Source organism: Malaya genurostris, chromosome 3 (assembly GCF_030247185.1).
Source record: "Malaya genurostris strain Urasoe2022 chromosome 3, Malgen_1.1, whole genome shotgun sequence".
In the NCBI taxonomy this organism is placed as follows: Eukaryota; Metazoa; Arthropoda; class Insecta; order Diptera; family Culicidae; genus Malaya; species Malaya genurostris.
Window position 1 is genome coordinate 110,451,785 of NC_080572.1, and position 58,109 is coordinate 110,509,893.

The following is a 58,109-nucleotide window of genomic DNA, read 5'->3' on the forward strand; positions in this document are numbered from 1 at the left end:
AGCTAATTGGTTGGATTACAGATCTCACATTGAAAATCATGTGGATCATGAAACTATTTTAGAAAATTCTGCGGACATCGACACAGCAATTGATAATTTGAATCATTATATTATCGAAGCTAGAAATCTTTCAGTTCCCAAAGCTCAAACTAAATTAAATTCTCCTATCATCGATGACAATCTTCAACTGCTCATTCGGTTGAAGAATGTTCGTCGACGACAATATCAACGTTCTCGTGATCCTGCTATGAAAAACATAGTTAAGGATTTACAAAAAGAAATTAAACATAGATTTACTCTTTTGCGAAATGAAAATTTCGCTAAAGAAGTTGAACAAATTAAACCATATTCTAAACCTTTCTGGAAACTTTCTAAGGTTCTTAAGAAACCTCAGAAACCAATTCCTGCTCTCAAGGAAGGAAATCAAATACTTCTTACAAATGGTGAAAAAGCTCAAAAACTTGCTCAGCAGTTCGAGAGTGTCCACAATTTTAATTTAAACGTTGTGAGTCCTATTGAAAATGAAGTCTCACTGAAATATGATCATATTTCAACCCAAGTGTTATCACACGATGACATTATTGAGACGAATTTTGATGAAATTAAATCAATTATTAGGAAACTCAAAAACATGAAGGCTCCTGGTAATGATGGAATTTTTAATATTCTTATTAAAAATCTTCCCGATGTTGCCTTGAGACTCCTGGTTAAAATTTTCAACAAGTGTTTTTCATTAGCTTACTTCCCAAAAAGATGGAAAAACGCTAAAGTAATTCCTATCCTAAAACCTGATAAAAACCCAGCAGAAACATCAAGTTATCGCCCAATTAGCTTACTTTCTTCTATCAGTAAACTTTTTGAAAAAATTATCTTGTTAAGAATGATGACTCATATAAATGAGAATTCAATTTTTTTACCAGAGCAGTTTGGAATTAGTCATGAACATTCAACTACTCATCAACTTGTCAGAGTAACGAACATGATAAAATCAAATAAATCTTCTGGGTTATCCACTGGAGTTGCTCTTCTAGACATAGAAAAAGCATTCGACAGTGTTTGGCACAAAGGTTTAATAGCAAAAATGTCTGATTTCCAGTTTCCTATTTATTTGATCAAAATGATTCAAAATTATTTAACTGATCGTACTCTTCAGGTTAGCTATCAGAATTGTAAATCTGAATTGCTACCCGTACGAGCCGGTGTTCCGCAGGGTTCGAGTGTAGCTCCAATCTTGTATAATATTTTCACTTCTGATCTTCCAAATCTACCCGTTGGTTGTCAGAAATCGCTATTCTGTGACGACACAAGTATGTTAGCCACAGGTAGAAATCTAAGAGTGATCTGCAGTCGCCTACAAAGAAGTTTAAATATTTTCAGTGATTATCTGTCAAAATGGAAAATTAAACCAAATGCAGCAAAAACGCAATTAATTATCTTTCCTCACAAGCCAAGAGCTTCTTTTCTAAAACCAAACAATAATCACATTCTCAAATTGAATGGCTTGGAATTGACATGGTCTGATCAAGCTAAATACTTAGGTTTAACGTATGACAAAAAACTCACTTTCAAGGATCACATTGAAGGAATCCAGGCAAAGTGTAATAAATATATTAAATGTTTATATCCTCTTATAAACAGAAATTCTAAGCTCTGTCTAAAAAACAAATTGTTAATTTATAAACAAATTTTCAGACCAGCCATGCTTTATGCGGTACCAATTTGGTCAAGCTGTTGTTCCACCAGGAAGAAAACGCTTCAAAGGATTCAGAATAAAATTCTGAAAATGATTCTGAAGCGTCCTCCCTGGTTTAGTACAAATGAGTTACACAGACTCACAAATATAGAACCATTAGATGTAATGTCACATAATATTATAAGCAAATTCCGACAAAAATCGATGCAATCTTCAATTGAATCGATTCGCTCTCTGTATTAGTTAGTAAGTTAGTATATAGGTTCCTTTTCCCCATTACACAATACAAGTAGGTTTAGAATTTTCCCTACACAAAAATCTCAGAATTGCGGAAGCAAATGATGTCTTCATGGTAATAACCAAATCATATATATATAACAGGGCTGAAAAGTCACCACTTGTGGCTGAACACCCAATTTAAATCTTAATAATTTAATTTTAACTCATATTCCAATAAATAGTTATTAAAAAAAAAAAAAAAAAAAAAAAAAAATGCTTTCGCAGTAAATCCAAATCACGTCCGTTCGCTCGGAAGGTTGAAACGGCAATGAATGAATGCAGTATATTCATTCATCTTGGAAGTTCGACTTTTGTGATACGCACTGTAGGTATTAGTTTTAGTCAGCCCATGCGCGGAAGTTGCTCTAACAATTCTAAAACAATTGTAGAACATCTTAGGATGCTTCTCGGAAGTACCTACAATAGTGGAACTCACTTCGTTCTCTCATGGATGGCCTAACCGATCAGAGAACAGTTTTATTCTGTAGGTTATACTTGTTAAAGATCAAATGTAAACCAAGTTTACTTGTGTTGGAAATTTATGTATTACGTACGTTCTATGTGGTACGTATGTCATAGATCTATGTATTTATATATGCATCTATGTATTTATATATCCTGTTTATCAAAGTGGTTTGAACGGTTTAGTTTAAAACAATCTTTTTCAGCAATAATTTATCAAGAAGACCCTGCGAGTGGCCCCCATGCTGTTAATCGTCAAGGGCGGCCCTCGGTGAGCCACAGTTGGTAATTTTGTAGACGAGAAAGAAAGAAACAGAAAGAAGTAATTATGCATAAAATAAATTTAACAGAGGGAGGGGAGCGAAGGAAGCTAGAATCGGCAAAAAGATCTTCTTAGTTGACAGCAGAGATGGCGAAGAAACGGGGAGGGTGGTGACAAAACGGTTAGTGACGTCATAAAGATCAAATTAATTCCGATGAAGATGGAGGACAGCCAGGGGATGGGGAAGATCGAGCAGATGTTAGAATCGATCTGAGTTTTCTGAATAAGACACAACAATAGATTAGACTTGTAGATTGATATTTTTCAAGTACCTATAAATCAGAAGCATATAAGAACCATCCCGACTCGCCAACATCTCCCAAACCGGAACCACAGGCGGGCCCTGAGGGATTCCAGTAGCTCCGACCTGGCGTCGCGATGCTCTTCGCACGACCACACGACATGCTCGATACCCTGATAACCGTCGCCACAGGTGCAGAGCCCAACACGCCGGAGATGTGCGCTGAATGTGTAGTGATTTGACATGAGCCGCAACATAACACGAATGAAATCGCGACTCACGTTCATCCCCCTGTTTCTACAAAATGGTCTCTGGTTAGCTGAATATCGCAAAAAGAAAAAAATATATTGACTATTACACTTGGTCGTAAAAAAGTGCAAAAATATATTAATATCCTTCATTTTAATTTGATATCTAAAAACAGTAAACCAAACGCATAAAGTAGCATGATTGAAGAATTTGTTTGTAGTACTCAAGTACTCAAGTACAATTAGTATGTTTCACCATTTCACGAAAAATAGCGACCTGGTGCGATGCAAAATCGTAACTATAGACGTGTTTGAATATTATTTCAGATTGTTTCACAATTGATTTTCCAAATTCACATGAACGTTCGTAAAACACACATATATATATATATATATATATATATATATATATATATATATATATATATATATATATATATATATATATATATATATATATATATATATATATATATATATATATATATATATATATATATATATATATATGTGTGTGTGTGTGTGTGTAAACGTAACTCATATAGTTGCATACACTGAGGTCTCTATTTACGTGGGGGATACGTACCGCTTAAAAAAACCGCGAGTAATCGGAAATCCGCGTAAAAAAAACCTCCATACTAAAGAAAAAAAATTGGAAAAAGAAATGCATGAAACGTCCAGATCTGGTGTAATCTCAAATTTTTTTTTGTGAAAATTGACTTTGGAACATAGAAATATTTTGAGATTTCCAAAATCAAAATTTTTTTTTGATGCCGATAAAAACCGCGTAACTTTAGAAATCCGCGTTAAAAAAAACCATATATCGGAAATACGCGTAAAAACCGCGTAACTTCGGAAATCCGCATAAAAAAGAAACCGCATGAAAAAAAAATCGCGTGAAAAAAGACCCCAGTGTATTCAATTACTTTCTAGCAATATCACTGATTGTCGAACATGCGAGATTTGTCATAGAATTAAACGAAATACACAGTTGATATTCGTAGCAACCGAAGAACTTAAAAATATGTTGCACAACACAGACAAATTGTACTTTTTTCATAACCCAACAGTTATCAGAATAGTAATATAAACTAACTTGATAAGTTGCACATCCTGTATGAAAATACAGGACAGCAACTTAACGTGCTACTTTGAGTATAATCGAAGTCGGTTCGTATGGCCATCAACTAACATGACATACTATGACATGGTTTTATTCAAATTTTGATGATACTATACGATTTTGTCATCGTACCTTAAACAACTGTGTTTTTGTTGAATCCAAAAAATATGTTTAATTTTTGGTAGAAGCATAAGATCTTTCATTTGAACCTAAGATTAGGAATACCGGGTCTGCCATCTCTGAAGAAAATATATTAGATCCTTTTTGGAGTATTTGACTATAATCTCCCGTCTCCGTGACTTCAAAAGTGCAGAGGCCAATTTAAATTTTTTTTTCCTTTTTTTGTTTCTCCGCTTTAAGTGATGGAATATAATTTTTAACACACTTCAACCTATAACTTCGGAACCGGAAGTTGGATCCAGATGAAATTTGAAAGTTTTTTATGGGACCATGAGACCTTAAGTTAAGCCGAACTTAAGTTTGTTAAAAATCGGTAGTGCCATCTTTGAGAAAAGTGAGGAAGTAATTTGAAATCGGAGTTTATATACTACTCACCCTGTAATTTCGGAACCGGAAGTCGGATCGAAATGAAATTCAGGAACTTTGTATGAGACAGTTATATCTTTCATTTGAATCTAAGCCTATGAGAAACGGTACAGCTGTATCTGAGAAAAGTTAGTGCAGTTTTTACACATATCACCTTGTGAATCCGGAATCGGAAATCGAATTGGAATAAAATTCAGGAACTTTGTATGGGACTACAAGATCTTGCATTTGAATGTAAGTTTATGAAAATCGGTTTGGCCATCTCCGAGAAAAGTTAGTGCAAAACAATTTTACATGTATGCATACACACGAACACAAAAGTGCTCCACAGATTTCGTGCATTTTTTTTATTGGACACAATTTCTGTATAAATAACAACCTTCGAGTTAGAGAAAAGAAAAACAGCTCAATTCAATGAAAACTTGGGCTCGTAGTATGTTTCGTCTAAATGTCTCGAGAATGTCTGCTTTTAGGAGAAAAGTTAATACGAGCAAATTTTTCTACTTTTGATACGGAGAATATTCTAGTGTCTAAAGGGCAACTTTTTATCAAGAACTTTAAGTTTTGCAAATCCCTGTAAATTGTCTAATCGCATCAAAGTCTAGTGTTTAATTTTAAATAGGAAAGAAATCGAAGAAGCTTGTTTTTCCTAAATTTTTTCGGTTTATCCACTAATTCTTGGAGAAGCATCGAACAGTTTCTCCAATGTATACTCAACCGATTTCCTGCAACTTCTTGTTCGATGCCATTTATATACAATTAATAATTTCCGAGTTAAGACGATTTGAAGAAAGGATATGCAAGAAAAACGTTCGATATGCTATACTGGAGACGTATGCAAAGTTTTATTCAAATTGGAGCAAGTCACTTTTCACTCAAGTGATGTAGGAAAAATAATCTCGATACGATCTGGTTTCGGCTGAAATATGCCAGTCCTAGTAAGCGAACCACATTTCCCTCCTCAAGTAGAACCAATCAACGCTGAGTATCAATCAGATATAGATTTCTCCTTCAAATGATATCGGAGACATTCCAGAGAGTATCACGCTAGAACGCACGATTGTCGAACCGTTATGAAATGCAAATCGAAGTTCTGGGAAATCGAACGCAAGCAGGCCGGCATCAATTAACAGTAACGAATGGAACAAAATGCTTAATTCAAGAACACACACGCACACGGGATGTATGATGTTACCATGGTCTCTAGATAGTCGTAAGTGACGTTCGATTGACTTAATCAGTCGGCATAGCACGAGTTTCCTTTGAATTAAGCAAGGAATTTTCACCAGGGATGGTTTACGATAGCGAAGCTCGGTCTCCCACTGCCATAGACGGAAGCTAAATTCATCTCTGGCAGTTCCCAATACAGCGTCCGTTTGTCTGGTGTGATCGGTATCGGCTGATTGTAACGCTCGGCTATTGGTCACATGCTTAATTGGTCTGCACACAGCTGTGTAGAGCAGCTCTAGAATGACCTGGTCACGTTGTAGACAGTGGACTGTAGTGAAATTGCTATTCGAGAGCAAACTGACTAGGTACCAGAATAGATCAGTCACCAACTGATGCCAATGTCGACGCTCTGTCTCCCTAGCTGTGGTGCATCGAACGATACCCTCTTCTACTGTTATGTATATAGTTGACTATGTGACAAGTTCATCACATGCTCAATTTGTCATACGCTCCAGTTAGAGAATTGCTACGAATGCTCGTCCGCAGATGCATACAGGTCAAACTAGACAAGTTCGTGAGAGAATTGAGATCAGTTGATCTTTCCTAATTGGCGTGTACTTTAATTTGCAGTTATGACGAATTTTCCACCGGCTGATTGTTGAAATACATGCTAATACATATACCAGGAGGTTATGCATCGGATATTTTGAAGGAAGTGATATTAGCAACGGCATTTGATTTGCAGTGTCATTTGTTCTATTATTCCACACAAATGGAATCTTTTTTCATAATTCACTGTTCATTAGTTATTTACATATATTCTCGGCAAACTTCAGTCATATTATATGATCTTGCCATTTCAGTTCTAGTTCCAGTCAGTTTTGACGAATGAACCTATGCTCGTACTTTCTAATGTTTCGCATTACCTTTAATTACTCGCATCGACATCTTGTCTCACAGTTGTGCACTTTCATTTTCTCGGAACTATCAATCGCTACAGTATAGATATGTCGGTACCATAAGTACAGTATGCATTTGAAAACTGAAAACCAAATGTACATTTTTCGTTTTTGTGTTTTTTTTCTTGCAAATATGCTATATGGCGAAAAGGTCCAACGGAAGGCTGGAACTTGAATACATATTGAAATCATTATTTTCGCTCCTATGTGCTTACTTTTAGAAATAGGTTTTCATATTTTTCCCTGAAACTCAAATAAACGGTAAACTTAGCCTTAAGCGAGTTGGGCACATGAAAAAATACAACTGTACTCACAGTGAAATCACTTGAAACACGAGGCTGTAAATTTACGTGTTGTATTCATCAGAATTCAAATAGCTATTTCGATTTGAACTACTTCTACTCGCTTAGCGTTTCAACCGATATCATTCATTCCGTAATGATAATTTTAAGTCATTAAAGCTCCAAAAAGGTTCCGTTTTTATGGATTTTAAATATCTTTCCACTAACATGACATTAAAACTAATGTTTACTTTTTTTTACAAAATAGCCAAAGGCGAGGCACGTATTTTTCAGTTACTTTTCTCTATATTTTTTCTTATGTATCCAAAAAATATACCATTATAAATTTTTGTTATTTTTCTTTCTCTAAATATAAATTTTGAGACTTAATAATTGTTATCTTTCATTCAGTGTTGGATAGTTTCACCCAAATATGCTGCGCTGTTTGGATTTGCGAGATTACCCTTAACCACTTCGTTGTATTACCGCTAAGTGAGTAGTAGTAGAAGCTGTTTGCTACAGTGATGTGGGGAGTCGTCCCTCCAGGTTTGAATGTGCCTTAGTTTGTATTAACAGGACGATATTGTAAATGGATGCTATAACACATTGGGCTCCTAGTGAAAAAAAAGTACAAAGATTCTGAAATTCCTTGAATCAATCCTGCACAAAACAGAAAAAGTCTTATGCGTGCATTAAGTTTCCTTGAAGATTTCTCTACAGATGAAAATTTTATAATTTAGTCCAATGGTTTTAAGAAAACAATGTCTGGCATAGTTTTGTATGGGACGAACTAACTATAAAATTTTGTAAACTAGTAAATTCGAAGGAATTTTGGTAGAACGTGAAGCATAAAGGATTGTATTGATTTAGTTTCGGATTCCAGATATAGATAGATAGCACAACGAATAAATGATAAGTGATGCCTACGGAGTTTTGAACTAGGCTATGTTAATGATTTTGAGTACATCACCTTTTTTTCCCCATATAATCTACCGATAGCACATCCTAAGTATTGAGATCTGTAACCAAATTTTACAACTGATTCACACTTTTTTTTGACTAAAAACTTTGGACTTTGGATTTCACCGAATTCCTATAGTTGCATTTTCTCACGATTGGGAAACTTTTGTCAGTGGAAACTGTCGAACAAAGCACGTTGTTTGCAATTGATCTGACCGATTTTGATTTAAAATTTGGTATCAAGACTTCAGAGTAAATAGGAAAGGGTTTTAAGATAAATCAACTGAAGTTTGTATTAATGTTCCTGTGAAACGAACTTGATATTGATGAAAGAAAGCAGAATAAGCAAATTAAAATAGAAAATACCGAATGAATTAAGCAAGCGAAGCCTTGGTATTATTAAATTCCTTTTGTAGAATTTCATCTTCTGTTTCAACATATTTCGCTGCCGATTCATAGTGTACAGAACCTTTACATAGTTGGTGCTACGATCCTACTAACATTTATAATCCTTCCAGGTCAGGACTCGAATATACGACTCCTGATTCTAACAGACCAGCGCCCTATGCATTGAACCGCCAACTAGAGTACCAAATTGACTCAAAATAGATTAAAAGCGACGAAAAATATATGTCACTCTCAGCTTCGTTTATCAAGTTTAAGAATGAGATCCATGCCCAGTGAACGACAAAAGCGGAATAGTTGTTTCAAAATTGTGTTCTTTCTTTCTTATACCCTTTTAGTTGATTTTGATTTTTTTTATTCATTTGCGATTTTCTGTAAAAATCGTATACTTTGCAGTATCGATACTCAAAGGAAGCTTCAAGAATCGAAAATGATATAAAACGATTTACAATATTTTTTTCCTGTTCGTGCTCGTATACAGATAGTTTTACTTTCGAAAGAGGTAAACATTCGAAGTTTTCGAAAGAAATCAATTAAAAGGTTGAAAAACCTTGACTACGGCGAATACCTACAAGGTATTCTTCCAAATCCTTTGTCGTCGTCTATCACCATTAGTTAAGGAATTTGCAGGGACGTACTGTACGACGGAGTGCAGATGAAAGACGGAACGTGGAGAGGGCGTATGAACCACGAATTTCAACAGCTGCTTGGAGAACAACCGCACAGCAAAAGTTGAATGACTAAAATGTGCTGGGCATGTCATCCCTTATTTCATCATCCGAATCAAATCTGTATGTGAACTGATAATTTCAAATGTCACTTTTTAATTACACATTGATAACAACACGTGCCGTTCGCTTTCACATCTCATCCAAGTCAGTCGATAAAACAAAACCGCTTACGTTCGGGACAGAAGAAACCAAGTACAGTATTGTGTAGTGAACAATAGAACGAGCTCGAAATGAGTGAACCAAACGAACAAAAGCTACAGCCGACACGAAAGAATACAATTGTTGTTGACTTCAGGCAGTGTAAAATTCGACCTTCGTTACGAGAACTTGAAGGTTTGCTTAAGGAGCAAACGCATCTTGACATTAAACGTGGTATGCGAGTATTCCGTATGCGACTGCATAAGGCAATTCCATCTTATGTACTTTGTGGTCAGGGCGGAAAACATCCTTGTAAATCGCTGGTTCCCTATGAGAATCAGCTGATTACATGCCTACGGTAAACCCTGCACTGAAAGTGCAGGGAGGGACATCTTCAACCAAAGACAAGGACAACCGTTCAGCAACGGTAACTAGTGAACTCAGTACTTCTGTTCCAAAAACGACTTCAGCATCAAACCGGCAAGTAACTGCAATCAATGTCCAACAAAACGTATCTACAGCAACTAGCAACGAACACAAGACTGCGAACAACAGCGAGAAGAACGAAAACAGTAACCATCCACAATAATAAAACTTGAAAACTCAATCTCAATTGTCACTGGATGGAAAGGGAAGCACCTCTGCCCCAAGAAAAAGGGTGACAAGATCCGATATTAAAAACTATAAGGATCAGCCCCATGGGGTTGTTCGAGCCATTGATGTGGAACAAAGCAACCAAAATTTCTAATGCTCTACAATCAAACAGTTCAATCAATCGTCACACTTTTGAATCCGCAATTACAAGCGAGTCTGCTTAAATTGATCTTGATTAGGAACCAACACCGAACATTGTTTGTCTTGATTTGTATTTGTTTTATCCCAAATGTATGCAATTATATCTTTGTACATACTTAAATAACTGAAGCCAAGATGCCAGTTTCGTTGGTCGCCGTTCCGCCATCGGAGCCGCAGCCTCTCGCATCAAACCTGTAACCACCTAGTTTGTCTGGATCACAAAGTATGGCTGTTAATCGACAGAGCCACAGAAGCACACAACCATCTGATAATTATTTGCTTTTGTTTTATATTAACTACTAGCTGACCCGTCGAACTTCGTCTCGCCCAAAAATTATTTGTTCGAATTTATGTTTTCGGAGAGCAGAACTGTCAAACGACTAAGTGGTTTACGTTTCTCTCCAATATTTTGCTGAATAATTAACCTACAATCAATAGAATTCGACACACATTCGCTTTAACCCAAAAATGTGAAAAACTTCTGTTAAGTAAAAATAGAGCAAATGAATAGACTCATCGACTCTCATCCTTTGATTCAATGCACTGACCGGAGATCCCGGCTTCAACGTAATGGATATAAAGTGCCACATTTTTCGTTCAAGATGTGACTCTTACTTCAGGTAATCGATAAAAAAGCTCACTAACCATAATGTTGTATTGATAAACTTAGCACAATGTTGAAGAATTTCTTGTGTTGTTCATTTGGTAGAGTAGGATACATTTACAATTTGTATTTAGCCCAAGTAACCAAAATTTCGTAAAAAAAGATTTGTTTTAAACAGTATACAAAGCATTCTGAACAGTCCGTTTTTAAGGAATTACTCACACTTGAATGTTCACCCAACGCAACAGAACAAACTTTGAAGCAGTTCCTTGTACAGCTTTTAAGCAGCGAGAAAGTTTTCTCAGAACTTATTCTGTATGTTCAAGTTGCCAAAATGTGCCACGCGTACTTTAGAGCGTTAAAGTTTTTCATGTACTGTGGAACTTTTTTTTGCTTGGAGAATCGACGCTTAAATTTCAATTTGATATTGATCCTACCAATTTGAACATTCTTCACAATATATAAATAAGAAATATAAATATAACAGTCTCAATCGATTATGGTAATCATCTTGCACTATCAACTAATCATTGCTATCTAATTGCCACTTATTGTGTGCGCTTAGTCTAATTTAATCATTAGAAAGCAAAATGCAAGGAAAATCTCTCTGATTCATTGAACATTTTTCTGAAATGTTAAACTCGAGCCCGCGATGACTAATACTATTCATTTGATTCCATTGAACACAATTCATCAACTTGTAAATGATATCAGAAGTTTTACTCCTGCCTACAGCGGTTTTCTAGAACAGTAATTCCGTCATTGAGTCATATGGTAAGCAATCATTTTGATACCCAATTTAGCACGTGGCTCGAAATGACGAATAACTCGTAGCGCGCCAAACGCTTTTTTCAACGATCTAGTATTCTTTTCTTCGACGGTCAAACACTTATGCAACTCGTTGCGCGCCAAACATCAACCGTAGATCTAGCAAGCATTGGCGACTTTTTCAGTGGAAAATTCAATTGTCCATACAAAATAACTTCATTGGTTTTTCCCACTTTTCCGGTAAGTTTTCCTAATTTTTTTGATGTACGAACCCGGTGGGGGTAAAAACTGATCAAACAAAAAAAAAAAATCATCTCAATCCCTCCATCCGTTCTTACGTGATGCGATTACAAAGAATGATCTCTGCATTTTTATATATATAGATTGTTAGTTAAAAAGTGTACTGCAAAATGTAGTTTTTTTTCTCAAAATCGATGTACTCTATTTTTTTAAATTATTACGCAAATTATACTGTTTTTCTTTAAAAAATATATACGAACGTTATGTGTGATGGATCACCGAACGGATACAAAACTTTATTTAATAGGACTAATCTAAGCATGAATTCTTCGATCATTCTATATGAAGAATAACTTAAATTTTGAATCTCAGAGTAGTTTCCAATGATAACCAGTACGTCTGAGCTACAAACGAGCAATATAAATCCCCTATGTAAAGTTTACCCAAGCTTCTACACGCTTAGAAAAAGTTTTTCTAAATAGAGTAAGATACTACATATATCCAGAAGAGGAGGAACAACCCTGAAAATTACTTCTTGCACTGAAAATTTACTCAAATGTAGAGTAGAAGTTACTCATAATCATTGAGGGTAACTGGTGATAACTACTCAAATGTTAACGTACATAGAAAAAAAAAAATAACTGCTCCAAATATGTGCATAAAAATAGATATTTCTATCTGTGTACCGTTCGAAAATAAGCAACACACTACTCAGACTTTGAGTAACTATTTTCTTGCGTGGTGGTGCTTGACATCACATAATAAACAGTATTATTATAAGGGTTGGCGGTTCAATGCATAGATTTTGCAATGGTTTCGGGTGCTATGAATCGGCTGCGAATTCCACAGAAGCAATGTAATACCAAGGAAAAACCATTATCGGATTCAATTTCGGATTATAACGAAGTTGTAAATACAAAACTAAATAGTGATAATAATGCACAGTAAACAAATTTTAATTGAAATGCTTATAAAAAATACACAACAAAATGCTTATCAAAATACAGTAGAACTTAACAAAAGTAAAACACTTGAACTAAATTACTACAAATGATTATAGTTATAATGTAATCAAAAAAGACGAATCAATATTGCTGGCACTTTCAAAACAAGGTGGTAGACACACATATCCAATATTGTAATTGTAATAATAGAATGTCAATGTTCTCACTTTTCTATCGAAATCGCTACTACTTTCCACGGATGTCACAGGAGCAAACTGGCTTGATGGGCTAAATCTAAATGCAAAACAAGAATATCTGATGATTACCTAACTACCAAGCAGATCGTCGCTAGTTTGCAGCTTATCGTTTGTGTTTTTCACTGTGCGATCAATATTCTCGTGTGATTTCTTTTGAATCATTTTTACTCCAGCATAGGCTATGCTGTGTTATACTCATTAGGTGGTTATATTAGTTTGAATTTAGTATAGTAGTTTCAAAGAAATATTTTCAACGTGTTCTCTTCATTGTTATTTATATTATGAACAAAAACCTTAAAATAATAGATTTGTACATTTATTATTTGGGAATATTTTTATTAGCGAATTATTGGGTTGGTAGAATTATAGCAGCAATATTTTTTTTGTCAAACAAATAAACTACTACTTTTCTTTTGTTTATTACCAAAACGGTACTAAATGTTTCTCGTATCAATGAAAGTACAGGTGCTATAACTGCGGCGTCTTCTGTTCAATATTTACAGCCCAACAATTTTCGTTTTTGTTTCACTTCATGACGCATAACAATTGTTAATTTTTTCAACTTGCTTTGAGCATAGAAAGCTTCCCATTTTTAATACTGGGCTGTATATTGGAATTAAATAACATTTCTATTCAGTTTGTTCCTGCTTTCGGTTGCTGCTTTCTAATTTGTATCACGAATTTATGCAATGCTTCAACCACATTGGGAATGTTACACCAGACAAAAAAAAAATAAACGAATATCAACTTCAACTCAGTAAACTCGGAAATCCGTTCTAATCATTGCCACTAGGTTGGTCCTCATCGAGACGTTCTGTAGTTACTTGTAAACCGCAGTTTTGCTATGTGGCAAACCCAAACGCATTCAATTCATTTTTGATGCGAAGCGGTTGTTCAGTAGAACTCACTATCAAATTAATCGTAACATAACATAATCATACCAACTGCGCTGGACTCTAATTATTGAAACTCTCACGCTAGCTCATTAAAAAAAAGAGAACTACAGTTAGCTACTAATCAAATACAAAAAAAACTAAAATTATTCCAAACTCGCTCATACCATATGAGAACTTGATTATTCTGTTTCGTGCACCTACAAAGCGATCATTCAACCTGACTGTAAATCTGTAAATCTTTTGTAGTTTTTTTTATTGACCATACTGTTTTTATTCTGCTTGCTAAGATTACTGAGTTTTACATACGTATAGAAGTTCAGTATAGCAAAATATAGCTTTTGCTGTTTTGATTCTATTGTTTATTTTCAACTAATTCTGGGTTGCACTGGCCTGTTCAATAAAGGATTTCATAGTACGAATAGGTATGCCAAAAAATTATCTTGTCTAGTCGCTTTGAATAAATTGTGTTGTAATTACAATAAAGCAAGGGACGAGCAAAACAAGAACAAGATATATCAAGACAATTGAACTGTTGTTTTTGCTGCATTGTCCTTCCGAGTGAACATTGTTGTCCGCACTCAATTTCAGGTCATTTATTTTACTCTAACTGGAAGAATTCTCCGTGAATGAACGTAGCACTAGTCATGAAAATACCACCTGTACTCTAAAAATCGGATACGAAACGAGTCATGTTCTACACCAAAATGTAGTGAAAATATTTTACCAACAATCAATAAAAATTATCTAAAAATGTTATATAATTTTTTGGTTGTAAAATTTTGAACGGTAATTAGATTGATGTTTTGTGTCTATGAATTTTGACCTTAGCACCTCTTTTGTTTAGCATTTCAACTAGAAAAGGTTATGAATTTTCTAATGGAAACTCATAATTAATGATCCGTTCAAAATCATCTCAAAGTATAAATATCACTAGTTTTAATTCTTACTAAATAAAACCTGAAAATTTCCGCATATATTTTGAAATGTTTATTTTTCAACATCACTAATTTTCGCCACTTTTGGAAAACGTTTTAATGCGGCATAAGACAGAAACAGCGGTAGTTACATGTTAGTGCTACGCTTCTACTTTGACTTGCATGCTGGAGTAAAGTGCAGGAACGTTCACTTTGTTTTTGGTCTTATATCTGAAGTTTTAGGTATTTGAAAACTAATGAGCTAAACAATATAATATATCAGTTAAAACAGTTCGCAGAGGATATACGTATTGAGATATAAAGGCCCATCAATTTATTCAAGCGACATGATCACTGAAACAACAGAAGATTCGGTTTTTCTAAAACTGATAGATGATCACTGATACGGCTAATCGCGGGAGTCTAAAAAAAGGCCGAAGTACGAAAGGCGGAATAACGAAAGGCCGAAATACATATGGCCGACGATGTTCTTATCTACCACATAAAGCCGAAATTTCGGAAAGCCGAAGCATAACAGGCCGAAATATATAAAATGGCGAGTAAGTGAGTTACAATAATTTTCTCACGAAAAAGTTATTTTTTTAGCGATAATCCACTTGTTGTCTATAATTAAACTACATATTAGTTATAAAAAATTGATTTCTTTTACTTGAGTAGAAAAGATATTTATTTGAATCCAAAAAAAAGGATGCCACCTTCTATATCTATAGAGTAGAGTGCCTATAACCAGAGTGACGACTTCTCATCCGTGATGTTGACAACAATTCAAAACATTCCATTAGCTTTACATTGAATTGACAGGTCGTTTGCTCGTTTGGAACTGGTAGCTGTCATTCCAAACGAACAGCTGTCGTCACTCTGATTATAGTCACTCTACTATAGAGTAGATCAACATAAAAAGAGCTTAGCGCTTTTTCGATTTGTTTACTTTTATGATTCCTGTGTGGATTATGAAGTTACGCCCTTGCGCATTTTTCGTGAAATTGGTTGGTTTTTGCGACTAAGATAAATCTGCGGGTAATTTTATAGTATCATTTACTATTTCCAGTAGTGATAGGTTCGTAAACCATCTAAAATAAAGAAAATAAATAGTTTCGCCTTCCTTACTAACAATTAAAGTATCGCCCTGTTTGTTGGCATGGAACACGGAGGGCGAAACTAACATAAACAAATGGAATTACAGTTTCGCCCTTTATAGTTCTTTGTATTACTAAAATTGAGATTTTTGTAGAAACCGTATTTTTAGGCAAAATTGTAGGATTTTGAAGCATTTATTGGTAGGAGAGAGTAACTCGATTTGTTTACTTTTGTAAGATTTGTCCTACTTTGAAAAACAGCTGATTTTTCCAATATTTCTCTACCAACAACTGTCTTTCGTGATCACCTTTGTTCGTTCTTTTTCGCTGATCTAATTTTTTACCAGTTTTTAGAGTTGTGTTATTATTGTGGTACAAAGTATTTGGTAGAATTCTAACGTTTAGTATATTTAGAAAATAATTTTATTCCGACCTGAAAAACTGTTTCGTCTACTAGTGTTACAATTGTAGTAGAAACACCTAGAGAAAATGAGCAGCTATCAAAAATTGAGAATTAATTTTAGTTTTGTTGACTGTGAACAATCAGGCAGCTAAGGCGAAGATTTTCTGGCATAATTCAGAAAGCCGAAACGATTCTTTCAACGGGCAGACCGGGCAAACGGTTTGCTTGCGTGGGGCGGCCCCACGCAAGCAAACCGTTTGCCCGGTCTGCCCGTTGAAAGAATCGTTTCGGCTTTCTGAGTTTCGGCCTTCTGAGTTTCGGCCTTTTGAGGTTCGGCTTTCTGTGACGTACGGCTTTTTGTGTTTTCGGCTTTTTGTATTTCGGCTTTTCGTTTTTCCGCCTTTCGTATTTCGGCCTTTTGTAGTACTCCCCTAATCGCAGACACCGATTCTTTCCTTGAGGGGCAAATAAAAAAAATGCTCCCTTCTCGTGTAACTTACATAGATAATAAAGCGGATCCCAAAATATTACCTGTGTAAAGTCTCTCAACGCTATATTCCTCTATCTGTACTGCAAAATTCAAAAAATGTATGTAGTCATTTCAGTTCCTGATTGATGTCTTCACGTTTATTGTTACTTAGTCTTCGATATAAAATTGTCCACCAGGACTACCGGTCAAAAACTGCTGGGAAGGTAAAGCAATATTCACACACACTTTCGCATTCTACGATTATCGACTGGTAGTACTATAGTAAATTTGAAGCTCTTGCAATCAAACAAAATATAAACGAATGGTGATTGATTATTACAATGCAAAACTAGTAATAATCACAATATAATGTAAACTATTAAAAGCATAGTTACATACTTTCCGTAACGTACAAAGCGCCTACGTTAATTATCTCGATACTGATCGACTTTGCGTCTTTTGGTTTTAACTGTTTGCACTCGACAGATTAACGATTTAAGTTATTCTTAAAAAATGATATTGAATCGACATTTCAGTTGTACCTACCATTGTTTCCGGTTCAAAATGCGTGCAACGTTCCTTCAGCAATGCACACACAGTCACAGTTGCTAGGGATAAAACAGTTCATTTTGCAACGCTCGTTACCTGACCGGCTGTTGCCTCTCCTTCTTCGACATAACCATCGTCTTCCGGTGTGGTTTTAAGCGTCACTATTGGTTGTAACGGTTGAAATGCAGATCCGAGTGACGGTCTCAACTGGAACGCGACGCATGGCTTGAAATGTGTTGTATTTGTACTGGTATCGGCCTCTGTCAATTTAAGATTCACCTGCAAAAAAATTCGTTAGTATCTTTTTAGGACCAAAGTAACAATTATCTTCGTTTTCAAATTAGTTCATACAACAACACGTATCTTCAAACGACCATGTGGAATTGCTACAGCTGAGTGTCCATATTTCAGCAATCCCGAATTTTTACAGACACGTTGAATAGAAATTGTTTACAAAACTAGTGAATTATCGACGAATCAACATGATGGATGATAAGTGGAATAATAAGGACTGTACTGAGCAATTCCAGGAACGAGTAGACGAAAAAGTGACAAAATGTGAATCGACCTTCTCCGATTTTGATGAAACTTTGCACATGGCTTCAGTATGGCAAACCATAAGTTTTGAACCGATGGAGAGGTCAACCCGACTCACGACTGATTTTTAAAAAGGGCGTATGTATTTTTGCATTTCACAAAAATTGCCTTTTTCAAATCGTAACTCGGAAACCGTTAATTGTACAAAACTGGCGTTCAGGAAGAAGTTGTAGGGAATCAAAAGGGCACTCTAAAAAAATACATACACTGAAAAAAAAATTGATTTTTTTTCACAATAATTTCAAAATGAACCAAAAAAATTAAATTAAAAAAAATCAGGTTTTCGATTTTTTTTGATAACTTTTATTTTAAAGCTCTTCTTAAAACCTACAAATTGATTGCTAGCCCATCCGTGCCTTTTGAAAAATGAAGAAGTTACAGCTAAAAAAATTTACAGATATATTCGAAATTTCAAGTTCTTGTTGAAAGATAATCATTTAAACAGTAGAACTAGTAGAACAGTACGTACCGGCGAACTACTTACCTAAATTCTAGTTGTTTCAAATATGAATAGCTATGCATCGTAGAACAGATATCAGTTTATAACAAATCCCTCGTAAATCGTAAGAGTGATCCATATTTTTTCCCTTCATGCGCTACTCTGACCGATAGGGGTGGTTACAACGCTCCGCACTTTCCATATCGGACGAACTAGGCTATGCTGCCCAAATGAACACTAGTAACGAGGAAGGAAACCGGCCTATCATTGATAGGTTCCCTCCAGCATGTAACCCAAGCGACAGATTCCTTTACGGTTATCAATTTGCAACGAAAGATACGAATATCTTCTATTGCAAGTTCGCCAGAGAGTTTGTCACTTCTGTGTTTTAAATGTCCTCGTCGATGAAACTTTGAAAAATTTCGCATTGCATCCACTTCGGTCTTGGCCCTGATTTCCTATATAGTCTTTTATGCCTGAAGCGGTACTTACGATTATTACTTTAAAGTTCCTAAATCAATTTAGATATGTTTGGTCTACTAACACTATCCATTCTAACCTACTCTGATTGTTTCTATCTTTGTCAAGCTGATAGATTATCAAGAATAAAGGAATAATAATAATAATAATAATAATAATAATAATAATAATAATAATAATAATAATAATAATAATAATAATAATAATAATAATAATAATAATAATAATAATAATAATAATAATAATAATAATAATAATAATAATAATAATAATAATAATAATAATAATAATAATAATAATAATAATAATAATAATAATAATAATAATAATAATAATAATAATAATAATAATAATAATAATTATAATAGTAATAATAATAATAATAAGAAGAACGAAGAAGAAGAAGAAGAAGACGAATAATAATATAAATAATAATCCAGTCTGTTTATATCTGTGCCACAGTTAAACTTGCTGAAGCTTCACAAAGGTTTTTGGTACCAAAATTTCGAGTGCATATAGGACGTTCTGGTGAAAAGTGTTAGTAATCACAGCAGTCCAAAGTACCGAGTGCTAAGTGACATTGGAGCGAGCATCGTTCACTCCGTAGAAAGGAGAAACCAACATCTTGGTTTTACTTTCACTCAGCTGAAGTAAACAAGACAGCTAGTCGGAACAATCAAAACGAACAAGAACGCAGCCCCAACAGAGACAGTAAACCGATTAGCCTTGCAGGCTTGTATGCAACATTGCATGCACTAAGCTTTTGCGCTCATCGCTAGTCGCAATTGAAAGCTCCGACAAAACTGATCTCTCTGTCGTACAGAGGTCCAACTGTTCTATTCTTGTTGGAGGCGTCTGTGTAAAACTTGCGTGCGACAAGAGGTGCGCGTGTTTACGTGAACAAAAAACCAAAAGGCGTCATAGAATCCACTATCGGTGGAGTAGAGATATTTAAACAAATTGAACCTGTCAGAACCTTTTAACGTATTGGGCAGGATTCACAGTACAGGTAAAAACGTTCCTATTTCAATTAGACCTTCTAACGCTTGGTCGAAATAGTAGCAGGAAACAGCGTAGTCGTCATCCGCTCCGGCGGAGCCGCGCATTTGACCAGTGGTACCTTTAACCCTTGGGTGGATCAATAAAGAATAAGGTGAAAGGGTAGACGTTACTTGCCTAGGCAAGAACGCACACGAACCCCACACTCTAAATACTCGGGAAACGTAAGCTGCAGTTTTGAGCAAATAATTCAACGAGAAATCTATTAGGGCTTGCTGGCAACATAGAGTCAGCAAGCACCTCCTTTGAGAGGAACGTACCGCCGGATAACCCACCCGGAAACAGCCAAACAAACGAGAACGAAAGAACGATCCCCGAATGGATGGATCGTTCGAGGATGCATGGCCAGCGAATCATATTACAGTTACGTGCTGCTGGGGAGAAACATCTCCCGAAGAACCCATTCACTATCGGTAAATCCATAGAAACAACTTGCGGAGGAAATATCGAATCAGCTCATACCGAAGAGCGAGGAACTAAATACGTTTTGAAAACAAGAAGTGTCGAGCAAGCTAAAAAACTGATCCGTATGAATAAACTGATTGACGGAACCGACGTAATAGTTGAATCTCACCGAACTCAAAACTCGCTGCGTGCTGAGCTGCCGGGATGCTATGGACGTACCCACCGAAGAAATCAAGCAAGAACTGGAGCACCTTGGAGTTTTGAAAGTTCGAAGAATCACAAGAAGAAAGGAAAACGACCGTGTAAACACACAAACGCTGGTCCGTACGTTCCAGGGAACCACATTCCCCAAACATGAAAAGATTGGCCCACTCCGAGTAGAAACACGAGAATTCATACCGAACCCAATGCTCTGTTTTAACTGTTGCAGCTACGGTCATACGAAAGTCACAGTCTGCCAAAACTGCTCAGGAGATCACAAACTGGAAAATGATGCCTGCAAAGAAGCCCCATACTGTAAAAATTGTAAAGGTGGTCACTCTCCAACTAGCAGAAAGTGTTCACAATACGTAAAGGAGGAAAAAGTAATAAAAATCGAAACTGAAAAGGGAATATCATTCAGTGAAGCTAGAAAAGAGTACTCCAAGCAACATGGAGAACACTCGTATGCAGCAATTTGCGGTGCTCAGAACAGATTAGAAAACATGAGGAAGGATGACGAGATCAAGCTGATCTGAAAGAAGAAATCCAAAAACTGAAGAATGCAGAAAGAGACATTGAAAAGGACATCGTGATGAAAAACCTTCGGGAAGAAATCGAACAGATGCGAACCATCTTGGCAGACTTCAACAGAATTGGAAAAGCTGAAGAAAAGCAAAAACATCGAGTATCCTGAAATTTCTGAAGATGAGCACGATCAGGCGATGTCCGAAGGAAGCGACTACACAGAAGAAAACAAAAAAGAAAGATCTAGTGCGATAACGAAACGAAAAACAGATGCAACCGACAGCGAAACTGACCCACGAAGTAGTGCCGACGAGAAATCTGCCGAAACAAACCCCAAAACTGCAAAGGACCGCCCTCCTGCTAGGAAGGGAAGAGGTCGACCACGAAAACACTAAAAAGACTAGAGAACCCGAAGCTTCCGACGAAGGGAACGGAACCGGTACCGGAAACCGAAGCGCACCTAACGATTCAATACATCCATGGAAAACCAACACTACTACAGTGGACTACACAATGCAAACGTACAAGCTAACTTTCTACGAGACCCCAATAACACGATAATCAATCCAAACTGGTTGAGGCACAGTGAAGAGAAAGTAGCCTCCCCACTCCTTTCAGAAGGAGAGAACGATCCGATGGACGGGAACGAGGACGCTACACCCAAACTTGTGTTCCGACGGCTCCACGGACGTTCTGCCAACAATATCGACGATTCCATCAAAAACCTCACCGTATCTCCAACGATCATCTTCTGGAACGTACAAGGCCTAAAAACCAGCAGAGCCGAGCTGGATATAATAATCAAAGAGAAAGACCCTGTTGTTATCTGCCTGCAGGAAACAATGTGCTCTCCGAGGAACGTCACCAAAATTAACGGATATACGGTCTTACAGCGAAACCGACAACACGTCAGATGAGCATCCGGCGGCGTTCTCACCGCTGTCAAAACAAATTGAAATTGATACACACCTCGAAGTTATAGTCACGAAGGTAGGTCCCCCCTTGAACATGACAGTGATGAACGTATACCTCCCACCAGGGAAGAAATTTCCTTCGACGAATTAGCAAAAATAACAAAGCAGATCGTGGACAAACTATAATGGACTTCACGGAGAATTGCGAACTGACAGTATTAAATACAGGAGAACATACACATGTGAACCACGCTACCGGCAGTCTATCGTGCATTGATGTCGCTTGCTGTTCGGATGATTTAGCAGCAACACTGCACTGGGCAACCTACGAGGACTCCCACGGGAGCCACCACATACCGATGATCATTACATCGCCAGGAGAAATCACAAAACAGAAGTGCTTTCCCAAATGGAAAATCAAAGATGCAAACTGGGAAGCCTTCCGGTCCACTATACATTTCGAAAAAAAAGACGACCTTGCAGACCAAATCGAAGAAATCACGAAACAAATATTGAGGTCCGCACAGGCATCCATCCCTAGAACGAAAGGCTACACGGGGAAAAAGTGCGTCCATTAGTGGAATGAAGACGTCGCGAACAAGATTAAAGCAAGAAAAAAAGCATTAAGGGAACTACAGAATTCGAATGAAGGCAACGTACAGAAACTATGTGAAGAATATCGCGCGGCAAGAGCATCTGCCAGAGAGGCTGTTGCGAGCGCAAACAAAAAAAAGAGTTGGGAAGAGATGGCAAACAGCTTCACTGCACAAACACCCATCAAGGATATGTGGGGAAAATATAGCCTTTTACAGGGAAAAAGGAAAAGCGTTCGAATCAACGCCATCACCCTAAATGGAATAACTGTAACCAACGAATCACAAATAGCTGAACTTATAGGAAACTCTTTCCAAGAAACGTCGAACAACAGTTCCTATAATCCACATTTCCTTAATCGTAAAAAGAAAACCGAAGCAACACGCCAGCGAGTGGACAAAATCAACAGTAATCCCCATTCATAAAGGAAAGCGAACTGATGCTCGAAACTACCGACCCAACAGCTGCTTGGTCAAGTTTTCGAGTGAATGATAAACAACCGTCTTATGCACATACTGGAAACCAGGAAATTGCTAAGTGAACGCCAATGCGCATTTAGAAAGGGTAGAACTACTACTGATCATTTAGCAACGATGGAGGAAGAAATTAGGAATGCTATGTCGAAAAAACACTACGCTCAAGTCGCCTTTCTGGACGTCAACAAAGCTTACGATACCACCTGGAGAAGATTAATTCTCCAGAGGCTTAGTGAATGGAAAATCGGAGGAAAAATGCTACAGTTCCTGGAAAAAATGTTAAGCACCAGAACCTTCAAAGTACTTGCAAATGGAACTTTCTCCAAAGAAAAGGTAATGGAAACAGGACATTGCCAAGGATTGGTGATAATCATTCTAATCGCTAGTAGAGAAAATGCACAGTCTGTCAAATCTTAGTTGCAGACCGCCTTGGACACGATCGAGAAATGGGAAGCGGAAATTGGGTACAAAATATCGGCTAAAAAAAGTGCTACAGTGATCTTCAAGAACAGCCACTCTCGCAAACCAAAAATCCTAAACTCACTAAAACTCAACGGCACACTCATTCCCCGAGAAAAGAGCCACAAATGCTGGGGTGTGGTCTTCGACCAATGCCTACAATTTCGAAAACACGCAGAGGAAGTAAGAGCCAACTGCCAACAAAGAATCCAGTTTCTTCGAGAAGTAACAGCAAGAAACTGGGGAGGAGACAGAAGCACATTACTGAAGCTGTACCGCTCAACAGTACTCGAAAAACTGCTGTACGCTGCACCAGTAATCTCAGGAATGAGTGAAGCGTCGCTGAAGAGGCTCGAAACAATTCACAACTCTGGACTTAGGACGATTATCGGAGCATTCCACACAAGTCCAGACACAACCGGAATACCAAATATGCGAACCCTCCTCGAACAAAGAACGGCTATGTTCACAGCGCGCCGAGCTGCTAAAGACGACGGTAGGATTGATAATCTCAACGAGGGTAACACGACTTTGAGTGAAGAAAGCTTCTCCTCCAGTGACGACGAAAACGATAGCCGAGTGCTCTGGGGAACAGAAACACGCATGACGAAAGAAGTGAACTCCACCATAACCAGAGGAAAGCAAACTTTACACACACTTCAGCTAGATCTACCGGAACTGGAAACTTTCACGTATCCAAGTACTCCACCCTGGACTAGGTCGAAGATACCGACGGACAATAGCCTTCTTTCAATTACGCAGCAAACAGCCAATCTGCCAGAACTACGTTCACAGAAAAGATCAAAAAGAACCAAGTACCCCATACACCAATGCATTTCTACAGATGGATGCAAAGACGAAGACCGATGTGGTTACAGTGTAGCATCAGCAGATCTAATAATTCGGAAAAGGATAAACAATAATTGTAGCATATATACAGCTGAGAGTCTGGCGGTCATGGACGCACTATCTTGGGTGGTGAACAGCCCAAGAATAGGAGCTTACCTCAAACGCACAGATTCGATGAGTGTACTCTCAGCGCTTGAAAAGTGGAAAATTAACAGGGTTAAGCACTGTATGCTCAAGCTAGGAAAAAAGGCACAGAAGTGATCGTATGCTGGGTACCAAGTCATATTGGTATCACCGGAAACGAAATGGCAGATCGAGAAGCGAAACAAGCACTGAAATCTCCAAACATGGACAATAAATCAATCGACGTAAAAGAATTCAAAACGGTCATAAAAAATCGGATACGCTGGAGATGGCAGCACGACTGGAGCCTGGAAACAAACAACAAACTACGCGAAATTACTAACACCATTATACCTTTCACCAAGGCAATAGGAGGAAACAGACAAGAAAGCGTCAAATTGTCAAGATTGCGCAAAGGACAAACACGGTTCTCACATAGCCACCTACTGGACAGAATCGAAGCACCCCGATGTCAACTGTGCAATGACATTTTAACAGTAAAACACATATTGTCAACTGCGCAGCCCTCACAGAAAAGCGAACGGAACTAGGACTACCAGCAAACATGCGCGAAGCTCTAGCGGATGACCAGGATAGAGCAAACACAGTTCTAAAACTTTTTAAAGAAATTAATCTTTATGAGAAAATTTGAAATGTACATATCATAAATGAATTGTACCTATACCTTCAACGGACCTAAATGATAACCAGTAAAAGTGATAGTTAAAAATAGTAGTGCATTTACCTTTTTCTTTTACCATATTGTAACTTACATGAAATACCTATTTTTATTCATTTTCCTCTGGGGCATTACAGGGGTTTTCTTCCTCACACATCTTTGGTCTTAAATCTTCGATGATAATTTTCTATTTCAACAGTCTCGTTTCTCGTCAAGAAAATAAAATAAAATCAAGTGTTAGTGAGCTTGTTGAATTATATAATGTAAGGATGCGCATTTAACACTAGATTGCCCAGTAAAGTCACAATTTATACACAAATTTAAATAATGTGACCTTTTTTATTCTTTATTTAACGATATATGCACTAAGGCACACTGCACTAGCTTTTAGTTGCTTTGTCACATTTTTTTAAGAGAATCCAATCATTTTGACTTCCTTTGAGCAATTTAGGTCTCTATTAAGTGTTGGGCTCTCTAGTGTTGAGCACGTATCCAGGGAACAAGAACTACGTGTATTTCGTAAAGAAATACTAGGTGTGATTGTATGAAAAGGTCCACGTGAACCGTTCTTTTTCAAAAACACACATCTCACACTTTCAGTTTGAAGGTGACATCTGTGTCAAAGTTGGAGAAATTTAGGTACATTCAAACCTTTCCTGATTTGAGAGTGTATCCACACCTGATCAATCAGTTTCGCCGTCATTGCGATTTGTAAACATTAGTACCGATACCAAACCGGGTCGGAAAGGTTTGAAAGTTCCTTAACGGTTCATAAGATGTCAATTTACTCTTATTCCTGATAATACTAGTCCTCTTTTTGCCTTTCTCTATAGAAAGGTATTAGAATTGCTGGAAAAACCGACTTTCGAACGGAGCCTCGGAGACCCATAGTGTTATATACCATTCGACTCAGTTCGACGAGATCGGAAAATGTCTGTGTGTATGTGTGTGTGCACTTTTAGAAGATATTTGAACGCGCTCAATTTTCTCAGAGATGGCAGAACCGATTTTAACAAACTTGGGCTACTGTCGGGCCATTGATCAAGTTCGAAGATCAAATGGCTGTGACTTTTGGTTCCGGAGATATGATTGTATAAGTGACGTAACCGACAAAAAGCGTTGTATTTGAACGCGCTCAATTTTCTCAGAGATGGCTGAACCGACTTTAACAAACTTAGGCTCGTTTGAAAGCTACTATCGGACCATTGATCAAGTTCGAAGATCAAATGGCTGTGACTTTTGGTTCCGGAGATATGATTGTATAAGTGACGTAACCGACAAAAAGCGTTGTATTTGAACGCGCTCAATTTTCTCAGAGATGGCTGAACCGATTTTAACAAACTTGGGCTAGTTTGAAAGCTACTATCGGGGCATTGATCAAGTTCGAAGATAAAATGGCTGTGACTTTTGGTTCCGGAGATATGATTGTATAAGTGACGTAACCGACAAAAAGCGTTGTATTTGAACGCGCTCAATTTTCTCAGAGATGGCTGAACCGATTTGAACAAACTTGGACTCGTTTGAAAGCTACTGGCGGGCCATTGATCAAGTTCGAAGATCAAATGGCTGTGACTTTTGGTTCCGGGGATATGATTGTATAAGTGACGTAACCGACAAAAAGCGTTGTATTTGAACGCGCTCAATTTTCTCAGAGATGGCTGATCCGATTTTAACAAACTTGGGCTCGTTTGAAAGCTACTGTCGGGCCGTTGATCAAGTTCGAAGATCAAATGGTTGTGACTTTTGGTTCCAGATATATGATGGTATAAGTGACGTAACCGACAAAACACGTTGATTTTTACCGCTCTTGTATATATATAAGGGTGCCAAAATTTTGGGATCAACTCTATTTTCGTAAAGTTCTAGTGCTCAAAAGTTTAAGCACCTCGAAAAAAGCCTTCATGCAAAATTTGACCTAAATTGGACATGCTTAAGGGGTGCTGCCCGGTGGTAAAGGTTTGACAATTATCGATCTTGAAAAAGCACCATAGGGGGGAGTACATGAAATTTCCAAAATCGAAAATTTTTTTTCGATTTCGAAAATTTCATGTACTCCCCCCTATGGTGATTTTCAAAGATATATGAAAATTCCACTAAGTGGACTAAGAAGGGTTTTGCCTTTCTCTATAGAAAGGTATTAGAATTGCTGGAAAAACCGACTTTCGAACGGAGCCTCGGAGACCCATAGTGTTATATACCATTCGACTCAGTTCGACGAGATCGGAAAATGTCTGTGTGTATGTGTGTGTGTGTGTGTGTGTGTGTGTGTGTGTGTGTGTGTGTGTGTGTGTGTGTGTGTGTGTGTGTGTGTGTGTGTGTGTGTGTGTGTGTGTGTGTGTGTGCACTTTTAGAAGATATTTGAACGCGCTCAATTTTCTCAGAGATGGCTGAACCGATTTTAACAAACTTGGGCTCGTTTGAAAGCTACTGTCGGGCCATTGATCAAGTTCGAAGATAAAATGGCTGTGACTTTTAGTTCCGGAGATATGATTGTATAAGTGACGTAACCGACAAAAAGCGTTGTATTTGAACGCGCTCAATTTTCTCAGAGATGGCTGATCCGATTTTCACAAACTTGGGCTCGTTTGAAAGCTACTGTCGGGCCGTTGATTAAGTTCGAAGATCAAATGTTTGTGACTTTTGGTTCCAGATATATGATGGTATAAGTGACGTAACCGACAAAACACGTTGATTTTTACCGCTTTTATATATATAAGGGTGCCAAAATTTTGGGATCAACTCTATTTTCGTTAAGTTCTAGTGCTTAAAAGTTTAAGCACCTCGAAAAAAGCCTTCATGCAAAATTTGACCTAAATCGGACATGCTTAAGGGGTGCAAAGCCACCGGGCAAAGGTTTGACAATTTTCGATCTTGAAAAAGCACCATAGGGGGGAGTACATGAAATTTCCAAAATCGAAAATTTTTTTTGATGCCGAAACTCTTAAAACTGCATGAAACATCGAAATTTAGCGTCCCCTCAAAAAAAATTTTTTTTGAAAAAATCAGCTTTCTGGGACTCATTTTCATAGTCCCAAAAAGTCGACTTATTCAAAAAAATTTTTTTTCGAGATGACACTAAATCTCGACGTTTCATGCAATTCTAAGCCTTTTGGCATCAAAAATTTTTTTTCGATTTCGAAAATTTCATGTACTCCCCCCTATGGTGACTTTTCAAGATATATGAAAATTCCACTAAGTAGACTAAGAAGGCTTTTTTAGATTAGCATCACTGATTACAAATAGACAACGCAAATGTCAAGCACTAGTTTGGAAAAATGATGCTGACTGTGTGACATAAACACTGAAGCATGATTTTGTGAATTACTCGAATCAGGCTGAATCAATTGGTGACAAAATTAGCATCTAAAATTATTTAATAAAAGTATGAAACATATTTTCATGAGACTGTTATGAAAGAAGAGAAAGGCATTATCATACCACTAGGTGGATTAAAACAGGTTTTTTAGATTAGCATCACTGTTCTCATACAAATAGGCAACGCAAATGTCAAGCACTAGTTTGGAAAAATGATGCTGACTGTGTGACATAAACACTGAAGCATGCTTTTGTGAACTACTCGAATCAATCTGAATCAATTGGCGTCTAAAATTATTTAATAAATGTATGAAACATATTTTCATGAGACTGTTATGAAAGAAGAGAAAGGCATTATCACACCACTAGGTTAGGGAAATTAAGAAGGGTTTTCTTTAATTAAATTCACCAGTTCAGGGCGAATATGATAAATAATTATTTATCCCCACTGGCATAAGAATGCTCGAAACCACCTAATGACCTATTGTCAATTTCAAGCAGTATTAGTCCGGTCTACTCCGTGATCGATTCATATAATAAATTTTCATTTTTTACATCATTTCATTTTTTACATTTATAAGCAAGCGATCGATCTCGGTGTGGTCCGACTTTGTCTAGACGAAGTATAAATTGACTCCCAACCCAATCTACCAAGCACGGGTACGCGCCCTGTAGCTCGTCATCCAAAACGTAGGGTAAATCTCAAGAGTGACCCATATTGATATATAATATACTTGGCGGCAGTATACCTGGTATTGCTGCATTATGACTGTAAAATCAATACTAAAACTAAAACTGTTTGAATCTTTGAAACCTAGAGTTGTAATGATGCCTTTTCATATCCTTCATATTTTCATAAATATTGTTGCTGGAATCTTCAAAACACTCTTCATTGACTCTTAAATAAAAACAAAAGTTTTTTGGCTATTAGAAAAATTGAAACTTAAAATACACTTCACCCTATAATTTCGGAAGTCAGATACGAAGAAATATTAATTGCAACATATAGAATCACACGCGGAACAAAAAATTGTAAAAAAATTCTTGGATAATTGTAACGAACTTTGTTGTTGATTGGTTAGATTCAACCAATGATTTGTTTCGAAACAGCCAACATTTCTTTGGAACAACCATATTCCAGTTTAAAGCAATCATATTTTGTTTGAATCTGAAATATCCCGGTTTGAAACAGCATGTTTGTGTTGGAGGTTTTGACCACTACATCTGGTACTTCTTTTAAAGAATTTTGAATTTTTTGCATCCTCACTCGATTGGAAATTGAAAATATTTAATATTTTTCAACCTTGTAATTCCGAACTCGGAAGCCGGCTCTGAATTAAACGGGATCATCATTAGGATCTTTCGTTTGATTCTTGAATCTATTTCAGATACTTTCGGAACAGGAAATCGAGAACCGATATGACCAAAATGGATTTGTTTGGCCATCAACTAACAAAATCTGCAAATTAGAAAATTTTGCCAACCAGTTTTGAGGAATCTGATGTCACAAAACACTCTTGAAACTGAATTTTAAGTTATTTTCACTCTGTAATTCCGGAACCAGAAGTCGAATATAAATAGAAATTTCTATGGAATCATAACCCCTTCCATTTGAAACTAAGTAAGTGAAAATCTTTCAGCCATCTCCGAGAAAAGTGAGTGCACATATTCTCATTTTTATTACCCTTATATCCTGTAAGTCCGGAACTGGAAGTCGGGTCCAGATAGAATTCAGGAACTTCGTATGGGACCACAAGAACTTTCATTTGAATTTAGATTCGTTAGAATCGAGCTTGGCATTTCATACACACACCGACATTTGGCCATCTCGACGAACTGATTCGAATGGTAGTTGTACGTAATAAAAGTCGATTTTCACAGTGATGGTATAGTCTTTTAAGCCTGAGAAAGGCAAAGTAATTGAGACAAAGACTTGACATTACATTCGTTTTGTAGAATGTAAGGTCTGTTCAAATCTTTCCGGTCCAATTCTGTGCCGGCCAGTGTAGCTTTCACGTATTAATGGGCCCGATGGCAAAATTTATTTGGGTGCCCCTATCTAACTGAATGACCTTTTTTTCCGTTGAGTCCCGTCAAGGGTCCCCTAAAACCGTGGGCCCGGGGCACGTGCCAACACATTTCCGGGCACGCAGACCAATATTCTTTCACGCGTTCCTTTGCGTGTATTCACATTTGTCCGGGTCAGTACCGATACGAAACAGTGCTGGATAAGTGTAAATACACACATTGGAACGTTTGGACAGGTCTGAGTAGACCTTTAACCTTCTGTTTCAACAGACTTCGGAGCGGATTATTCGCTTATACGGGACTGGAATATACAACTGAGTTGTAAAACCAGCGCCCCCGTCAACCCGGACCGCTTGTGTGATCATTGAGTCAAGATCTTCAATATTTGTTTCTAGCTATTGAATGCTGTTCGATCGTTGAATCTTTTGAATGCATTTTCACTAACCTTTTCACAACCATCCGGTGGTTCTCGAGCCAGGAATCGGTTGATTCTCGGCGATGCACTCGTTACGGCTGCACCCTCGTCTGGTGAAGTACTCTGGCTACCATCATCCGATGACAAAGTGTCACCCAAAGGAGTTTGAGTATTCACCGAGCGAGTATCACTAGTAAGTGCTGCCGATCCACCGCCTGCGGCATGAAACAGCTCAGCCAAAGGAGCGCGATGTCCTTCCGGAGTGCCACGGGAATACTGAAGAAAAAAAGTGCGATAGTGAAATAATGAGCATGATGACTTGAAAACTCATTTTCACCATTTCGAGATCCGATCGACATGTGTGCGGTTGACCGGTGTACAGAACCAGCTTTTCTATTTCTTGATTCAAGCCTTCTACTGAGCTTCGCATTGGTCGCATGTGAACAGGTGGACAGGTACGTGGAGGTATCGAAACTGGGCTTGCCTTGGCTATTAACCAATAAGAAAATAGGTCACATACTACACCGTAATAATTAGATTTTATTTCGAATACATACCATGATTTGGACTTAGTGTCTGGGAACTAACCGAATGTTCACCGCGATGTGTGCGTTGCAGTCTTTGTCTTATCACTTTTTCCATTTTCAAATCAGTCGGTGTCGTAACTTCGGTACGGGTGATAACCGGCGAAGCATCCACTGATGGACCGGTTCCAGTGCCGGTGCTGGGCATCCAGGAGCTTCCCCGTGTGCGTTCGAGAAAAGACTCGTCGGTTTGCGTTGCCTTATCTAGCTGGAGCAGGGTAGAGGACGCCAAATTCCACGCTGGGGCAGGACGCAAATACAGCGCATCGAGGGATGCCGTTCGACGCATCGAGCCCTCATTCAGTGTCAGCAATTTGCCTGAAAAAAATAGTAATACGAACATTATTCTTGGATTAATTTTCGGTCCACAGTTGTATTACTTCAATTAGAAAATTTCAGTCTCTGCCTGTAATAAACTAGAAAACACAAATTTATATTAATGTTATCCTGAATTGGATGGTTTCTGTCAATGGACACACACTTTTTCCACGCAAAATTCAGTCTTACATTCCAGTTCGTACTACGCTGCCACACGAATTGGATTCCGTTTGTAAAATATTGGTGTAAGTAGAGAACATACAAGCTGCTACTTTGTATGCGAAATCAAAAAGGAATGTGTGAAAAAAAAAGAAACGAATAGAACCGGAGAGTCTGTGGCTGCACTACACTTGAGTGAAAGCGGAAAATTGTTCAATCGATTACCGTTGTGATTTTCTCGCCTGTCCTTCGAATGTCATCATAGTAGTGATGATGAAAGGTGTGAGTGGCTATACGGACTTGTACAACACATGCCGGTAGCACTCTACTATGGTCTGAATGGAAGAGAGTTGATGCATATTTTAGCTTGGTAGAGTAATTGCACACAACGCCGTACACTGTGACTAGCAAGGATATTGTCGAATGAGAGGAGAGCAGAATACATACACGTAAGAGAATATGCGCAATCCTTCCTATATATCCAGCTAACAGAGAACATGGAACAAATGGATAAAAATAGAGAACAAGAGCGCGTCGATGTCGTGATTGCATTCATTTGAAGATCAAGGACACTATGAACAGGAATAGCTGAATGGATGTGTGTAGTTGAGGCCCTGTAAACCTTTTGTTTGCACCTCTTGAAGATGATGATGGGCTCGTTGTGATTCACTGTCGATCCTGATATGTAATTTCCATGCTCAACGCCACGAGTAGACATGATTTTCCTATCCAGTTAAAAAAAACTGGAGGTAGCATGCCCACAGACGACTGTCGAGTGCGCACATATTTTCCCGGCAGCCATCCTCTTGCTAAAATGCACTCACCATTGGAAGCGTACGCGTACACACCGATACATACTCTCTATGCACGGGACAGAAATACGTTCATTGATAAATAACTCTTTTGCGGAGTGCATGCTGAAGCTCCTGGTATGCGGCGGGATGATTGGTTGAGAATCACTAGCATTTTGAAAATTAAATGAAGCCAAAAATCATTCGACGTTTTATGTGATCAACATTAACAGGTACACAGTACTGTAAATTAGATAATACTCTTGATAGAAAGAGATTTAATTACATAAATTTGATAGGCGAATTCCACCTAGTTGTGTAATTATGACTTTGTCATAAGCAGCAAGTTCCGTTTCAGAATTTTCAACTGCATCTTCGTTTCAAGTGGGTATTCTACCCGAGGTGGTCCGAAATATCGAAGTTTTCAAAACGGTGTAAATGAAAGGAAAATATTTTTATTGGAGTTTTTTCTTTCAATTTTTTCTACAGGTTTTGAACAATAATTTGAACATTTTTTATTAATAATGGTTCATTCGACGTCTCGAACTTGATCCTGCTGAAAATAAATGCTCCATAGTAGACATGATATCTCCGGTTTGAATATTCTGTAATCCTGAGACTTCTTTCTATCACCTCATTGAATTGAAAAAAAAATTCAACTTAAATCAGACATTTGAAATAACGGGTGCTTTTTAAGGAGGTTTGTTCTTTCAATAGGGATTACTCTATTGCCAGAAAGTTGTTTTGGCAGTGTAAAGTGACGGTGCGGTCTATGGACTGGTGGAATCATCGGTCCTTATTTCTTTAAAAATGAGGAAAGACGACGCGTTACCGTGAATGGAAATCGATACAGAACCATGATTAATGAGTTTTTTTTGTCAAATCTTCAAGATATGGATTTAGTCGAAATGTGGTTTCAACAGGATGATGCCAATTGTCATACAGTGGTCGAAATAATCGACTTATTGAGAGAACATTTCAACGACAAAATTATTTCGAGAAATAGACCGGTGAATTGGTCTCCGCGTTCGTGTGATTTGACGCCACTCGATGTTTTTTTTTTGTTGGAATACGTGATGTCATTGGTTTATGCGAATAAATGATGCTTTGGAAACCAATGTTCAACGTGTGAATCGTGTGTAATCGTGATCGAAAATTGGACCGCCAGAATGACCTTTGTGAAAAATAGTCGTAGCGGCCATATACTCGAAATCATGAAGCTTGCTTCATTTAGAATTGGAATAAACTTTTGCTCATATTGTGGCGCTCCTGGTGGACGGATTTGGCGCCCGCGTGTCGGGAATTTTGTCAGCTTCACGTACGACTTTTGACATTCCGCAAATCGACTGTACTTTGTAAACAATCAACATGGAAGCCGAAAGAGGGGAAAAAATTGTGCACAGTTATTTGGAAAATCCGTTGTGGTCTGCATCTAGGCTAGCTAAACAGCTGAAATTTCCCAGAAATACCGTATGGCGCGTTATCAAACGGTATAAGGAACCATTGACGACTATTCGAAAGCCTCAAGCCGATCGTCGGAGTGGAACTGTCGACCAGAAACTGCGTGGTAAAATTTTGAAGACGCTTGAGAGGAGTTCTAATCTGTCGGATCGTGATTTGACCAGAAAATTCGATGCTGCCCATAGTACCGTGAGGAGAACTCGACTCCGGGAAGGAATCAAGTCGTATCGAGCTAGCAAACAGCCAAATCGGACCACAAAACAGAATAGTGTGGGCAAAATTCGTGCTCGGAAACTATACGACCAGGTACTGACCAAGTTCGACGGGTGTCTTCTGATGGACGATGAAACCTGTGTCAAGGCTGACTTCGGGCAAATGCCAGGTCAAAAATTTTACTTGGCAACGGCTCGGGAGATGTTCCAGCCCAATTTAAATTTGTTTTTGCCGACGAATTTGCAAGAAAATTTATGATTTGGCAGGGCATTTGCAGCTGTGGCAAAAAACGAAAGTTTTCGTTACAAATAAGACAATAACATCGGAACTAAACCAAAAAGAGTGTCTCCAAAAACGAATTTTGCCGTTCATTCAATCCCACGACCATCCCGTAATGTTTTGGCCAGATTTGGCAAGCTGTCATTACAGCAAAGTCGTTCAAGAATAGTATGCAGAGAAAGGGGTCCAGTTTGTTCCGAAAAACCTTAACCCACCCATCTGCCCCCAGTTACGCCCTATTGAGAAATACTGGGCAATCGTGAAGAGGAGACTCAAGGAAAAGGGAAAGGTTGTCAAAGACATCAATCAGATGATCAGAGACGACCTGGTAAAATAAGATAGCTAAAAGAAGGTGTGCGCCGCCTAATGAGCCGTGTTGCAGGAAAAATTCGAGAATTTCTTCGAAACCGTGACGAATAATATTATACGTATTTTTTCTTAAAAGTATGAAGAAAACGCTACATTTAATTTAAATCTCGAATTCAATAAGTCGGTTTCGGTTCTGGAAGTAGAGGCCAAAAATTCCATTTCTTAACGTTTACTGTCATGCAATTTCTGTCGCACATGTCTAAGACCTTCTTAATGTACATTTATAGAGCACAACAATTAACAATGATAGCGATGATAGATTTTGGTCCGCGATAGCTTCTTTACTCCGATTAGTGGAGAACTAAACACATCTTCTAAAATTGAGGGTCATATTAGTTGATGACCGTGCAAATATCTATGCACCCTAATACTTGCATTTCTGTTTTGAGGTGGTCCTCCAAAAGTATACTATGACAATTTCAAAAAAAAAACATCATGATCTTTCCGACCCATTGAGTCTCCTTTGAGGCGTGCGTGCCACTTTGAAGAACTCGACTCCATTATCGGAAAATCACTGTTCTGGCGTATAGTAATGGATCCAGCCAAACATGTATTCGAAGTGCGCTTGCGTTCGTATTTTTAGGCCTAAATAAGTATGTGCAGTATCCAGCGGTAGAATATTTTTCTCATCTGTAGAATCTTGCCCAACTATGGAATGCTAGCGCACTTTTTCTTTTTACTTCGAATTGTAATTGAATTACATAATATTTTTTGGATTGTCACTAGTCAAACTAATGTTTTAAAAATATACGTGCGGCCTGTGTAGGTGGTCGCCCTATGGGTTGCAGAGAACGCTTTACTTATAGAGTAAGCTCAGAATAAGCGTGATTTTAAACGCTACTCTCTAGGTGATTCATAGGCCGAACGGTATATGACACTCGGATCTCGGTTCAAAAGTCGGTTTTCACAGTGACCTTTCTATACGAGAAAGGTAAAAAGGGAGAAACATGAGACAATATTATGCGCACTTTGCGCATTCCTGCCAACCTCCTCCAGACATATTTTCCATCCCTACTTGTGCTCTAGGACAGGACCTGACAATTGTTGATCCACTTTTAGGACCAATTTCGGACCAGCTCGTGATTGGTTGAAATTGACATAAGCAAGTACAAGTTGTTGAAATCAATATTACTGCAGGGTGGTAGAAAAAGTGTTGTCAGTATCGTCGGTAACAATGTAGCTTGATATTGGATATTTTATTTTTCGGGTCATCTTTTCAAAATTATTAATTTCAATAGGATTTAAGTTCAATTTGTTTTAAGTCCTGTCAATGCGGAAAGTATACGAGTACATTTAACAATCACTGAATGATACAAAGAGAAAGCCTGAAATCACGAAGTGTGATATGGACGAGAATATTGATTATGTTGGTTGAGAATAGCACCGAATCTTTGGATACTTCTGTATGTTATTATTTTTCTCAAATAGAATATGTTGAATACTTTAGTTAATAAAGCTGCAAAAATTAATTACCCAAAATTGAGTGTTTTAGAAAAATTTTATTTAGCTGTTTCAACTAAACGTTTTCTTCAAAACAAACATCTGATCAAAATAAATCCAGAGCTATATTTTTGACCGATATAACATTTGTCTAAGTGTTTTCAAATGATAAATAATTGCATGTTATAAGGGGAGAAAGTTTTCAGAATGAATAATTATCTCTACTGGCAACAGTGATAGCGAGGCATTTATTATTTACAGCAGGGAGCAACCGGAATAAGAAGAGAAATATTTTTCTGGAAAAAGAAGCCAGTTGTCTGGTCCTGTCCTAACTTGTGCTTACCTGTTCAAATGTATATGGAACAGGCCAGTGTTGGTGATTGCCGAAAATTTGACAGAAGCTGCTATATTGCTATCTATATTGTATACAACATTTTCAATCCGGTAGAAGATGCTATAAGAACTCGAGTCTCTCAATACATGAACCGCGAGAGAATTTTTCTACATTTCTTCGCTCCACTTCATACTCTGAGTATTTCACGGCCCATGAAAAAATATACAGTCTGATAATGATCGTTGCTGTGTGGAATTTCCCAAGAGAGGATCGCAAGTTAACAATTATCGCAGAAAATCGAATCGATGGTTCATCTTGATGTTTCTCATACTAGGTTGCAATATTTCAAAACCCTTGTGTGGAGCATTCACATACATTTTCATAGACACAACTTATACAAAGGTTATATGCACATAGTTAGAATAAGCGGCAATAGTGAAATGATTCTATCGCAATTATCAACTGCCTGTATAGAATCGGATCGCGAAACGAGAATAAGCGACCGTTTGTTGCTTCAGAGAGGATCTCCACAGAAGCGTGCTAACCTTTGATTCTCAGAAATGTCATCGAGAGAAATTCACTCTCGCACTGGTGTCTATTCTATGTTAAATGAGCCATGCCGGGTGTTCGTTGTTGCGATGTTTTCCATTTCTTTTTGATGGCACTGATTGAATCGTGTGAAGAGTGAAGATTGAACGTTCTTTGATACGATAAAAGCCATCCTTGGAACAGGCGGATCTATTCGAATTGTTAGAACTCCAAAATTATAGTCAATTACGAACAAAATGTTAAAGATCAAGGAGATTATGGGGAGTATAGTAAAAGAATGAAATTATATTACATATTACAATTTGAGTTACGCGAGGATACATAACTATGTGGATTAAAACAGGTTTTCTAGGATAAAGCCAAGAATTGACGAGATGTTTGGTTCTAATTGATGCAGGAATTGTAACTAAAACATAACTTTAAATTCATTACAAATTCTTAGAGAAATATATTTAACAGATTAAAATCCTTTTAATATTATGTTACACATTTGTTTTATTTTAAATCATTTTGACACGGCTCATGATCCTAAAAACTAAACAGTACCGTTTTATCCATATTACATTGTATGTTAATCAACAACAAAAATTACTGACTCTGATTTTCTAGGAGTAGAAGCGTTCTCATTACTATCAAGCAGAGATTGGAAAGGATCACAAACCGCAATTTCCACCATTTACATTAAAGAAAAAATATTTGGAAAATTTACACGGAAAGAACTTGATATGTTGATAGTTTGCATGAGGTAGAACACACAACACAGGATTGGAAACCGCGCGAAGGAAAAATTCAGTGCTTCACAATAGCTCAATCTTTGACATATTGACAAATAAAACAAATGGATTAAATATCATCGATATCCGTAATATTCATTCCGAATTGAAACAATTCTATTGTAATAAAAGGTGATTTTTTTGAGGTTAGGATTTTCATGCATTAGTATTTGCTCAGATTTTTTGAGGTTATGATTTTCATGCATTATTATTTGCTCAGTATGCTCTGACATTTCATCATGAATAGACTTACTAACGAGCAACGCTTGCAAATCAGTGAATGGGCCTAGAAAAGTTGGCAGAAAATCCGCTTTTTTATCGACAAATTTTGTTCAGCGATGAGGCTCATTTCTGGTTGAATGGCTACGTAAATAAGCAAAATTGCCGCATTTGGAGTGAAGAGCAACCAGAAGCCGTTCAAGAACTGCCCATGCATCCCGAAAAATGCACTGTTTGGTGTGGTTTGTACGCTGGTGGAATCATTGGACCGTATTTTTTCAAAGATGCTGTTGGACGCAACGTTACAGTGAATGGCGATCGCTATCGTTCGATGCTAACAAACTTTTTGTTGCCAAAAATGGAAGAACTGAACTTGGTTGACATGTGGTTTCAACAAGATGGCGCTACATGCCACACAGCTCGCGATTCTATGGCCATTTTGAGGGAAAACTTCGGAGAACAATTCATCTCAAGAAATGGACCGGTAAGTTGGCCACCAAGATCATGCGATTTGACGCCTTTAGACTATTTTTTGTGGGGCTACGTCAAGTCTAAAGTCTACAGAAATAAGCCAGTAACTATTCCAGCTTTGGAAGACAACATTTCCGAAGAAATTCGGGCTATTCCGGCCGAAATGCTCGAAAAAGTTGCCCAAAATTGGACTTTCCGAATTGACCACCTAAGACGCAGCCGCGGTCAACATTTAAATGAAATTATCTTCAAAAAGTAAATGTCATGTACCAATCTAACGTTTAAAATAAAGAACCGATGAGATTTTGCAAATTTTATGCGTTTTATTGTTTAAAAAAGTTCTCAAGCTCTTAAAAAATCACCCTGTACATATTTTAATGTTGTTTAGGGGAGAGTCGGCAACCTTTAAATACATTTAAAAAAAAAAAGTCATTTTCAAACGACATTTTTTTATAATGAAAGTTATTTAAACATTTCGCACTCTGACACATTTAGTATACCTTCATTATGAAAATTTCTTAAACAGATTCTTTTGAAATTTATACATAGAAATTGAACTTGAAAATTTAGTGACAATTGGACCCAAGCACCCTCCACTACCATCAACTATCATAGTTGAATTTATAATTGTTTCAATTGATAAGACTCTGAATAATGAAGAAAAAAAAAGATTAGGGTAGTATTTGCTCACAAATTCTGTGACCTAAGGCACCCGATTGTACATTCTAAGGTCTCTACGTATGAAACATTTTTGGCAACATTCGAATTGAGATGAAATCTATAACTTACAAAGTTATGTTCTGCTACTTCACGCTAACGAACATCTACCATTCTTTTTGTTTGCACTAGGTACTTCATCACAATAGGAACCAGGCATTTTTTTCAAGTTATTTTATTAGATATTTTGCGGATGCTTGTAGGGATTTTAGTTGTTGTAGGGATTTTAGTTGGATTGCAACTGAAAGTTAAATCCAATTCAAAATGGTTTAATTTTGACGTAAATGCCTCTTACTTTACTATGGGGCGCTTTTTAAAAATTTTCTCTCTGGGAGAGTGATAAGTTTTTGATCGTGAATATCTCTTGTTGTATCTAACGTATCAAATTTTTTGCTACTTGCCATATATCCGATCAACAATTTATGATCACATTTTCTGTCGTATCAAATAATTTTTTTTTAGTTCCTGCACACAGTTTTAGGTTCAGAATCCAGTTCCAGATTCAAGATTTCAGTTTCAAATGAAGGAGGAATATTTAACTGTTCCTGCGTATTACACTCGAGGGAAATGACATCAATATTGTGAAGCATCGAAATGAATCGGTTCGTTTTTAGAGGTTTTTAGATCTGGAACAGGAAAAAATTATGGCTAGATTCATTTTATGCACAGTTCGCAGTGTGAATTTCGCTTCAAACAAGGGCAATTACATCAGCAATCAGTTGCTGGTCGTTTACATTGACCAAAATACACCTAAAAATTGAACGACGAAGAACAACTTCAATTCAGCCCTTCTAAGGGCTAAAAAAATGTGTTCAAAGACAGTTCAACTTTTGAAATATGCTAGGTGGAATTGAAAATAATCGCCGTTCGCTCTTCGCATCTGTTAAAATCTTGGGTTGACGACATTAACTGGAAAACCTAATCTCATCTGGAAGAAAACGATGCTGTGAATTTGGAGGGATCGCAAAGATCGTTTAACGAAAGTAAATAATTCAATTGAATCCAGCAATGCCCGAAAAACGAAAAATTACTTCAAAGAAGATTGCTTTGCATGATATGAGAAAATCATTTTTCAACAAGACAACGCCTCTAACATACAGTAAAAAACAGAAAAAACAGTGTCACATACGCAATACTCCCCGGATTTGACCCCTTGCGACTATCGTTTATTTTCATCGATGTTTCACGTACTTGCGGAGTAGCGAACGAGCTATGAAGATGTGAAAATGGCTTCACGACTGGATCGTTTAAAGAGTTGCACATTTCTTTCAACGCAGTATTCGTAAATTGGTGGAAAGATGTGAAAAATGCATAGCTTTCGATGGCTTATTTCAACAGATTTCCTAGCCGATTCTTGGCGTACGCATGTGGTGTTTGAATCCATTTGATGCAAACATTGCATTAAGGCGGGGTTGGATGTGACAATAAACGATCGGAACTCGATTAATTAAACAAATACACATATTTTAACATTTTCCTCAACTGAATTTGTGGTTTTTCAGTATTTCAGACTAAAGTAATGAAATTTAGTGATAAAATTTTTAAGGTACACCAAATAAACATTACTTTGCCAACATAGGTCAGCAGTAATGTTCTGATTTTAATCGAGGTGAACTATTTAGTTGAACATCTCACAATACATTACAAATCATAGGAAACTGATCTATGCGTCTGTTCCAAAACCATATAATTACTTACCTTTATACGTAAGAGCTCCTGGACTTCGATTTCCGGAGACGGCATGTTCCGGCGAAATGTGCCTGATGGGAGGCGACAAAGTAGCGGAAAGCGATTTCGAGGGTATTCCTCCGCCACCGGATGCGGAACAGTGAAGTGATCCGGTGCCACGAACCAACAGCGAACTCACCGGAACGAAAGCCTTCATCGGCTCATTCTGCTTGCGTACACGGCTGGACATTTTGCCACTCTTCCGGTCTTTTAGAGATTTGCTAACCACTTTTGCAAACTTTATTCGAATCTTCTTCGTCCACTATTCATTCATATAAACCGTCTGCATGACACACTTACTCTAGCCAGAAAAATAAGAATAGAATATCATATTTTCATGGCATTAATTAAACTTGCACTTTTCTAATCACATCACAATCGGTCGATTCCGATTGTTAAGAGCTGGCGGAGACAGAGCTCTTTGTTCATCGTTTGACTCGTCCGTGTTCAAGAAGATGGAAGAAAGATCTGACTTGACAGTTTTGACAAAATATATCTATCAACAGCGTTGCCAGACAACATTTCAAAATACAACTTAAAAGGATTTCAGATATTGTTATGTTCTATTTGTTTCTGAATAAAACCAGTTTGGAAAACGAAATTCATGCCTTTGAGTATTGCAGAAAATTAAGTTTCCTAAGGAGCCATTTGTGGTTCTTCCGTATTCTATAGAACTTCTTGAAATCTTAATACATCTTATGGCGTTTTCGTTTTTCATTTGCACTACACCGGTGCAGTGCTACACTGAGGCATGAATAAACGAACAAAAATGATGAAAACATAAACAGTAACCCTTGACTACAATAAACGATTCCATTGCACAGAGCTACACCAAACTTTTGATGAGTGCTACACCAGTGGTATCGGTGCAGAAAAAGTGTAGCACTGGTGTAGTGCAATTGGAAAAAACGAACGGTTTCAGTGCAGCTTTCGCTACACCGGTGTAGTGCAATTTAAAAACGAAAACGACATTAAATCTTCGCTTCTATTAAATATATTTCGATCTGGCACACATGACTGAAAGTAAACATTGTCGGATGTTAGCCGATATTGTGGAAATACTACACTGAGAATGCTTTGCACACTAGCATCATGTGCAAAGCAGAATTTTTTAGGGCGTATAAGCAAGTGACAGTTCGATGTCAACATTTCATAAGGGCACATAAACCAATGAGAGTTTCTCTTTGTTTACTTTCTCTTTTGTGAATATCTCCTTAATTTTCACGTGTACCTACAAAGTATTCGTGTAGAATGAAAGACAATATCCTCATGTTTCCAACAGTACCAAATATGTAACGAACGTTTGTATAATTACGCAGATATAGTCGAAAGAGAAAGTAAACAAAGAGAATCTGTCAATTGTTTTTAGACCCTTTTGAAATGTTGACATCGAGTTTCTCTTTAATCACTCTCTCTTTCGATTATTGTGATGTGATTAAAAAGATTTTCTTTGATATCACTATTCGGTTTGAAAGTCGAAAGTTTCGGGTATCATTTCATGCAAAGAGTTGAGTGATAAACGTGAAAACCGCTTGGTAATTAATAGAAGAGAAAGTAAACAAAGAGAAACTGTCACTTGCTTATACGCCCTTTTGAAAAATTAATCGAGAAATTTTGAACTATCATTACTTGTAAAACACATGAAATTCATCAAAACATACACATAAAATGAAAAAGCACATTAAATTTAAGTACTGTTTAAATATGAATCGACCGTACAAATTTCATATCTCGTGAGGTAGCAGCAATGGGAGAGTGCTGGGATATAGTTCATCACACACATACTACGTACTATGGTACTAATGCATGAGGAAACGTCTTAAGTTGCTTGTTTCAAAAACAGCACGAACGTTCGCACCCGAATATACGGACAAGTCCGAATATCAGAGCGATTATCGAACAAAGGTGAAAGAAAGCGAACGATGATCATTGACGTTCGTTGCATTTTTGATATTCGAGCAACATTGCAATATATCAAAATTTGAGTATGGAATTGAGTAAAATTATCTCAGGTCATGAGTTCTATCGCATTTTTTCATGTATGCGATGTATTTTAACATGTATACCTTTTTTCGTCTAAAGACTTTTTACAGACTTTTGAAATTTCGATTGTTCGCAGACATTCGTCAGAAATTGAACATTTGAAAATTGGCGCTATCTTTTCGTTTTTGCTAGCTCGACTTATTTTATTACCTGGCATCTCGGGTTATATGCAACACGTGGAAAACTTGACGGCTTCAATACATCCGTCATATAAGTAAAAACTTTGGTTCTCTGGCTCTGTTAGCCATGCGACTTCAAACAAATTGTCCAAGTCAAGGAAAACGAACTTTATCGAACTGATTAATGCCATTAAACGTTGCTTAGTGGATAAGAAGCCAATTAATTCGATTGCAGCAACGTATTAAATCCCGAGAAGCCGGTGGAAGACCGGTCCAATCAACATCAAAGGCGCCACCATGCAAATCATTGACTAAGAGAGCCAAAGCGAAGTCACCATCAGACAATGAAGACTTTTGTCCAAAATGCCTTCGAAAAGAAATTTCGTTTTTGCTTTGAATAATTGAAATTTTAACTTATTTTCTTCCCTTTTTAGCGAAATTTCTTGGGGTGCCGGTAACCGAACAACTTTTTTGAAATGGCTAAAATTTATCATTTTACTAAATTTATAATAGAGTTTTTTCAATCGATTGAATCAACTTAGTTTCTTGTTCAGTTGTTAGCTAGGGACTTTAGCTTTCCATTGATGTATAGATGTCTGCATAATGAGCACTTAGTCGGATGTTATAAGCTTAAAAGAAAAGGGTGCCGGTAACCGAACACTCTCCCTTACATTTCACCCAACTTGGGAGTTCTGCTCAATAACCTAATTTCAGTTAAAGTGGCTCTAGGTAATTTCTGTAAGGCACGTGCAAAAAAAAAAATAACACATCACATCCAAAGAAAAAACACATCAAAGCTAAGTGAAAAATAATTTCATCTTGCATCTTAGTAATTTGCACATGAAATCTTAAAACAAATCGCTTTGATTATGTATTGAAATGAAAAAGCTTCTTAAATCTAAGTGCTATTTACATATGATTCGACCGTGCAAATTCTTATCAGTGTAAGTTGTATTTACACAACAATTGAGTCGTATTGACTCAATTTCAGGTTGATACGATTTACTTAATTTTAGCTTATTGAACGAAACTCTCGCTTCTGGGTGGTTTTGCTCTTTGTATTTTTTCAACAATTGAAAGAGCGAATGAAAGAAAAGATTCGAAAGAACTCAAAATTAAGTAAAAGAAGTCAAACAATAGTTAGTTTTTATTGTCCGTGTACGTGATGCAAGCAGTGCACACAAACACATGATAAAAAAGGCTTGTGTGGCAACCAGTTCATTTTACATCGTGTGTGCAGTTAGTGTTTTTTAATTACTTTGACCACAGAGCTGCCAGGGTCACAGATTTTTAATTTACTGCATATACTTGTAAATGACACTGATTTTTACAGATTTCTGAATTCGATCACAGACTTCCGTTTGAAAATAGCAAGACCTTTTCTTTCTCGCTAAAACGATTTAGGTCAACAATAATGATATGTGGAGTGTACTCGGATTTTACACATATTGATTTTTGTTTCGATAACCGATTTAGAAAAAAAATGACCTGGCATCCTTGACTCTGAGTACTGAAATGAGATGATGTCTTTGGATGTAGTGAGTATTGATTTTTGAAAGTTTGTGAGGATTTTGCTAGTTAGCAAAAATTAAAAGTATTCTGGACTTTGATATACCGTTCTATTATCGGTACTTATTAGAATTCAATTTAAATAGTAAAATTTCTAACGAAAATTACTGTAGAAGATAACAATTGAGTGATGGAACCACCTAAGGAACCAACTAAGCCCGGCCTGGAAACTGATGAAGCACTTGCAGCTTCTGCAGCTAATGCCGTAGAGCAGTGGCGAACGTATCAAAATGCATATGATCTGTATCGGCAGCAATATACTGCATATGAAGAGTACATGCGAAAACAAGCAAGTCTTACCAGTAACGAGGATCAGCAGGCAGCCTACAATCAATATCTAGAAGCACATCATAGTTATCAAAGGCAACTTGAATACTATGAGCATCAAAAAATGTATCAAGAATATTATGCTACAACAGGTGAAGTACCTCCTGCGGCTGCATATTATCCAACTACAACCACAATGCTTCCTTCATCGATGGCGGTTCCTCCGCCGGTAGTAGTAAATACACCGCTCGCAAATGTTGATCCTTTTTACAACAGAGGAAACGAACACTATAGGGATCCGTCTACAATAAAACATAGATCGGAGGCTTCTGTTAAGCGTTCTAAAGTTTATACGACAACTAATTTTTATGGTGGGTTACTTGAAAGCTATTTGTTGAAAAATTAATAATTCATTGATTTTAGCAAATCCCGACGACGAGGAGTTGTTTCCAGTAGATTTGAAGAAACTTTTTGAACCATTGAATTGTGGTTTGTGCAAGAGCAAAATGAATTCCCACATCTCGGCGAATGTACACTATCAGTCGAAGGTACACGAGAAAAAAATTGTCCAATGGTTAACCGATTACTGCGAACGTACTGGAACTCCCATGCCCCATCGGACAAAGCGTAGACCGGTGCAGGTAGAACCAGTGGGGCCCAATTCACTGCGCTGTGAAGCTTGTGACCTTCCGCTTACATCGATTCAGCATGCTAATCAGCACTACACGGGAAAACGGCATCAGATGGTGGCTCGTGGTAAAAAAATGCCCGCTGGAAGGGGTTACTACAACAAAGAAGGTGTTTGGACAAGACTGTAAGTATTAATTTTTTTTTCAAAAAGACCTACAGATGCATGTTGATGTTTTTGACACATAAAGCGTGAAAACATAATAGTTAAAGGGAATTAAAAGTATCACTCGAACTATTTTGAATACTCGAATTCATCGAATGAAAGTTTGAAAGTTTGAGGAAGAAGTAACCTTTGTTAAACATTTTTTGACTAATTCAAAATTGTACTCATTAGATTCGTTGTTTTCTCATCGCCAAAATCTGCCACCACACAAGTAATCCAATGTTTAGATGGATATTTGAATAACATGCGAATCAATTACTTAGTGATATAATCGGATTGACTTATTAACATTTCTGAAATTAAAATAGTTAGTCACCTCATACTATCATGACATTGGGGCAGACATCCAGGAAGTATATGATTCATCGAATCTAAGAAGAATAATTTTGATTCAATCAAAACATGCAAAATTTAAATGAGGTTCACTCCTGGGTCCCGGCGATACATTTTATTTCACTCTATGAGTGATGCTGGTAAGTATAATATTCACAGTGGGCGTGATGTTTCATCCGAGTCCTGCGAAATAAAATGTACCTTTGATCCAGGTGTACCTTCAAACGAAGCCAACGCTGGTACCCACAATGTCCTGGTTGATTTTTGTTTCACGGAAAGCATTCCGATCAGCTTCAGAAGCTCTTGATGGATCTTCAGTTCCGATCGAAGCTGGCAAACAAAAATGCGACATTCGGCTGGTATATGATTTCACCAATCGGTGATGGCTTCATACTGTGATCTACCAAGTTATTTTCTTACATATTATTTCCTATCCTGAATTTCAGCGTGATACCACGAGTAAGTAATTTATCAGTACAAGAGTTGGTGATGCGTTGAAGATTGCAACGTTGGTTGACGATGGTAGTGTGCATTAAGTTTGCGAACTGACTGGATTGGTTTGAGGCAAAAGATTATTTATTTATTTATTTGTATATTGTACGTTTAATAATATTGATATGTAGCTTTTGGAGAAAATTATTTACTATTGGTATGGTTTACCAGAACGGTTGCTATACCAATTAGGTTCACCATTTCATAAACGAACGTCCTTCCAAATGTTGACATTGAAAGAGTGTTCGTTTATGATGATCCTGTTAGAGCGCAAAATGTTCACATTTTTTGCTTATATAAATAATCTTCCCCAATGTAACAGCAACTGGGTTCAATAAGCACTTTTTCAATGTAATTACCTAACCGCTGCGTAATAATATACAAGATCAAAGGTGCTGTTCAAGCCCATATCAATATTTATAAGGCTATATCGATTTTATAACATTTGAACTCTATTTCTCACAGTTTGACTGCTTCGGACGATTCGCCGGAACGCTTTGGAATTGGACAATCCTTCGCTAAACAGAAAGCACGATATACGGCAAAGGATGCTAAAAAGATGCGTCTAGAACCACCACCGTCTCCTCCACCAGTCGTGAAAGAGATCGTCGGAGAAGCATTGGATGGATTAACGACTGGCACAACCCTGACGGCTGGTTTAGTACAGCCGGAATCCTCTGTATATGTATCATCTACAACTTCCGCATATGCTCCTACAGTGACACCAAATTATGCACAACCTTCCCTGATCACAGCTGGCTACGATAACCAATTAACGGCTCAAGCCTATAGGAAACACTTTGTTCCGGCCAGTGTTGCTCCGGTTCATACAACTGTGGACAGTGAAATACTAAAGAAGGAAAGCGCCGATTGCGTTGATGAAACCGGTGTGTTTTGTAAAGTCTGTCAAATTGCCGTAACATCTGCTACGGTCATGGAGACCCATTTGAAAGGTGTTAAGCATTTGAAGAAATTGAAATCTGTAGGACGTATGATTCCTGCAAGTCAGAATGGCGACTCAATCGAAAGCATTCTTTCGACGTTGAATAAGCCTCCACAACTGAATGATTGGTCGCTGTATCGAATGCCGTCGGGAAAATACTATTGCAAATCTTGCAACTCTATCTTGGCAGATGAGAAACTTTTTTCTCAACATTGGTACAGTAAAAAGCACAAACTTAAAGTCAGGCAGGAAATGGAAGAACTGTCGGGAAAAACAGAACCGAAACCGTTTTATAACAAGCGTCCTTACGGGAAGGGCCGATTCGTCAACAGTCAGTAAATGTAATACTCTTGCGATGATGACTAATTATACTCCTGAATTCATGATTTCAAATTTTTCAACAAGATTACGTACATTTTCTCTGGCATATTGTGAAATAGTTTGGGTTGAGTATTGTGTTACATTGATCAAACTAATTGTTTTACTAGCATATAAAACTTTAGAAGGAATTAAAATTCGACGTTAGTCAGCCACTTAGTACTCCACTTTGCATCCGATTCTTCATTTTGTGTTTTGAAAAAGGTTATTTGTATTTGGGTTAATAAGTTCCGATGCAATAAATATTGTTTTGAAAAAAAAACAAACTATTAATTAATGCCTTTCTCATATCACTCATATTTTTATAAGTAATACTGCAGTAATTCTATTTTTTGTCTCTTGAAAGGAAACATTGTTTGGGCATTAACTAGAATAACCTACAAACTGAAATACTGCGGTATATATTGAAACAGTTCTCTGATCGGTTAAGCCATCTTTGAGCACACGAAATAATATCCACTCTTTTACTATAAATTCCAAATCCTGTATATGGTCATCAACAAAACCAACCTACAAATTGAGCTCAATTTAGAAGATTTTAAAGGTTTTTTTCGCCTAACCTAAACGACGGCATCAAATTTCAATCATCGTTTGAATACGGAACCGAATGGCTGATCCAGAATATATTTAAGAATTAGGCTTGGGCCATAAGACCTTTAATTTGAATCTAAGTTTGTTAAAATTCGTTTTCAATATTGGCGTTTTTAAGATTCTACTTACAATCTTAGTTGAGAATCGCTTCAAGAAAAAACTATTATAATCCACCTAGTGGTGTAATGATGCCGTTCTCATATCAAGTATACTATCATATATAATACTGTGGAATCGGTTTGTTTGCCCGTCTACTGATAATGACTGGTATTGGAAAAGTTTGAGGTCGATTTAGAAAACTGGTTACGTTTTTTCTTTCGTCCCTTTAAGTGAGTGTAAAATTTTTAACACACTTTACCCTATAATTCCGGAACCGGAAGTCGGAGAATTCAGGAATTCCGTATGGGACAACAGGACCTTTCATTTGAACCAGCGTTTGTAAAAATCGGTCAAACCATCGCTGAGGAAAGTGAGTGGGATCCAATTGGGAAAATATGACCACTATTTCCGGTGCCTCCGGAATCGGAAACCGGGAACCAGGATAGCCGAAATCAGTTTGTTTGGCCGTCTCCTGTTAATGACTATTGAATGGAAGTTTTGAGGTTGGTTTAGAAATTTTTTTACGTATTATGTTTCACCCCTTTAAGTGATGGTATAAAATTTTTAACACACTTTCGCCCCTATTCTGAAATCCGACGGATTTGTGATACGAACGAATTTACACTTTCGTTCGAGTTCGAATTTAGCATTCTTTTTTCCGTTCGACTTGTATGATTGGATCGACTCTCGTTCGGGAGCACTTGGAATTTCGAACACTAATCATCTAAGCTGTTAACACTACTTACACGTTCTATATTATTTATTTCTTAGTAAACGAAACCGTCACACTTGTATATATATAAATTAGAACGATTCTAAACCGAACAGAAGTAATACGTACGCAAGTCGATCGAGTAATGTTCGAAAATTGAACAACTCGAACGAATGATATTCGAGTTCATACCCAACTCGAACGAAATGCAGAATGGAAATTGAACCACAGACTACAGGACACTCAAATTAGATTCTTCAATCATTTTAACGGTCATTTCGAATATTCCTTTAGTTGGGACAGTACTCGCATATGGCATGATGGCGGCATGTTGCCCTATCAAAAACATCCTGTCTGTCATCTAGACTGTGTTTATTTTTTTCATTTACCAACAGAGTTGCCATTCATATAGAATTACATGTAGTGTATTGATTTATATACGTCCATGCGAATTTCATGCAGGATACAGATTTAATACATATTGCCAAAACTATATACAGAATTGTGCCTACTTCTCATCCTTCAACGCAATACAAAATCGAATCCGTTTTGTTACAATATTTACTTACTTCTGGTCTGCCGCCACTTAATTTCGGGTGAAAATTACCAACACAATCAAAAATAGTCTAGATGAACAACGTTGAGAAAAATAAATGGTTATCTTCCAACATCGCTAAAAATGTAAAATATATTATCAACGTAATCCAATAATTTATTGTGACGATTCATTTTCAAATATGATGAAATCAGGCAGCTGATCGGTGTTGACAAACGAGGGGGAACCAACTAGTAAAAAAACTTTTACGTAACACAAGGGGTGTACCGATAGTAAATAGTTCGCGCAGTACAATATAGGTGGACCTAGTGCATCACGAAAAATTATTTTTATAAGAATTTACTCATACTGTCATGTCTGTTAGTTTGTGATTGAACATTCGATCGGAATATTTCGAATCGATCGACGTACAGAATAGGGGTGTTTACCCTATTATTTCGAAACCAGAGTAACATGAAATTAAAACGCTTTCAAACGAGTCAAATCTTGTTACAATCAGTTAAGCCATCTTGGAGAAAATTGAGCGGAGTGAAAATAAATGCGTTTTATCGGCTACGTCACTTATGCCTTTATGTCTCCGGAGGCGGAAGCGACAGCCACTTAATCTTCGAACTTGATGCACAACCCGATAGCAGCTTTCGAACGAGCTTAAATTTGGTAAAATCGGTTCAGCCATCTCTGAGAAAATTGTGCGGAGAAAAAACTTTAAAAATGTACATACACTACACATGCACACATACATTTTCCGATCTAGTAGAGCTGAGTTGAATGGTAAATAGCATTAGGGGTCCCCGGAGCTCGATCAAAGCTTTGTATAGAGAAAGACAAAACGACGCGAATCCAGTTCACGCGATTGGCGTATTAGGTTTTTTACCATCACTGCTAACCTCAATCAAATGAACATATCGCCTAAATAAAGTTTAAAACATTTGTTCACGATTGAATACGGTTTGTTTGTGAGATTTATTAAATAAAAGTGACTAGTTGTAAAGTGTAAAGATGATTGTTTAAGATGTGTTCTTCGATTTTTGTTTAAGTTTGTTTGTAAACAGTACCGCTGAACTGTCATGGATGAATGCTTGTTCATTTTTCATAGGGTTTAGAAGATATGGATGATTTCATTTAATACTATAAAAATAAAATTGATTCCAAGTTTTTCTTTATTTATTTTTCTATCGTCCATGTATTCTAAACCATATAACTTATATGGTTTAGAATCAATGTTTTTTTTAATAGTATTAAATGAAATCATCCATATCTTCTAAACCATATGAGGCAGATGGTTTATGTCTTCGACAAAGTTATAGTATTTGAGTTTATCAACAATATTGTGGAAGACTTCAAAGTTGTATTTCTTCAAATAAAAAAGTTAGTTTTTTGTGTGTCTTTACAGTGAGTTTTGGAACATGGTTTTTAAGTTTAAAAAAATCTTCAAACTACACCGACCAACTATTGTGAAGACATAAAACAACTCAGATCAACCGTTGTAGCATAATAAAAGAAAGCAAACTCATATTACCACCACTAGCAGCAGTGGTGCTAGATATATTAAGGAATGAGCCATCGTTCGGACCTTGTGTCGGTTTTTCTTTAATAACATTTTTTACAGATGTCGGATTATATTACAGTCTTTGAAGGTTTTCTTCCTCATTAAATTTCCTACAAAAAATTACATGCCCGCTGATTTTTTGATTATATAGGATGACCTCCAGATGATTTTTTTGTTAAAAGTTAGTTTTCCCATACTAAATCTCATACAAACTTTGAACCGCGGGCGCGGAAATATAGTTTCTCCTATCGAGCTAAAATTTTGCATAGTTTTTATGGGACCCAAAAGGAATACGAAAAGTTTGGTGGAGCGAGAAAATAATTTTTCCAATACAACCTTGTCCCACCCTAGTGCACACATATACATATACACACAACTTACTAGCAAAAATCTATTCTTAACCCTCAATTTATTTATTTATTTCGTCAAGCAAATGTAAACTACATAGAAATGGTTTACAATGTTCACTTACATACTATGCATTATTTCTACGCCAAAGTTGAGATTTTATTTGATTTTTCGACATAGTAAGATGTTCGCAGTATTGATTGTAATGGCGCATTATTCTATTGACTGGACTGTATTTTGCATAATTTGTTCTTGTATATCTTTCAAAAAATAATTTCCTGGAACGTAATTGGGTCTCGACAGTTATGACTGAATACTATTTGCTTTATTGATTATTGTATTGTAATGTTCCACAAATATTAGGTTGGAATCCAAGATTACACCATAATCTCGTACAATTTTACTTTTTTCTACCTTTTGATTTCCTTAAAACATGTCTAATAAATGGGTTTCGTTTTTCCTACTGAAAGTTATTGAGTTACATTTTTTTACATTGAGTTGGAGTACACTGAAAGAAAACGCCAGCCGCATTTTAAATGAAACTTCATTCAATGCGATAAATAACTGAGAATTCCGACTATTGAATGATAGAACAATCTGCATGATCATATGATCAATATTCAGTCAGTTTTGCTTCTTATATGTGTGATTACCATTAATATATTATATGACTGTCAGTTACGTTTGAAATGTTAGTGAACTGTGTGTTAATCATCATGAATCAGACTGAATGTATGTCACCCATTGTCATTTTAATCCCTGAGTAGAGTTTATTCCTAATAATGACTTATAGAACAGTTCGAATAATTTTATAATGAGCGAAAAATGAGATTCATACTAATTTCTTTTGATTTTCTTTCATCATTTATATGATTGGCATAAATAAATATACAGAATTGTATTACAATTGTATGTAAAATTGATCGAATCGAAATGAATTTGTTATATGATATTTCCGTAACAAAAATCTTTCCATGCATGTAATATTTTCATTTTGCAGTGTTTTATACAATCGAACACAGAAGAATTTCTTCTTTCGAAATTTGAACGAAAGTTTGATGATTCGCCTAGTTGAAGGAAAAATAACATAGCATGATTTTATTATTAATTATCAGTGCCTCCTCCAATTGTTAAAATATTTTTGGATCAGAAAAGTCAATGACAGAATGTAAACAAAACGCGTTTTTTAATCGAAGTTATACGATTGAGGTTTTTATTTAATACGTATTGTGGTGGTGATACGAAATCAGTGATTAAGAATGGTGCTCGGTGGAAATATTGGAAAACCTGGTGTCAGAGTACTTTGGTGAGTATTCAGTGAAGTAAGAGTCTGTAGTAGACTTAGAATTCACGTAACGTAAGGGCAATTTCCGCTTTAGACAAACAATTATTGTGGCCAATTCTATTTTTATAGGATTGTATATTGCCCCCTTGATTTAATAAATTCAAAATTTTTTTGAATCCGTATATCGGATCAATTATATTTTATTTGTATCTACTATCTTAAACAATCAGTTTGATAAGAGGAGACTTGCTCTGACCTCCGACCTTTATGTTCAATAGAAAATCGAGCCAAAGAACTGAATTGAAATGAATGACGACGCTTTTTAAAGAAAAAAAAACTCAGATTTAATCAGTAGAATGAATCATGATCAAAATTTGACAAGAAAGTTTTCATTCTACCATGGATCTACTGCATACTCTTGGAATGAATCAAATCTGAGTTGTTTCTTTTTACAAACGTCTTTTTCCAGGATTGCTTTGGAGATGGAAACCAACAAATCTCTGTAACTATATTGCAATGCAGAATTTGATCATCTGCATACTTTGCTGCAGATTTTTAGTGTACAAGTCAATCATGTTCTCACTATCAATCAATTTTATTGTAAATAAAAATTTTGTTTTAAATAATTGTGGAAATTTATTTTAAAATCATTACTTTTACAGACAGTAAATAACAAAAATAAATCGAAGCGCTGGACGTTTTTACTTTATCCAAATTTAACTTTTATGGCTGCTTAAATGAATTTATTGTGAAATCGTTTGGAAAGGTTATAACGGTTTTCAACAGTAATATAATTTGCATTTGAATGGATACGGAAAAGTCGTGTATCTCACAGCAAACGATATTTTATATGAAATTGATACTTTCAACTTCAAAGTTTTCTTACATTTTATTATATTAACAAACCATTGTATTTTTCATTTGACCAACCAATTCCACAGCGGAAATGAGTGATTCTCAATCGGAACTATTCGGTTAAATACAATTTATTGTATTTTGATGACAAAATATATTTTTCACTGTACAATATATTTTTCTTATGTTGGTTTCTGCTGCTAAATGATGAATATATTCAAACTGTACACTTGATTTTTTTCCGAAAAATTGTTGAGAGGAAAAATTAAGCTTTTAATTGTTCATTGTAAAAAGTTTGTGTACAATTCATGGAATATACTGACGAAAATTAGTACGATAATTCAGCCGACTCCAGCACAGTTTATACAGAATATTGAAATGTCGTCTTATGTTCAATGGAAAAGTTTCAATAAATATGTAACAATAAATCTTATGGTTTCTCTGCAACATTGTCTCAGGTGTCTAAGTGGTATATGTGAAAACCATGCTCTCGGCATCTTAAAACTAAAGCAGAGTGCCTTATTAAATATATTATTATAACTACCATGGAGTGGGAAGGTAAGTTTCTTGAGACATTATCAACTATTCAACCAATTGTCTTTCAGTTATTTTAGTCAAGGGCAAGAAGCCCGAAGAAACTATTTTTGATCCGCATACATACGACCAATGTTGCGACATGTTTACAGTTCGGAATTTATTTCAAAGAAAAATAGCACGCTCGATAATTTTTGGTGTAATCAGTGTAAGTGGATTTACATAAATTCGGCAATAAATCATTCGATTATTATGAACCGTCTTATCAACAGCAAAAATACGACCAACTTCGAAAAGCAGATCAAAACTTGAAAAAACTGTCGTCGTAATGATTAGAAGGCCTTCCTGATGAATCGGGTAATAGTGCTGATCGATTTAAAATATATTAATTATAATTATAATAACACGTATGCGAGAAAAAAACTAAATTTAAATGGGAACAAATATATCTTTATTGTTGTTAAATAAATCATTTTTATCTTCAGTGTTATTTGTATCTTCTTCTTTCAAAGTTATGTTTTTTGTTAATTCAGTGAAAATATTTTAAAAACATTCAAAATCCATTAAAGGAAAACAAATTGCAGCTTCAACCAATTCTATTAATCAAATTAACTATTTTATGATTTTGTTACTATTTTGATAAAATAAATTTAACTTAATTATTCGTACAATATTTCATAGTTTTATTAGGCATCCTGCGGTTCCAGCTCAAAACACTCTTGCGAATAATGTTATCAATTTTTGTAAACTATAGTATACGCCATAATCCGTTCTAACATCTAGGTTGACGAAAGTGTGTGGGACATTCTTCGTCATATTTTTCTCATCAAATCTGATCATTTCCACCTTTGTTAGGAGCACTTATATATCAGTTCATCGATTTTGAAAAATACTCATATACTGTGATACCTTTTTGACACTTTGACCAGTTCTTATTCATACTCATTGAATTGCAATGCAATTGTAAAAAATCAACTGTCATAGAAATGTTTGAAAATGGAAGTGGAGCATAATTAAAACTTTTTTTAATTGTAGGTCATTTGCATTTTAATTTATTTTCATTTCCAGCTGTATAATTTCAATATTAATTCATCTTAATATCATCCGCATTATAAGGACTCCGTAATACATAAAACTACTTGAAAATCTTCTTAATATCATCCGATGATTGGTGTAGATTAAATTCATTAGGTTTATGATATGCGATTATATGTACGAACATCATACGCACTACAAAATGAATAGTATTTCCTACATGGTTGCTGTGATGATTAACTTTGAAACGAAAATCATCTACATTCTGGATTCATTCAATTTATAAGTATATGTGCTTCAAACAAACTTTCAATGATATTCATACAAATCAATTTGTTTTTGACAGAGGGGAAATTGAATGGCCGACTTATTGAAACCATTTGAAAATCGTTATGGGGATCGGATGAAGCAAAAACCATCCAAGTTGTGGCCGGTAAATTCTTTCAATGTAGACTTTTGCAGCACCAAATGTGGAGCTTGACCGACCCTGGTTGCTACTCCGTTACTGATTGGGATTAGCTGAAATTGTACAGGTAGTTTCTAGATGATCCGACCTGGGACTGGTAAATCATGTACATCTTCTGGTAATCCAAGAATTCATTGATCAGTACCGGCGCCGGCCAGGCCCGAACGTAGATCGTCTAATGTCGTTTTCGTTTTCAAATTGCACTACACCGGTGTAGCGAAAGCTCCACCTAAACCGTTCGTTTTTACCAATTGCACTACACCAGTGCTACACTTTTTCTGCACCGATACCATCGGTGTAGCACTCATCAAAAGTTTGGTGTAGCTCTGTGCAATGGAATCGTGTATTGTAGTCAATGGTTACTGTTTATGTTTTCGTCATTTTTGTTCGTTTATTCATGCCTCAGTGTAGCACTGCACCGGTGTAGTGCAAATTAAAAACGAAAACGCCATAAGGAATGGGAAGGAATGTTAGTCCAACACTTGTTGTAACTAGAGGCCGTATATACTACTGCGCACTCCACAAGTGTCACGGGAGAAGGATACCTGTTAGTAAACATTTCAGTATTGGTATTATTCCCGCGCGACTCAGTATGTTCCGGTTTCAAGATGCTCGGAAGCACCACTAAACTCACTGACTTCCCGAGTGAACGTTTCAACAATATCCTATATTAAAGTCCCAGGAAGTCTTGAATCACAGCTCTTATTCGAGGAAACTGAAGAAAAATTTGCAATACTATCGCGTAAAGAATAAAAACTTCCCTATTTTTTATAAATGAACTTACGTGATACAAAATAAATGAGTGAAAAGGATTTAGACAAAATAGTTGATTCATTGCATTGACATATTCTAAACAGTTGCTATAAAATCATATTAAATCACCAAATAAAGGTCAACAGATTTCACGCGCGTCTTGATTCTGTATTATTTCCGCTTTATAATTTTAATTATTTAATAAAATTAAAATTTATTAAATTTTGAGTGCTTAAGATTCATTTCTAATTTATATAAGATAAACTCGATTGATAATGAGAAGAAGTATATCGCTTCAACCGAAATCGCAGAATGGTAGAGAAATTTAACGCTAGAAAAATAACTGCTTGCATACAAAACTTGAACACAAGCTTGGCGAAGAGAAGCTTTAATATCAAAATCGTATCGCAAGTATTTACAAAGATATAATTGCATACATTTGGGATATTGGTGTAATTTCGTCGGCTATAAAACAAACAATGTTCGGTGTTGGTTCCTAATCAAGATCAATCTAGGCAGACTCTCGTGCAATTGCGGATTCAAAATTGTGACGATTGATTGAACTGTTCGATTGTAGATTATTAGAAAATTTGTTCCACATCAGTGGCACGAACAACTCCATGAGGCTGATCCTTGTTGTTTTTTTTCAAATATATTATATATCAATATGCATCACTCTTGCGATTCACGAGGGACATCACAGTAAAGTGCGGTGGTAAAAAAGGTTACTAATACACTACAAATTTTTTAATGCACATATGACAGCCATGGTTTCAGTACACTGAATCAAACAAACCCAAATATATGGAATATTTCTCGATATACACTGCACGAAAAAATAAGCTGTAAATACGGTTTAGAATTGCAATCTG

At 36.7% G+C, this 58,109-nt stretch overlaps 2 protein-coding genes across 2 annotated transcripts; one reads left to right on the forward strand and one right to left on the reverse strand.

The window, feature by feature from the left end:
- Positions 1-17,075: 17,075 nt before the first annotated feature.
- Positions 17,076-41,929, reverse strand: LOC131439534 (protein FAM117B-like). Its single transcript, XM_058610662.1, has 5 exons — positions 41,428-41,929; positions 31,610-31,954; positions 31,390-31,541; positions 31,083-31,328; positions 17,076-17,773 (listed from the first exon to the last, which is right to left on the reverse strand). Exons 1-5 carry the CDS (start codon positions 41,645-41,647, stop codon positions 17,570-17,572), a joined length of 1,167 nt encoding a protein of 388 aa, XP_058466645.1. The 5' UTR covers positions 41,648-41,929; the 3' UTR covers positions 17,076-17,569.
- A 3,173-nt stretch (positions 41,930-45,102) lies between these two features.
- On the forward strand, positions 45,103-48,480 carry LOC131436263 (uncharacterized). Its single transcript, XM_058604887.1, has 4 exons — positions 45,103-45,247; positions 45,302-45,826; positions 45,879-46,269; positions 47,599-48,480. The coding sequence occupies exons 2-4, from the start codon at positions 45,319-45,321 to the stop codon at positions 48,413-48,415; spliced, it is 1,716 nt and encodes a 571-aa protein (XP_058460870.1). The 5' UTR covers positions 45,103-45,247; positions 45,302-45,318; the 3' UTR covers positions 48,416-48,480.
- Positions 48,481-58,109: the final 9,629 nt, after the last annotated feature.

What these genes read in the sequence shown, in the direction of transcription:
- LOC131439534 (XM_058610662.1), bottom strand. Translation starts at nt 41,647, where the DNA reads ATGTCCAGCCGTGTACGCAAGCAGAATGAGCCGATGAAGGCTTTCGTT. An exon ending in AGGAGCTCTTACGTATAAAG is followed by an intron (nt 31,955 to 41,427) that starts GTAAGTAATTAT and finishes TATTTTTTTCAG; the next exon opens with GCAAATTGCTGACACTGAAT. An exon ending in CACCGGATGGTTGTGAAAAG is followed by an intron (nt 17,774 to 31,082) that starts GTTAGTGAAAAT and finishes ATTTTTTTGCAG; the next exon opens with GTGAATCTTAAATTGACAGA.
- LOC131436263 (XM_058604887.1), top strand. Translation starts at nt 45,319, where the DNA reads ATGGAACCACCTAAGGAACCAACTAAGCCCGGCCTGGAAACTGATGAA. An exon ending in TACGACAACTAATTTTTATG is followed by an intron (nt 45,827 to 45,878) that starts GTGGGTTACTTG and finishes CATTGATTTTAG; the next exon opens with CAAATCCCGACGACGAGGAG. An exon ending in GAAGGTGTTTGGACAAGACT is followed by an intron (nt 46,270 to 47,598) that starts GTAAGTATTAAT and finishes TATTTCTCACAG; the next exon opens with TTTGACTGCTTCGGACGATT.